The following is a 72089-nucleotide window of genomic DNA, read 5'->3' on the forward strand; positions in this document are numbered from 1 at the left end:
AGATCCATTTGCACCCAACGGTCTTACGTCCGGGCACATTATCAACCAAATTCCAAACTTGGTTATCATACATGGATTGGATCTCGCTATCCATTGCCTCTTTCCATTTCGCAGACTCCGGGCCTGCCATGGCTTCCTTATAGCTATTAGGTTCATCAAGGTTTACTAGTGTGCTATCACTAATATACGTGTCCCCTTCGGTAGTAATATGAAAGCCATAAAACTGGGGTTGAACTCTAACTCTATCGGAATGTCTAAGAGGTAAGGACTCGTCAATCGGTTCAACCGGAGTTTCCTCCTCGGGTTGAGTGCCAGCGGTAAAGGTTCCTTCATCTATCGACTCTTGAATATCTTCAAGCTCGATTTGCCTCCCACTGTCTCCTTGGCCTATGAGTTCTCGCTCTCGGAAAACTCCTCTTCTCGCAACAAAGAAAACATTGTCCTTCGGTCTATAGAATAGATATCCAAAGGATTTATGTGGGTAGCTGATGAAAATACATCGCTCACTTCGAGGTTAGAGCTTGTCATGAGTATCTCATCTTACGAAAGCCTCGCAACCCCAAACCTTGATATGTGCTAACGAGGGAGCTTTCCCTATCCACATCTCGTGAGGTGTTTTGGCAACCTTCTTAGTAGGGACTCGGTTAAGGATATGGGCGGCAGTTTCTAAGGCATACCCCCAAAAAGAGATAGGTAGTGAAGCATGACTCATCATAGAGCAAACCATGTCCAACAAGGTTCGATTACGCCTTTCTGCCACACCATTCAACTGCGGTGTCCTAGGAGGCGTCAATTGTGAAACTATTCCACACTCCTTGAGATAATCGTGGAATTCAAGACTTAGGTACTCTCCTCCTCGATCGGATCGAAGCATCTTGGTTTTCCTGCCCAATTGATTCTCCACTTCATTCTTGAACTCTTTGAACTTTTCAAAGGTTTCTGACTTTTGCTTGATTAAATAGATATACCCATATCTACTATAATCATCGGTAAAAGTCACGTAGAAGCGGTTCCCATCCTTCGTGGTTGATCTAAACGGTCCACATACATCGGTATCTATTAGGTCCAATAGACCCTCATCCCTTTCACACGTACTTGTGAAGGGTGACTTAGTCATCTTTCCAAGCATACAAGACTCGCACGTGTCATCTTCCCTAAGGTTGAATGACTCCAACACTCCATCCTTTTGGAGTTGGGCTATGCGTTTCTTGTTGACATGTCCAAGACGACAATGCCACAAGGATGCTCTATCCATACTATTGGAAGAATCTATGTTTAAAACATCATTTCCTAATTTATCAACAATCATAACAGTTTCATAAATTCCATTACATGGTATAGCTTCAAAGTAAAAGACACCATTTAGATAAGCCAAAATAGAACCATTCTCATTATTAAAAGAAAATCTAAAACCTTGTCTATACAAACCATGAAATGAAATGATGTTTCTAGCCATTTCTGGTGAATAGCAACAATTATTCAAATCTGAACTTAAATTATTCCTAAGCACTAAAGAATACACTCCAATCTTGGTCACAGGCAACGATCTTCTGTTCCCCATGATTAGATTGATCCTTCCTTGCTCCACATCCCTACTTCTTCTTAGTCCCTGCACATTAGAACAAATGTGATAACCACAACCGGTATCAAGAACCCAAGAAATAGCATGATTAGAATCGTTAGATTTAATTGTGTATATACCTACGAAAGACGGCTTGATCTTTCCTTCCTTAATGGCTTGCAGGTACTCTGGGCAGCTTCTCTTCCAATGTCCTATCTTGTGGCAGTGGTGGCACTCTGCCTCCTTTGGGTTAGGGCAGGATTTAGCAGGATCAACTTTGGTTCCACTAGAAGAGGCACCATCTTGGGCTTTAACCTTGTGATAGTTCTTAGACGAAGCCTTCCTCTTCTTTCCCTTTCCTTGTCCAATAGCCAAGACAGGAGCAGTGGTGGGATTGGGAGTCGGTGCAACAGACTTGTCCTTGAAGTTGCTCTCAGCGACCCTCAAGAGATCTTGGAGTTTGCTTAGGGTGACCTCCTCTTTGTTCATGTGGTAGGTCATCCTAAATTGATTGTAGCTCGGAGGCAAAGAATGAAGCACCATGTCGATCGCCAAGTCTTCCCCAAAGTCAACATTCAACTTGCGAAGGCGGTCGACATACCTTTTCATCTTTTGCAGGTGCATGGTAAGAGACTCTCCATGACCCATCTTAGCAGAAATCATGTTAATGAAAATCTCATAACGCTCTTGTCTCGCGTTCTGGTGTTATCTCTCCAATAAGTCTTGATGCATTTCATACGGGTACATGTCCTCATAGGACTTTTGGAATTTGGAGTTCATGGTGGCTATCATGATGCAATGTACCTTCGTTGCATCGCGCTCATGAGTTTCAAAAGCGGTCATTTTAGCCGGAGTAGCGATTTCAGGGTTGATTTTCTCGAGCTTCTCATCGAGGACATACTCCTTATCCTCATAGCGAGCAATGGTGCGAATGTATCTTATCCATTCACTAAAGTTCGTCCCATCGAAAGTAACCTTTTGGCAAAGGCTCATCAATGTGAAAGAACTAGCAGCAGCGTTGTTCGCGTTCGACATCTACAAATAGAAAGGACAAAGATAGATTAGAATATGAATCCCTAATTATCACCCAATAAGAAAAATTAGGGCTAGGATCCAACAACAATATTTACATATTAGAAAAGGGATGTCGTAATCCAACATGCAAATAATATGAAGGTAAGTGAATGATGATTCACTAATTCTCCACCATAAAAACCTAACCATAAGTCCTAAATGTATTGAGAATTCCTAGGTTCGGATGAGATTCATTGAAACTATTCAATGGCATGTTTAAATCTCGATATGCCCCTCTTGTTTGTGACTGGGATACCGAGGATCACAAAGCGGGTGTGAATTACCATGCAAATTCACATGGTGCCTTCATTGTAACGATCACCTATTCATGTGCCACTAAACCACACACACTCCATCGAACTATGATAAACAATGAATCACCCTTTGCCACCTTTGCTTAGAACCAATTAATGTGCCGGTAAACCACACACGCTCCACTAACTTCTTAGCAAGGGTGCAAAGTGTAATTTCATGGGATTGCATCAATTCACTTTTCCTAAAGTAACTAAGATTAGGAAATTTTAAAAATGTGTAGTTACTTTGTATTTCATATTATACTTTTAATGAGAGGATGAGGTTGCCCTATCCTACCCGTTCGGCTAACGCCCCTCCACCGATCAAGCAAGCGGTGGGTGTGAGTGTACACCCATTAAGCGTCATTTTATAGGCCACAACTTTATACCCACCTTATAGATCGGCTTCGTGAATGAGGCCTATTAACGGTAAGAATAGCATTTTAGTTATACATATATATACATTAATCTTGTAATATTATATTAGTATAGGGTTGTATTTTAAACTTTTTAAAAACTTAGGGTTTGAAATTTAAATTGTCTAAATTAAAACTTTTAATCACAAAACATAAATTTCAAAACTTGAGGACAAGTTTTAAACATTTAAAACATGGAGGATTAAATAACAAATAATTCTAATTAACGATTAACTTCCTAATTATCTATATTTGATTTATTCAAGATTTCTTGCAAGATAATTACCAATTTAATCAAAATAATTAATTAATTATCATATAAGGAAATTAAATATTTTATTAGTTGATAAATATCTTTAATTAGATCAAGATTATAGTCATATATATCAAAAAATCAGATTAGGGTTGATCTAATATGATTAAGGTTAGTTTCCATAAGATAATCATGAAAAAATATCCCGAATCTGGCCTTTCCTGACGCTTGGACTCGCCGAGTGCACCAAGGGACTCGCCGAGTCAGGCCAACTCGCCGAGTCCACTATGGAACTCGCCGAGTCCATGACTCAGAAACACAAAATTCGAATTTTGCAAATAAGATTCAACCAAACAAGCAACAATTTAATAGAAACCAAACTTGGCTCTGATACCACTGATGGGTTTTAGCCATAAGAACTTTCCTATGTGCGCATGCAAAACCCTAATGCTTGTATCTAGGCTTTGTAATTAAACATGCTTTGAATCCAAGACTTCTAATGACTAATTAGAAGTAAGAACAATACAAAATCAGATCTAGAAGTATACCTTTGAATCTCTTATTTGATCTTGTTGTCTTGGAGCTCTAGAGTCACAATTGTCACTCCTCTAATGGCTTACAAACACCAAATAGCAAAGAGGATGATTTGCGAGAGAGAGGCTAGGAGGAAATCGGCCAGGGGTTCTCTATTCTTTATGAGATACCGATTTCCCTAAGCCGTGGGGTCTATTTATACTTGTAGACTCTTTAAGGGTTTCATCTTAAACCCTAGTTGGATAATCTTCTCTTAAAGCAATCCATATCCTTACCATAGATAAACTTGGACGATTTTGAGCTATCCTTAGCTCTAGAATTCGTCCAACCCTTATCTCTTAAGGATTTACAGTCTAAAGTGTAACTATCAAACAATTGACAGTTTATACCCTCTTATTTAATTAATCTCTTTAAGTCACCAAATTAATTCTAATTAATTCTATGACTTATATTAATCAAATAACAATATTATTATTCTTTATATTATTCTCATAATATATTAATAATATTTATTCTCTCTTAATAAATCATCCTATCAAGTTGCTATGGTGAAGGCAACCCAAAAGGACCATGCACAATCGGGTCAAATACTTGCCTAATATAGTTGTAGCCTTAGACACTATTCCAACAGATATCACGATGAATTTTATCACGAAGCTTCCCAGGACCGCGCGTGGGGTAGATTCGATTTGGGTCCTCGTGGATCGATTGACCAAGAGTGCTCATTTTATTCCGATTCAGGAGAGCATATCGTCCAAGAAATTGGCCGACATCTATATTAGGGAGATTGTGGCGAGGCACGGGGTGCCGGTATCGGTTATCTCAGACAGGGATGTGCGTTTTACTTCCAGGTTTTGGAAGAGGTTTCATGACGAGTTGGGCACTCGTTTGTATTTTAGCACCGCCTTTCACCCGCAGACAGATGGTCAGAGCGAGCGGACCATCCAGACTCTGGAGGATATGTTGTGGGCGTGCGTGCTAGACTTCGGTGGTAGCTAGGATACTTATCTTCCCTTGGCTGAGTTCTCGTACAACAACAGCTACCACGCGAGTATCAACCGCCCTCCATTCGAGATGTTGTACGGACGGAGGTGCAGGACCCCGATATGCTGGGGAGAGGTTGGTCAGAGGGTCATGGGGAGCACCGAAGTGGTGCTCAAGACTACCGAGAGGATTCAGCAGGGTCGGAGCAGGCTTCGGTCCGCGCAGATTCGGCAGAAAAGTTACGCCGACAAGTGCCGATCCGACCTGAAGTTCCAGGTTGGGGATATGGTTCTCATGAAGGTGTCGCCTTGGAAGGGCGTCATTCGATTCAGGAAGCGGGGCAAGTTGGGCCCAAGGTATATTGTGCCGTTCAGGGTTGTAGCCCGGGTGGGCAAGGTGGCGTATAGGTTGGATTTGCCAGCCGAACTCAGTCAGATACACATCACTTTCCATGTTTCTCAGCTACGGAAGTGCCTGGTAGACGACTCTACAGTGGTTCTGTTAGAGGACATTCAGGTCGATGGCGGCCTGAATTATGTTGAGAGACCAGTAGCAATCATCGACCAGAAGTCGAAGGATTTGAGGAACAAGCGAGTGGAACTCGTGAAGGTGCAATGGCAGCACTGGAAGGGATCAGAGTGGACTTGGGAGCCGGTGGAAGAGATGATGGAGCATTACCCTGAGCTATTTTTGGAGCAAGCAATAGACTTCGAGGACGAAGTCTAAAATAAGTGGGGGAGATTTGTAGCACCTGGTTCCTGGTATGTATTCTTGGTTATTAACTCTCCTTATATATTGCATTTTAACCTTGGACTCGGCGAGTTGAAGGACAACTCGTCGAGTAGAAGCGGGACTAGACGCGGGATCTACTTTGTCTACTCGGCGAGTAGGCTCGTGGGACTCGGCGAGTAGACCCTGTCTGGACTAAAACCCTAACCCGGGTGTTTACACCTTATTTAAACGATCTAACCCATCCTCCATTTCCCCTAGCACTCCCAGAGATCTGTAGAACGCAACCCTAGCCCCCTTTGTGTCCTTGTGGGTGATTTTTTTAGCTTTGTGAAGGTGGTTTGGAGCTTGGGAGAGGAAGGAGAAGGTTGAAGAGTGCAAGAAGGGAAGAAGATCCGGAATCTACTCTGTGAAGGGCTTCTATTCAGGTAGAAAAGTTCCTACCTTGATCTTTAGTTCATTAAATCCCCTTTTTTTGTCCTTAAAAAGTGGTTTTAAGCCCTAAGAACCTAAATCTCTATTTGTTTATGGTTAATGTTCTGCAAGGACTTCGGATTTGGACCTCTTGGACATCCTAGTAGCATAAAGTCTTTGTGGTTGAGGTGATTGAGGTCCCTATTGAGTGTAGGACCTCTTAAAGAGCTTGTAATTGCATGTTTGAGCTCATAGGGCCATGCATGCACGTAAAGTTTGCAACTTTACGTGGTAAACATGCCTAAGGACCATAGATCTGTGGTTTTGAAGTGTTGCATGTCTCAGATCTGGCCTATCGCGAAATGAGTTGAGGGACTCGGCGAGTCCCAAAGGGGAACTCGGCGAGTTCTATGAAGATGGTCCTAGACTCGGCGAGTCCTATGAAGATTTCCTGGGGCTCACCGAGTTGTTCTTCAAACTCGGCGAGTCATATGAACTTTCACAGAGCAAGAGGGGTTTAAGCGTTGAAGGTTCAACCCTTCGTACCTGCACGCGGAATTAACCGTGTAACGTAGTCCCAAAACCCCAAACCCTCGTATGGGGTGTTCTGGTGTGGGTTGGAAGCGAGTAGAGGATCCACTCGAGGAACTCAGCGAGTTGCTCGCAGACTCGGCGAGTTGGGACTCGAGTCGGCCGCATAGTCCCGAGTGGTGGGTCATGGGTGACTCAGTGAGCGGGGAGAGGGACTTGGCGAGTAGGACTGGATTAGTAAGGGAAGGACTCGGCGAGTCCAGTCAACTGGAAGTTGACTTTGACTTGGATTTCGACTTGGTCAAGGGTAAAAGGGTCATTTAACCCTAAGTATATTTAGCAGTGTTTGACTGATCATTTTGTGGGAATTATAGCCGGAGGACGTCCGGAGCAGCAGCAGCAGCAGTAGACAGTCAGTTCCTGATCAGATCAGCAACTACTTTGAGGTGATTTACCTTCCAGTAGCGGTGGGTCTACGGCCACAATGCCGGCCCACCAGTAGGAGTTGTACATTAGATGAATGTCTTTGTGATATCATCTAGGTTTGCTACTACACTATATGTTATATGCTAGCATGATGTGTTATATGTGATAGAAGTAGAGTTCGGTTGTTAGGACCGAAGGGTAGTTCAGACACCCCAGATATGTCTGACAATTTGTTATGTTATGATATATGTGTAAGTAGCAATAGGGGGTGAAATAGTCCCCGAGGATCGGTTGTCAGGACCGACGGGTAGTCAGCACCCCAGAATGGCTTGACATGTGTAGTCAGCACCCCAGAATAGCTTGACACGAGTAGACGGCACCCCAGAATGGCCGCACGGGTAGTCGGCACCCCAGAATGGCCGTACCGGGTAGTCAGGCACCCCAGAATAGCCTGGCAGTATGTATGTTATGTGTTTGTATGGTATGTGGTACGAAGGGGGAACTCACTAAGTTTTGTGCTTACGTTTTTCAGTTGTTTTTTCAGGTACCTCTTCAGCTAGGGGAAAGGATCCGGCACGGTAGCGACATATCACACACACTCTTGTTTTCCGCACTATGGATTTCTGGGATGTACTCTGAATTATTACTATGATATTACCGGTTTTCAGAGATGGATTATTGTTATGAATGTTTTGTAATGATGTTTCTACGTATTAATCTAAATTAAAAATGAAATTTTTAACCGGTATTTTTGGGATGTTACAGTTTTCGACCATTTTATCACTGTAAAACTTAAAAACTGTTGTCAAATAAAATTTATAAAACCACCGTTAATCATCTCCATTTCATAGTAACATATTCATATACTAAATCTTGAATAACTTATTATAAAGCAAGTTTAAATTCACCATTTCTTTTACCAAAACATAACATTTGATTTTCACCAAATTTGATTATTCCTTGGCCAAAAAAGACATAGGATTGAACCAAAATACATACTAAAATCCTATAAACCCACTCAAGCAACTTAATCAAACTCAAATCGAAGAGACATACCTTAATTTCTAAAATAGCTTTGAAAACCTTCACGAACTTCAAAACCTGATTTCTCTTTTGTTTCCTCAACCTTTCTTGCACTTTTTTGTGGGCATTACATTTTATTTCCCATGACTTTTATAATGCCCAAGTTTGTAACCTTTATAGTTAACCCAAAAGTCCAAATTTATGACACTAATCAAAGTAATGGGTTTTGGAATTAAAATTCCATAATTTCTCTATTACTCCTACTTAATCACCATTATATTATTTTAATAATATAGTCAAATTATATATATTTATACATTTTTTTTAGTTTGAGTTATCACATCCTCACACACATTTGAATAAATAAGTCAAAATTTAAGTTGTTACTCAGTATAATATTTTTTTTAATTAATTCAATATAAACATATACGGAAATTTATTTCATCAAATTGCACTTATTAGAACTATAAAGATAGTTATTTTGAAGAGTTATGTTTGTTTAAACTTTTATTAGCTACGTAATTGATTAATACGTAATATGTTCTTTTGTAAAACATATTCAATTACTCATTAATTAAATTCAATAATAACACCATAAGTATGAAGTAATTGAAAAGTTTTGTAGTGATTAATAAGTTGAAAAATAAATAAATTAATATGGTAAAAGAAAAGGATATATCTTCGAACATATTTATTTTAATAACTTTAATCGTAGTATACTATATTATAGTTGAGTTTTTTTTGTTAGCAAAATAAGTTCTATCTTGAAAACACAATATATTATTTGTTTAACATGATATTTTCAAAATATACAATCAATATAAATATATATGAGAATTTATTAAATAAAATAATAAAAAGTTATCATAATATAAATATATAAGAGAACTTTTCAAATATAACAGCATAAATATAAATAATTAAAAGATATTATAACAGTTATTGAAAAGTTATAAGAATTTCAACTTTTATTAGTTATATACTTAATTGACATATTGTTTTGTAAAACTATTCAACTGTCTATTACTTTATTACTCAAATTTGAATCCTTTAATGGATGAGGATTTAAAGGAATTGAAATCCAAGTCCAAATGAATGAGAATCTCTAAGGCGTTTTATTAATATGTCTTTATTCTAATAAAAGAATAGTTTTTTTTTTCATGTGTCATCATGTTAGACATTGTAATTAATATCATGACACTTGTCAATTTATTGACACTTGTAATTAATATCATAACACTTGTCAATCTATTAATTCTTCATTTCAAATTTCAAATTTCAAATTTCAAAATTTAAATCATATTTTAATTACATTAAATTAATAATATTACAATTAAAATAAAATAAAATTTATACCAATTATAATAAAATAAAATTTATACAAATTATAAGATGATATATTTTACGTATTTATATGAATCAACGATTATAATTTTATATATAACTAAAAAATATATTTTATTTAATAAGTTATTCAAAATTATTAATTAATAGTTTTGAGTTTTTACTTAGAAAGTTTAATTAATTTTGTAACCGTGGTTCCCACGGGTTATAAACTAGTAATGGAATAAAATAATTTGTTTATTTTCTTCTGGTTTTAAGATCATTAAATAAAATTGAATGTAGAATATATAATTTTATTAAATACTATTTATAGATTTTTTTTTTATTTTTTACTCTCTCCTTTTATAAAACTGATTAAAAATTAATATAAATAAAAATTTATATTGTCTAACTCTAAAAAAAAGATGTTTAGATATCATTTCTTAAACATTAGTTAATTATTAAATAACTTTTGAGTTGTAATGATTAATTTGTAGGAACTTAAAGAATTTTAATATTATTAAATTAATATTATAGTTTAATAGTTGAAAGTTGAAGAGCTTATAAATTTCAAATGAATATTGTTCAAGATAAATGATTATATTGAACTAGATTCATTTGTATGACCTTTATTATAGCATAGAATATATTAAAGATTTTATGAAATTTTATAACATCCATGATTAGGTTATCATATATTTTCTCTTGATCTTTAGTTGGGAGTTTATAACATCTGGTCTCGCATAGATAGATGATGACAAATATGCTCACCTTTTAAGCCTAGACATTTGGACTACTAATAACTTTCACACTGGTTTTAGGTTGATAAGAGGTTATTAGAAAAGTTTATAACTTTTTGCATATTTTTTTGAAGGAAATTGTGTTTTCATGTCAAATTTGAAGTTATAAGTCTTAATTTTTTTTAAAATCCAATGCCACGCAGGGCTGTCCCATTGATTTTGAGGGCCCTGTACGAAATACAAAAAATGGGCCCTTAAATATAAATTTTTAATATATAAGAAAAATCTATAAATACTTTAATAAGTCGATAAATAAGAATTGAATTAGAGAAAACAGATGTAACTACATTTATGACTTGCTGACCAAAAGAAATAGAAATTAAGTTTTTTTATGAGACTTGGATTTTAAAAAAAAAGGAAAGAAAAAACAAAGAAAAAAAAATCTTAATGGACTCATAATTGAGTTTAATGGGAATTATGTTAAAGCGAATATAAAAAAAAGACATGGTGGTTAATGGGATTAAGAAAGTGGTAGAAGTGAAACTTATTTGCAAAAAGATCAAGCATATGGTGGACGCACATAGATAGATTCGATCCTTGGTCTATTAGGTATCAAAAAGCGAATGGCGTGCAACCTAGCCAGTTGATGTAGCATAAATTTCTAAACTTTGTTGCTTAAATTTATATATATATATATATATATATATATATATAATTTCGCTAAAACTTGGGCCCTATTTTTTTCGGGGCCTCTACGGTTGCACGCTTTGCACCCCCTCAGGGCCGGCCTGATGCCACGTTTGTTTCTACTTGTTAGATTGTTGATCAAAGAAGGCTGACGTTTCTGTTCAACAAGCTGCAAAAAAGTGATGTAGGTGTGTTTAAAAGAATTGTGTTCCAAAGGCTATTTTTTATTTTATCAATATACCTTAAAAACATATATGATTATTTCATTCTATAATTTCTTGTATACACAAAGACATTTCTTTTTGGATTGAATGAGTTCTCTCAAATTTTAGTAAGTGTCCATTTTATCTTTCCATCTAGAGGTATGCTTAATAACATGGCTATTTATTTATGGTTAAAAGAGATATCTGAATGGATAAATCCACATTTCTCTCACTTAACCCGTTAAGTCGTTTTGTTTATATTAAGTGATAAATAAATGGTTACTTAATCTGGTAAGTTATATACATGTTTTCTTATTTAATCTAGAAAGAACGACTTAACAGAAAAGTAAAGGAAACGAGACTTTTTGCATCAAGTCCTAACCTTTTACAAGTTTACCCGCATTTATTTTTCCTTCTATTACTTAAATAGGTGGTTATTTTCTCAAATATTTTTTATATACATCATTTATTATGCAACATTTTATTCAGATATAAGTTATTTTAATATATTCTATGTCCTTTTTATTTGTTTTATTCCAAAAACCATCAAAACATACATACCATCTTTGATTGCTAAGGAAGGTATCATATTAGAGATAGATGGCATTGATAACATACATGTATGGTTTTTATGGTTTTTCAAGTTTATGTTAGTTTATCTATTTAAAACCATGAAAACCAAGAAGGAAAAAAAATACCACATTCACAACTTGTTTTTAGAATTATTATAATCATATTTAATTGGAAAATTTCTCTCTTTATATATGCTAGCAACTGGAAATTTGCTTCTCATCCTTTTATAAGTTTCGGCCAAATAATAACATATGTAAGTATGTCCTTGAGGGCACTAGTATTTTCTTCTTATGTGTTTTCGTAATCTTTTATAAAATATATATATAATTTATATAATTTTATATTCTATGCAAATTCTTAATCTTTTTTAGGGGAATTTGATGAGGATCATGAACTACGATCGGGTGATTATATAATGTTGTATCGGGATTCAATCAACTGAAAATATGTAAGCATGGTATACGAGAAGAAGTTGTTTACTTTAATTTCTAGTTGTCTTGTTTTAACCGTAATTAGACGAGAATCTATATTTGTGGTCTAACGTTCAAATTGGGTTTTGGTATGGGTCGGTTCTTTTCTTATTTTATCTGAACATTTTTATTTTTGTATTTTTTTTTATGAATGCTCTTAGAAAATATTAAAAAGCTTCCAACAAATATTGTTAATTATTTATATAATTGCCAATTGTAAGCAGAACTTGGAAAGTGGAACAAATATTACCCTTAGAAACTAAAATAAAAAAAAATACACCCGTTAGAAGTTAAATATTTATTCAAATTTGAAAACAATAAATGAGTTATTGTTGCAAAGTAGCCTATAGATATATTAATCTCTTACTATAACCAAATTAATTTGTATGAGATTTATTATCGTATAGATTAGAATTTATAATTAAAGATTTTATGAGTTTCTAAGTATCATGTCGTCGACTTTCGTATTTTTCGGACATATTTTTGTATTTTTAAGTTATTATAATTTAAGAATATTTTGTTGGATGTATTATGTAGAATAATTGTTTTACTATTTGTTATATAATAACTAGAAAAGAAGTGTCACTATGCAATTGACGTTCGTGTACTAATATTTAATAATAAAGTTTACATCAAAAAAATTAAGCAAGAAAAAACAAGTAATAAATTTGGAGCCCACACTTAGTTTATCATATATTTTCTCTTGACCTTTAGTGTGAAAGTTTATAACATCCGGTCTCACGGATAGGTGATGAGAAATATACTTAACTTTTAAGCTCGGAGTTGTGGGCTACTAATAACTTTCACAATGATTTTTGCTTGATAAGAGATTATTAGAAAAGTTTATAACTTTGTGCATAGTTTACGATGGAAATTGTGTTTTCATGTCAAATTTGAAGTTATAAGTCTTAATTTTTTTAAAAATCTAATGTCAAGTGTCTTTCTATTTATTAGATTGTTGTTGAGGGGACGGCTGACATTTCTGTTTAGCAAGAAGTGCAAGTAACTGATGTAGGTGTGTTAAAAGAATTGTGTTAACAAAGGCCAATTTTTATTTTATCAATATACCGTAAAAACATGCATAATTATCTACAAAATATTCACTTTTCATTGTATACTTTCTTGTATACACAAAGACTTTTCTTTTTGGATTGAATGAACCATCTGAAATTTGAGTAAGTGACCATTTTATCCTTTTGTGTAGAGGGATGCTTAATTACATAATGCTATTTATTTATTGTAAAAAGAGACGTCTGAATGGATAAATCCTCATTTCACTCACTTAACCCATTAACTCGTTTTGTTTGTACTAAGTAAAAAAAGAAATTAATATCTAATCTGGTAAGCTATATACAGGTTGTGTTATTCAATCTAGAAAGAATGAGTTAATAGCCAAGTAAAAGTAATGATACTTTTTGCATCAAGTTCTAACCTTTTACAAATTTATCCGCATTTATATTTCATTCCATTACTCAAATGTGTAGTTGTTTTCTCAAATACCATTTCTATACATCATTTATTATGCAACATTTTAGTCAGATATGAGTTATTTTAATATATTATGTCCTTTTTATTTGCTTTATTCCAAAAACCATCAAAAACATATATACCATCTCTAATTGCTAAGGAAGTTATCATCTTGGAGATGGATGGCATGGATAGCATGCATATATGGTGTTTATAGTTTATGTTAGTTTAACCATTTAAAATAATGAAAACTAATAAAAAAATATGCCACATTTCACAACTAGTTTTTAGAATTATTATAATCATATTTAACGGGAATTTGATTTCTTTAAATATGCTCGCAAATGAAAATTTGCTTCTTATCCTTCGACAGGTTTTTGGCCAAATAAAAACAGTTGCATGTATGTCCTTGAGGGAACTATTACGTTTTTCATACATATATTATTAATCATTTATAAACTATATATAATTGATATAATTATATACTCTACGCAAATTCTTAATCTTTTTTAGGTGAATTTAATGAGGAGCATGACCTGCAATTGGGTGAATATATAATGTTGTATGAGGATTCAATTAACCTAAAATGTGTAAGCATGTTATATGAGAATAATTTTTTTACTTTAATATCCGGTTGTCTTGTTTTACTTGTAAGGAGAAGAAAATTCATATTTGTACTCTAACATTCAAATTTGGCTTCAGTATGGGTCGGTTCATCTCTTATTTTATCTTAATATTTTTATATTTTGTATAAGTATTTAGAATTTTCTTAGAAAATTTTAACAAACCCTCGACAAATATTGTTAACTATTTATATAGTGTAAATTATAAACATAACTTGGAAAATGGTAGAAATATGATTAATGTTGCCCTTAGATAGTGGAATAGAAAATAATCCCGTTAGAACTTAAATATTTTTTCAAATTTCAAAACAATAAACAAGTTATCGTTGGAAAGTAACCTATAAATATATTAATATCTTTATTTAATTACTAGGCGAATTCCCGCTCATTGCGAATGTTAAAATTATATAGTTATTCATATTAACTACGAAAGAATAATTCTTAAGTTATGTTGATATAAAAAATATAAGTTTTTTGAACAATATGATAAGATAAACATATACTATAATCAAATTTTCGCATTACTTCACCACGTGGTTTATAGATGAATAAAATTAAATAAGTGTTTTGATTTAGTGTTACTTTTAGCTATTGTTATAATTAGTTAATTTAAATTTTTTTTATTTGATTTAGTATTATTTATATTTATCGTTATGGGTAACTAATTAAAACTTATTTTAAAATATGTATAAGAAGTGGCGGATGAACGTTTTTTATAAATATTAAGGTAAATAATTTATATAATTTGATATCCTATGCAAATTCTTAATCTTTTTTCGGGGAATTTGATAAGGATCATGAACTATGCTTGGGTGATTATATAATGTTGTATCGGGATTCAATCAACTGAAAATATGTAAGCATGTTATACGAGAAGAAGTTGTTTACTTTAATTTCTAGTTGTCTTGTTTTAGCCGTAAGAAGAAGAGAATCCATATTTTTGGTCTAATGTTCAAATTGGGTTTCAGTATGGGTCGGTCATTCTCTTATTTTATCTGAACATTTTTATTTATTGTATATTTTTTTGGAATGTTCTTTGGAAATATTAAACCCCCCCTCCCCCCAAAAAAATATATTGTTAATTATTTATATAATTGCAAATTGTAAGCAGAACTTGGAAAGTGGAAGGAATATCACAAATATTACCCTTAAAAAGTGAACTAAAAAATACACCCATTAGAAATTAAATATTTATTCAAATTTTAAACCAATTAACAAGTTATTGTTGCAAAGTAACCTATAGATACATTAATCTACTACTATAACTACATTAATTTGTATAAGATTTATTATAGTATAGATTAGAATTTATAATTAAACATTTTATGAGTTTCTAAGTATTTGTATTTTTCGGATATATTTAAGTTATTATAAGTTAAGTATATTTTGTTGGATGTATTATGTGGAATAATTGTTTTACTATTTGTTATATAATAACTAGAAAAGAAATGTCACTATGTAATTAACGTTCGTGTACTAATATTTAATAATAAAGTTTACATCACAAAAATTAAGCAAGAAAAAACAAGTAATAAATTTGGAGCCCATGCTTAGTTTATCATATATTTTCTCTTGACCTTTAGTGTAAGAGTTTATAACATCCGGTCTCACACAGACATGTGATGAGAAATATGCTCAATTTTTAAGACCGGAGTTGTGGGCTAGTAATAACTTTCACCATAATTTTTGGTTGATAAGAGACTATTAGAAAAGTTTATAACTTTATGCATAGTTTTTGATGAAAATTGTGTTTTCATGTCAAATTTGAAGTTATAAATACTAGTTTTTAAAAAAAAAAATCTAATGTCAAGTTTGTTTCTATTTATTAGAATGCTGATCTAGGGAAGGCTGGCAATTCTGTTCAACAAGAATTTGCAAATAAATGATGTAGGTGTGTTAAAAGAATTGTGTTACCAAAGGTCAATTTTTATTTTATCGATATACCTTAAAAACATGCATGATTATCTACAAAATATTCAGTTTTCATCGTATATTTTCTTGTATACACAAAGGTTTTCTTTTTAGATTGAATGAACCATCTGAAATTTGAGTAAGTGACCATTTTATCCTTTCGTGTAGAGGGATGCTTAATTACATATGGCTATTTATTTATGGTAAAAAGAGACGTCTGAATGGATAAATCCTCATTTCACTCACTTAACCTATTAACTCGTTTTGTTTGTACTAAGTAAAAAAAGAAATTATTACCTAATCTGGTAAGCCATATACATGTTGTGTTATTCAATCTAGAAAGAATGAGTTAATAGCCAAGTAAAAGTAATGATACTTTCTGCATCAAGTTCTAACCTTTTACAAATTTATCCGCATTTATATTTCATTTCATTACTCAAATGTGTAGTTGTTTTCTCAAATAACGTTTCTATACTTCATTTATTATGCAACATTTTATTCAGATATGAGTTATTTTAATATATTCCATGTCCTTTTTATTTGCTTTATCCCAAAAACCATCAAAAACATATGTATCATTGTTAAGCAAGTTATCATCTTGGAGATGGATGGCATGGATAGCATGCATATATGGTGTTTACAGTTTATGTTAGTTTAACCATTTAAAACCATGAAAACTAATAAAAATATACGCCACATTTCACAACTAGTTTTTAGAATTACTATAATCATATTTAACGGGAATTTTTTTTTCTTTAATTATGCTCGCAAATGGAAATTTTCTTCTTATCCTTCGACAAGTTTTGGCTAAATAACAACAGTTGCATGTATGTCCTTGAGGGAACTATTATGTTTTTCATACATATATTATTAGTCATTTATAAAGTATATATAATTGATATAATTATATACTCTATGCAAATTCTTAATCTTTTTTAGGGGAATTTGATGACGAGCATGAACTGAAATTGGCTGAATATATAATGTTGTATGAGGATTCAATTAACATAAAATGTGTAAGCATGTTATATGAGAATAATTTTTTTACTTTAATATCCGGTTGTCTTGTTTTACTTGTAAGGAGATGAAAATTCATATTTGTACTCTAACATTCAAATTTGGCTTCAGTATGGGTCGGTTCATCACTTATTTTATCTTAATATTTTTATATTTTGTATAAGTTTTTAGAATTTTGTTAGAAAATTTTAACAAACCTCCGACAAATATTGTTAACTATTTATATAGTTGTAAATTATAAACATAACTTGGAAAATGGTAGAAATATGATAATTGTTGCCCTTAGATAGTGGAATAGAAAATACTCTCGTTAGAACTTAAATATTTTTTCAAATTTGAAAACAATAAACAAATTATCGTCGGAAAGTAACCTATAAATATATTAATATCTTACTTTATTTAATTACTAGGCGAATTCCCGCTCATTGTGAATGTTAAAATTATATAGTTATTCATATTAACTACGAAATAATAATTCTTAAGTTATGTTGATATAAAAAATATAAGTTTTTTGAACAATATGATAAGATAAATATATATTATAATCAAGTTTTCCCATTGCTTCTTCATGCGATTTATAGATGAATAAAAATTAAATAATTGTTTTGATTTAGTGTTAGTTTTAGCTATTGTTATAATTAGTTTTAAATTTTTTTATTTGATTTAGTACTGTTTATATTTGTCGTTATGGGTAACTAATTAAAACTTATTTTAAAATATCTATAAAAAGTGGCTGATGAACGTTTTCGATAAATATTAAGGAAAATAATTTATATAATTTGATATCCTATGCAAATTCTTAATCTTTTTTAGGGGAGTTTGATGAGGATCATGAACTGCGATTGGGTGATTATATCATGTTGTATCGGGATTCAATCAACTGAAAATATGTAAGCATTTTATATGAGAAGAAGTTGTTTACTTTAATTTCTAGTTGTTTTGTTTTAGCCGTAAGGAGAAGAGAATCCATATTCGTGGTCTAATGTTCAAATTGGATTTCGGTATGGGTCGGTCATTCTCTTATTTTATCTCTTATTTTATCTAAACATTTTTATTTATTGTATATTTTTTTGGAATGTTCTTTGAAAATATTAAAAAAAAACCCCAAAAGATATTGTTAATTACTTATATAATTGCAAATTGTAAGCAGAAATTGGAAAGTGGAAGAAATATCACAAATATTACCCTTAAAAACTGAACTAAAAAATACATCCATTAGAAATTAAATATTTATTCAAATTTGAAAACAGTAAACAAGTTGTCGTAGCAAAGCAACCTATAGATATATTAATTTCCTACTATAACTAGATTAATTTGTATGCGATTTATTATAGTATAGATTAGAATTTATAATTAAAGATTTTATGAGTTTCTAATTATTCGTATTTTCGGATATATTTAAGTTATTATAAGTTAAGAATATTTTGTTGGATGTATTATGTGGAATAATTGTTTTACTATTTGTTATATAATAACTAGAAAAGAAATATCACTACGCAATTGACTTTCGTGTACGAATATTTAATAATAAAGTTTACATCACAAAAATTAAGTAAGAAAAAACAAGTAATAAACTTGGAGCCCATGCTTAGTTTATCATATATTTTCTCTTGACCTTTTGTGTGAGAGTTTATAACATCCGTTCTCACACAGATAGGTGATGAGAAATATGCTCAACTTTTAAACCCGGAGTTGTAGGCTACTAATAACTTTCACCAAGATTTTTGCTTGATAATAGACTATTAGAAAAGTTTATAACTTTATTCATAGTTTTTTTTTTATGGAAATTGTGTTTTCATGTCAAATTAGAAGTTATAAGTCTTAGTGTTTTTAAAAATCTAATGTCAAGTCTGTTTCTATTTATTAGAATGTTTATCAGGGGAAGGCTGGCAATTCTGTTCGGTAAGAAGTTGCAAATAACTAATGTAGGTGTGTTAAAAGAATTGTGTTACAAAAGGCCAATTTTTATTTTATCGATATACCTTAAAAACATGCATGATTATCTACAAAATATTCAGTTTTCATCGTATACTTTCTTGTATACACAAAGACTTTTCTTTTTGGATTGAATGAACCATCTGAAATTTGAGTAAGTGACCATTTTATCCTTTCGTGTAGAGGGATGCTTAATTACATATGGCTATTTATTTATGGTAAAAAGAGACGTCTGAATGGATAAATCCTCATTTCACTCACTTAACCTATTAACTCGTTTTGTTTGTACTAAGTAAAAAAAGAAATTATTACCTAATCTGGTAAGCCATATACATGTTGTGTTATTCAATCTAGAAAGAATGAGTTAATAGCCAAGTAAAAGTAATGATACTTTCTGCATCAAGTTCTAACCTTTTACAAATTTATCCGCATTTATATTTCATTTCATTACTCAAATGTGCAGTTGTTTCCTCAAATATCGTTTCAATATATCATTTATTATGCACAATTTTATTCAGATATTAGTTATTTTAATATATTTCATGTCCTTTTTATTTGCTTTATTCCAAAAACCATCAAAAACATATGTACCATCTTTGATTGCTAAAGAAGTTATCATCTTGGAGATGGATGGCATGGATGGCAGGCATGTATGGTGTTTCAAGTTTATGTTAGTTTAACCATTTAAAACCATGAAAACTAATAAAAAAATACCACATTTCACAACTAATTTTTAGAATTATTATAATCATATTTAACGGGATTTTTCTTTCTTTAAATATGCTTGCAAATGGAAATTTGCTTCTTATCCTTCGATAGGTTTTGGCCAAATAACAACAGCTGCATGTATGTCCTTAGGGAACTATTATGTTTTTCATACATATATTATTAATCATTTATAAACTCTATATAATTGATATAATTATATACCCTACACAAATTCTTAATCTTTTTTAGTGGAATTTGACGAGGAGCATGAACAACAATTTGCCGAATATATAATGTTGTATGAGGATTCAATTAACCTAAAATGTGTAAGCATGTTATGTGAGAAGAATTTTTTTACTTTAATATCCGGTTCTCTTGTTTTACTTGTAAGGAGATGAAAATTCATATTTGTAGTCTAACATTCAAATTTGGCTTCAGTATGGGTCGGTTCATCTCTTATTTTATCTTAATATTTTTAATTTTTGTATAAGTTTTTAGAATTTTCTTAGAAAATTTTAACAAACCTCCGACAAATATTGTTAACTATTTATATAGTCGTAAATTATAAACATAACTTGGAAAATGGAAGAAATATCATAAATGTTGCCCTGAGACAGTGGAATAGAAAATACTCCAGTTAGAAGTTAAATATCTTTTCAAATTTGAAAACAATAAACAAGTTATCGTCGGAAAGTAACCTATAAATATATTAATTTCTTACTTTATTTAATTACTAGGCAAATTCCCGCACATTGCGAATGTTAAAATTATATAGTTATTCATATTAACTACGAAATAATAATTCTTAAGTTATGTTGATATAAAAAAATATAAGTTTTTTGAACAATATGATAAGATAAACATATACTATAATCAAATTTTCGCATTACTTCACCACGTGGTTTATAGATGAATAAAATTAAATAAGTGTTTTGATTTAGTGTTACTTTTAGCTATTGTTATAATTAGTTAATTTAAAAAAAATTATTTGATTTAGTATTATTACATATGGCTATTTATTTATGGTAAAAAGAGACGCTTGAATGGATAAATCCTCATTTCACTCACTTAACCCATTAACTCGTTTTGTTTGTACTAAGTAAAAAAAGAAATTATTACCTAATCTGGTAAACTATATACATGTTTTGTTATTCAATCTAGAAAGAATGACTTAATAGTCAAGTTAAAGAAATGATACTTTGTGCATCAAGTTCTAACCTTCTACAAATTTACCCGCATTTATATTTCATTACATTACTAAAATGTGCAGTTGTTTTCTCAAATATTGTTTATATACATCATTTATTATGCAACATTTTATTCAGATATGAGTTATTTTAATATATTCCATGTCTTTTTTATTTGCTTTATTCCAAAAACCATCAAAAACATTTGTACCATCTCTGATTGCTAAGGAAGTTATCATCTTGGAGATGGATGGCATGGATGGCAGGCATGTATGGTGTTTCAAGTTTATGTTAGTTTAACCATTTAAAACCATGAAAACTAATAAAAAAATACCACATTTCACAACTAGTTTTTAGAATTATTATAATCATATTTAACCGGAATTTTCTTTCTTTAAATATGCTCGCAAATGGTAATTTGCTTCTTATTTTTCGACAGGTTTTGGCCAAATAACAACAGCTGCATGAATGTCCTTGAGGGAAATATTATGTTTTTCATACATATATTATTAATCATTTATAAACTATATATAATTGATATAATTATATACCCTACGCAAATTCTTAATCTTTTTTCTGGGAATTTGATGAGGAGCATGAACTGCAATTGGCTGAATATATAATGTTGTATGAGGATTCAATTAACCTAAAATGTGTAAGCATGTTATATGAGAAGAATTTTTTTACTTTAATATCTGGTTGTCTTGTTTTACTTGTTAGGTGTCACACCCCAAAACCGAGAACGGCGGAAACGTTCTGGGGCGGAGGACGTCATGTAATGTATCACAATAATGCAAAGTATTAAACAAGCAATAACATCATCCATTGCATTAATAGTATAATTTTAAATACATGTGTTCTTTCATAGTATAAAACAACATAATGAATATTCAAAATAAAAGACGAGTCTTGACTACTCCGTCTTCACAAAACCTGGTCGTCGTACCTGTCTATTTGTGACCTGAGAATACAAGTTGTTTTGAAAGCGAGTATCAACAATAAAGCTGGTGAATTCATAAGTAGTAATGTGTCTTTGATTTGTAAAACTGTAAAGAAAGACTTGTAAATGTTTGAAGAAAAGTTTGTATCAATGAACATGTTTGTAAGTAACTGTAAGCATTTGACAACCCTAGAAAATCTCATATTTCCTACTAGTATAAAAAGTAGTCTTCTACTAAGACCCGATTGTTTTGAAAGTAGTCTTCTACCAAGACCTGACTGTTTTGAAAGTAGTCTTCTACCAAGACCCGACTGTTTTGAAAGTAGTCTTCTACCAAGACCCGACTGTTTTATAAGTAAGCATCACTGTAAATGTGACGGTTTTTCCCTGTTTAACGATTATTATAAAACCATAGTCTATCTCATCGTTTATGCGTATGAGTCACAATATAAAGGTAATAAGGAAAATAGTCTATCTATATCAAATATATCCTACCTCGTCGTTCATGTGAATGTGTCACAAAGTAAAGAAAGGAAAATAATATAATAACTAAAATTGTATCCTTTTGCACTAGGATATTCACGGCGTGGAAACTCACCGAAAAGTATAACCGTAGACACCCGTCGATGACCATTTTCCCTACTGTAGCTAACAACCTTGGGGGTGGAATGGTAAGTCCCGAAACGTTTGTAACAGATTCTATGTAATAGTATCTATTAAACGTATTAATGTAAACGTGTTCATGTAAGCGTATCTTTGTAAACGTATTCATGTAAGCGTATCTCTGCAAACGTATTCATGTAAGCGTATCTTTGTAAACGTATCTATGTAAACGCATCTTTGTAAACGTATCTATGTAAACGTATTCATGTAAGCGTATCTATGTAAACGTATTCATGTAAGCGTATCTATGTAAACGTATCTATTCATCTAGTATGTAATGTATTAGTATAGACTCATGAATGAACTGACTCTTGTGTGATTCCTTGTACTTGGAATAGTAAGTAATATCTCCTAACTATACCTATTATAGTTACTAGTAATGTACGTGTATAACCGAAAGTATGCCTTTGCTACCCAAAGGTACTGAACTGACTGATGGATCTTTTATGTCTATATGTATACATGATATATAACTAATATTTAGACGACATACAGACGAGTAACCGATGCCCTAAGGCCACATCCCAACAAGGAAAAGGAAATAAAGCGAGCTAGCCGTCCTAAGTCCTTTAAACATTACTTATATAACTGTACATATTTAGGCATGCATTTGACAATATAAAAGTATAAGAGAAGTTTGTAAAACCTTTGAAAATTTTAATAACTAAGAAATGATGACTTGATGTCAGTTTATAAACGATTTGAAAGTAGTTTGTTTGATAAGACAGTTTTAAGTATAAGGAAAACATTTGTTTATAACACAACTGTAGCAGAGTTTGAAAGGAAACATACAGTATGTAAAGTAGTTTGATAAAGAGTTTTAACATGTGAAAACGTTTGAGAAAGTCGTTTGAAGTAATCTGTTTGGTAAAACAACTAATAGTATAGTAAATCCATTTGTATGCTAGTTATTAATCACATGTGATTGATATAGTAACTAGCATTATTCAACTTGTATTCCCCCATAAAGCATTTAAACATTTAAAAACATTTAAAAGGTTAATTAAGAGGTATGAACTCACCTGCAGTGAGTGGATCGGATGGAAGTGTCGGACAAGTGCTTGGTGTCAAGTAAAGACTTAAACACACACAATGATTCTAATAACATATAAAGACATATGTATATATATAATTAGTGATTATAACACTAATTAGACAAGTATAAACATTCTAAGGCGTGGAAAACACTTTGGTCAAAGTGTTAGCAGGCTATTGGGTTGCAACAAAGGAGTGCAAGGCATTGTAAGTGAGTTTATGGTCCATAGACCATACTTGTTGGAGTTTACGGCCTAGGGGAGTTTAATCCTGGCGGTAAACTCTCAAATGGTTCTCCAAATGAGGCTTAAAGCTATTATGTCTTAAGTGGCTAAGTGTTCCAAGGCTTAAACAAGATGTTAGGTGAGTTTAAGGTCGAAGAATGACCTTATATTGAGTTTACGGCCTGGGGACCACTTCCCCATGAGTTTACGGCCGTAAAATCATGGTATGAAGTGCCATTTCGTTTCTTGAAGTCTCCAGTTCAATGGTGTATGGTTCTATACTAAGTTCCAAGGCTTGGTAAGGTGTTAGGGTGCATTTTGCACCACTTAGAGGGGTTTACGGCCCAAGAACATGTCTTGGCCGTAAACTCCTTTGATCACATGATTCTTTGTGATTTCTAATCCCTAAACATGTTAAACCTAGTGTACAACGAGTTGGAACAAGAGTACTTACGATCTAGGAACTTGAATGGTCATTTTTGGCCAAGAACACTAGTGTGTGTTCTTGGTGTTCTTGATGAAACTTGAAGATCTACACAAATGGAATGATTTCACGGATGGAATTGTGTAAGATCACTAGATTAAGTAAGATATCAACTAGTTAGGACAAGAAACTTACGAGTTTTGAAGATCGGGGACGAAGATCGGGATGATACTTGAGAGGATTTCAGCCAAGGGGAGGAAACGAATGAACTAATGGCCACCCTTTCATCATATAAGGTGGAGTTTACGGCCCACGTGGAGTTTACGGCCGTAAACTCCCATGTGGTGGCCGTGAACTCCCTATAAAGGTGTTTAAGGTTGGTTCTTTGAGCTATAACTTCAACAGATAAACCCCGACACTTATCCCTTAAGTGTACAAGGCTCAGAACGCTTAAACGGATTCCAATTTGTGCTAAATGATAATTGGAATGAGGTTGAATTTCAATGAAGTGTTTGACTGTACAGGATAGAAATTTTCGGATTGTCACATAAGGAGATGAAAATTCATATTTGTAGTCTAACATTCAAATTTGGCTTCAGTATGGGTCGGTTCATCTCTTATTTTATCTTAATATTTGTATTTTTTGTATAAGTATTTAGAATTTTCTTAGAAAATTTTAACAAACCTCCGACAAATATTGTTAACTATTTATATAGCTGTAAATTATAAACATAACTTGGAAAATGGAAGAAATATCATAAATGTTGCCCTTAGATAGTGGAATAGAAAATACTCCCGTTAGAAGTTAAATATTTTTTCAAATTTGAAAACAATAAACAAGCTATTGTCGGAAAGTAACCTATAAATATATTAATTTCTTACTTTACTTAATTACTAGGCGAATTCCCACTCATTACGAACGTTAAAATTATATAGTTATTCATATTAATTACGAAATAATAATTCTTATGTTACGTTGATATAAAAAATATAAGTTTTTTGAACAATATGAGAAGATAGACATATAATATAATCAAATTTTCCCATTGCTTCTCTACGCAGTTTTATAGATGAATAAAATTAAATAATTGTTTTGGTTTAGTGTTATTTTGGCTATTGTTATAATTAATTAATTTAAAAAAAATTTATTCGATTTAGTATTATTTATATCTATCGTTATGGGTAACTAATTAAAAATTATTTTAAAATATGTATAAGAAGTGGCTGATGAACGTTTTTGATAAATATTATGGAATATAATTTATATAATTTTATATCCTATGCAAATTCTTAATCTTTTTTAGGGGAATTTGATGAGGATCATGAACTACGATTGGGTGATTATATAATGTTGTATCGGGATTCAATCAACTGAAAATATGTAAGCATGTTATATCAGAAGAAGTTGTTTACTTTAATTTCTAGTTTTCTTGTTTTAGCCGTAAGGAGAAGAGAATCCATATTTTTGGTCTAATGTTCAAAGTGGGTTTCGGTATAGGTCGGTCCTTCTCTTATTTTATCTCTTATTTTATCTGAACATTTTTCTTTTTTCTATGTTTTTTTTAATGTTCTTTTAAATTATTAAACCCCCCACCACAAGAAATATTGTTAATTATTTATATAATTGCAAATTGTAAGTAGAACTTGGAAACCGGAAGAAATATCACAAATATTACCCTTAAAAAGTGAACTAAAAAATACACCCGTTAGAAGTTAAATATTTATTCAAATTTGAAAACAGTAAATAAGTTGTCGTTGCAAAGTAACCTATAGATATATTAATCTCCTACTATAACCAGATTAATTTGTATAAGATTTATTATATTATAGATTAAAATTTATAATTAAAGATTTTATGAGTTTCTAAGTATTCCTAGTTTTTGGACATATTTAAGTTATTATAAATAAGTTAACAATATTTTGTTGGATGTATTATGTGGAATAATTGTTTACTATTTTTTATATAATAACTACAAAAGAAATGTAATTATGCAATTTAGCGTTTGTGTACTAATATTTAATTAATAGAGTTTACATCACAAAAATTAAGCAAGAAAAAACAAGTAATAAATTTGGAGTCCATGCTTAGTTTATCATATATTTTTTCTTGACCTCTAGTGTGAGAGTTTATAACATCCGGTCTCACACAGATAGGTGATGAGAAATATACTCAACTTTTAAGCCCGGAGTTGTAGGCTACTAATAACTTTCACCATGATTTTTGCTTGATAAGAGACTATTAGAAAAGTTTATAACTTTGTGCATAGTTTTTGATGGAAAATGTGTTTTCATGTCAAATTTGAAGTTATAAGTCTTGGTTTTTTTTTTTTTTTTTTTTTTTTTTTTTTTTTTTTTTTAAATCTAATGTCAAGTCTGTTTCTATTTTCTAGATTGTTGATCAGCGAAAGGCTGACATTTCTGTTTAGCAAGAAGTTGCAAAAAACTGATGTAGGTCTGTTAAAAGAATTGTGTTTCCAAAGGCCAATTTTTATTTTTATCAATATACCATAAAAACATGTATGATTATCTACAAAATATTCACTTTTCATCGTATACTTTCTTGTATACACAAAGGCTTTTCCTTTTAGGTTGAATGAACCATCTAAAATTTCAGTAAGTGACCATTTTATCCTTCCGTGTAGAGGGATCCTTAATCACATATAGCTATTTATTTATGGTAAAAAGAGACGTCTGAATGGATAATCTCCATTTCACTCACTTAACTCGTTAACTCGTTTTGTTTGTATTAAGTAAAAAAAAGATTATTACTTAGTCTGGTAAGCTATATACGTGTTTTTTATTCAGTTTAGAAAGAACGACTTACTAGAAAAGTAAAGGAAATGAGACTTTCTGCATCAAGTCCTAACCTTTTACAAATTTACCCGCATTTATATTTCATTCCATTACTCAAATGTGTAGTTGTTTTCTCAAATATTGTTTATATACATCATTTATTATGCGAAATTTTATTTAGATATGAGTTATTTTAATAGATTCCATATCCTTTTTATTTGTTTTATTCCAAAAACCATCAAAAACATATGTACCATCTCTGATTGGTAAGGAAGTTATCATCTTGGAGATGGATGGCATGGATAGCATGCATGTATGGTGTTTCAAGTTTATGTTAGTTTAACCATTTAAAACCATAAAAACTAATAAAGAAATAAAAACACATTTCACAACTAGTTTTTAGAATTATTATAATAATATTCAACGAGAATTTTTCTTTCTTTAAAGATGCTAGCAAATGGAAATTTGCGTCTCGTCCTTCGACAGGTTTTGGCGAAATAACAACAGCTGCATGTATGTCCTTGAGGGAACTATTATGTTCTTCATACATATTTTATTAATCTTTTATAAACTATATATAATTTTATACCCTATGCAAATTCTTAATGGAATTTGACGAGGAGCATGAAGTGCAGTTGGGTGAATATATAATGTTGTATCGAGATTCAATCAACCAAAAATGTGTAAGCATTTTATAGGAGAAGAAGGTTTTTACTTTAATATCCGGTTGTCCAATTATAGGAGAAGAAGTTTTTTACTTTAATATCCGGTTGTTCAATTTTAGCCGTAAGGAGATGAAAAATCATATTTGTAGTCTAACGTTCAAATTGGGCTTCAGTATGAGTCGGTTCATCTCTTATTTTATCTTAATATTTTAATTTTTTGTATAATTTTTTGGAATTTTCTTAGAAAATTTTAACAAACCTCCAACAAATAGTGTTGACTATTTATATATTTGCAAATTATAAACATAACTTGGAAACCGGAAGGAATATCATAAATATTGCCCTTAGAAAGTGGAATAGAAAATACTCCCATTAGAAATTAAATATTTTTTTTAAATTTGAAAAAATAAACAAGTTATCGTCGGAAAGTAACCTATAAATATATTACTCTTTTACTATATTTAATTACTAGGTGAAATCTCGCTCATAGCGAATGTTAAAATTATATAGTTATTGATATTAACTACTAAATAATAATTCTTACGTTATGATAAAAAATATAAGTCTTTTCAACAATATGATAAGATAAACATATACTATAATCATTTTCTCATCGCTTCTACACACAGTTTATAGATGAATAAAACTAAATAATTGTTTTGATTTAGTATTATTTTTAATTATTGCTATGATTAATTAATCTAAAATTTATTTATTTGATTTGGTATTATTTATATCAATCGTTATGGGTAACTAATTAAAACTTATTTTAAAATATTTATGAGATGTTTGATGAAGGACTTTGATAAATATCAAGAAAAATAAAAATATATGTTTATAACGTGGATCATCTTCAATAGTACCAAAACTCAATGACATAGATAATTTATTTTGTTAGTATTAATTAACCACTTAATATTTTTAACCATATATATATATATATATATATATATATATATATATATATATATATATATATATATATATATATATATATATATTACACATTAGATATAATTCATGGTCAACATTTGAATTTAATATTTAATATATATATATATATATATATATATATATATATATATGTTCAGGTTCATTTGAGACCTTTCTAATTTTGTGAGACCGTGAGACCAAATCGAAAAACAATTTTAAAATGCAAAATAAATGGAAAAATCCAAAAATTCTTTTTTTAAATATTATTTTCGGAACTTGAATTAACTAAAAAAAATTTTAAAAAAAAATAAAAAAAAATCCCGTTTTTTTTTGAAAAATACGTGAAGTATTCTAAATAGAATATTACACTGACATATTCTAAAAAATAATTTTAAAATGCAAAATAAATAGAAAAATCTAAAAATTCTTTTTTTAAATATTATTTTCGGAACTTGAATTAACTAAAAAAAATAAAAAATATCCCATTTTTTTTGAAAATACGTGAAATATTCTTAATAGAATATTACACTGTACATATTCTAAAAATAATTTTAAAATGCAAAATAAATGGAAAAATCAAAAAATTCTTTTTTTAAATATTATTTTCGGAACTTGAATTAACTAAAAAAATAAAAAAATGCGTCTCACGGTCTCACAAAATTAGACCGTCTCACATGAACCTAACCATATATATATATATATATATATATATATATATATATATATATATATATATATATATATATATATATATATATATATATATATATATATATATATATATATATTTCTTTAGCCATATGATATAATGAAAATTTGTAACTGCATTCAAGTTTTATTTTTATATTTTAACTTTTTAACCTCCAATTAAAAGTTATTTATAATTAAACCATTACAACTAAAGATGTTTTTTGATTTATGATACTTAATAGAATCAATTAAATAGAATTAAAATATTTTATATGTGTTTAATATACTAAATGAATAATATAATTATCTAATTTCTAGACCAAATATTATAACAGAAGCGTTCACACAAATTATTAAAAACTAAATATGTATCCATTATTTTGTGTGTATATATTTATATGAGTCTAAGCAATAATTTTTCTCTACAAACATATCAAACAAATATATAATACAAAGTTATATATCTAAGACAACAATTCCATAATGACCTAATAAAATTATTCATATTTACATGTATTAAATTACAAAAATATGTTTGGAAGGTGTGATATATACAAACTTAAGACCCTATATTTTTAAAAATAGCAATTAACAGATGTTTACAACTAGTAGTCGATAATTCCATTAAAATAAAATTCATGGTGGTGACAAAAAAACAACAATAACATTTATAGAATCCTCATACATTTTTATTCAATATCCATAAAAAATGAGTCGTAAAGTAAATAATTTAGGACATTTATATTCTCACCATTGTTAATAGAACTTATCAAAAGCCAATTCATGATCTCTTTTTTCTTTCAAAAACCCACTTCAAACATATTAACATTCCTAGTTTCTTCTTGTACTTATTTCACCGATATGAAGAGAGCTCATCAAAACTTTTCCTTTTGCTATAAATCTACAACCTTGAGACAATTCTTCGTCATCTCCAAATACATAAAACTTTGGATTGACTATTGTACACAACAAACTTCTTATGAAATTTTAAGAAAACATAATAAAAAATCTGGAAAGAATAAAGAAAATCTATTTGAAACTTCTTCTTTCTCATGCACTCTAGATAACAAAACTAAAAAGCGAAGATAAAACAAAATGAAAATAGAAAATAAGCAAATGTTTCTTATATAAGTAAAATATTCCAATTAACTAATTATTTAAGTAGCATAAGGTGAAGAGTTTGAGATTTTCAAATGAATATAGTTTAAGATAAATAGTCTAACTTAAACGACATTCATTTGAATAGTCTCCTTTATAAGAAATAGATAGATAGACAGATTAATATATTAATATATTACCGTTGGAAAGTAATTTATAATTATTAATTTATTATCCTTTGATATCTTTTTCTCTCTATATCTCCACATTAAATTATCATTATATTATTATACATTATTTTTTCGTGTGTGTGTGTATATATATATATATATATATATATATATATATATATATATATATATATATATATATATAACATTCGGTTTCATAACAAATTTTAGTTTATAACCAGCTTAACATTGATTTCAGTGATTTCAAACAGGACCTTGAACTGCATTTGGACTATTTAAGGACTGGTGTATGGCTGCCAAATCAGTCAAGTCCTTTCATTCTAAAGAATTTTGGATAGTTAGTCGAGAATCAATTTCAGTTTTGTACTGTTTTACCCATAAGTTTAACTCTATTTCACCAAATAGTGATTGGTTTGAAATTAGGTGATTCATGCAGTGTGTCGACTAGAATATAATTCATAATTAAAGATTTTATGAGTTTCTAAGTATCTTGTGTCCACTTGTGTTTTTATTGTGTTTTTATTGGACATAGTTTTGTAATTTTAAGTTAGTATAAGTTAATAATATTTTGTTGGATGTATTATGTAGAATAGTTGTTTTAATATTTATTCTATAATAACTAGAAAAGAAATGTGACTGTTTTAGTGGTGTTTGTGTATTAATATTTAAGAATAAACTTACATCACAAAATTAAGCAAGAAAAACCAAGATAGAAATTTGGAGTTCATACTTAGTTTATCATATATTTTCTCTTGCTCGTTAGTGTTAGAGTTTAAACATCCGGTCCCGCATGTATAGGTGATGAGAAATATGCTTATTTTTTAAGCCTAAAGTTGTGAGCTACTAATAACGTGATGCATTTGTGTTTAAAAGAATTGTGTTTCCAAAGGCCAGTTTTGATTTTATCAATCTATCTAAAAACATGTATGATTATCTATAAAATATTCACGTATCACCCTATACTTTCTTATATACACAAAGACTTTTCATTTTGAATTGCATGAACCGTCTAAAATTATGTAAGTGACAATTTTATCCTTCCGTCTATAAAGATGCTTAATAACATATGACTATTTACTTGTGGTAAAAAGAGAGGTATGAATGGATAAGTCCATATTTCTCTCACCTAACCTGGTAATTTGTTTTGTTTATATTAATTAAAACAGAAATTGTTATTTAATCTGTTAAGTTGTATATTTGTTTTCTTATTCAGTTTAGAAAGACCGATTTAATAGAAAGTAAAGGAAATGAGACTTTATCCAAGTCCTAACCTTTTACCAATTTACCCACATTCATTTTTCCTTCCGTTACCCAAATATGCGGTTGTTTTCTCAAATATCGTTTATATACATCATTTATTATGCAACAATTTATTCATATATGAGTTATTTTAATATATTTCATATCCTTTTTACTTGCTTTATTCTGAAAACCATCAGAAACACACATACCAACTCTGATTGATATGGAAGGTATCATATTGGAGATGGAAGGTATCATATTGGAGATGGATGACATGGATAGCATGCATATATGGTGTTTTAACCATTTAAAACCATGAAATAGAATAAAGAAAAAAAATGACCACGTTCATAACTTGTTTTTAGAAATATTATAATCATATTCGATGTGAATTTTTCTTTCTATAAATATGCTAGAAATGGGAAATTTGCTTCTCATCCTTCAATAGATTTTGGCCAAATAACAACATCCATGTATCTGTCCTTGAGGGCGCAAGTATGTTCTTTGTATGCGTTTTCTTAATCTTTTCTAAATTATATATAATTTTATAACCAATGCAAATTCTTAATCTTTTTAGGGAATTTGATGAGGAGCAAGAACTCCAATTGGGTGACTATATAATGTTGTATTAGGATTTAATCAACCTCAACTATGTAAACATGTTATACGAAAATAAGGGTTTTTACTTTAATTTCTAGTTGTTTTGTTTTAGCAGTAAGTAGGTGAGAATCCATATTTATGATCTAATGTTCAAATTGTGCTTCGGTATGGGTCGATCCATCACTTATTTTATCCGAACATTTTTACTTTTTGTATAATTTTTTGAATTTTCTTATAAAATATTAAAGAACCTCCAACAAATATTGTTAACTATTTATATAGTTTCAAATTATAAACAGAACTTGGAAAGTGGAAGAAATATCATAAATATTTCCCATAAAAAGCGGAATAAAAAATATTCTCATTAGAAGTTAAATATTTGTTCAAAATTGAAAACAATAAACAAGATGTCATTGAAAAGTAACCTATAGTTATATTAATCTCTTATTATATTAAATTACTATACGAATTCTTGCACGTTGCACAAGTTAAAATTATGTAATTATTCAAATTAACTACGTAATAATAGTTCTTTCGTTATGTTGATTTAAAAAAATGCAGGTTTTTTAAACTATATGATAAGACAAACATATATTATGATAAAATTTTGTAATTGCCTCTACACGAGGTTTATACATGAATAAAATTAAATATATATATTTTTTGATTTAGTGTTACTTGTAACTATTGTAACTATCGTTATAATTAATTAAGTTAAAGTTTATTTATTTGATTTAGTAATATCTATATCTATCTAACTAATTAAAACTTGTTTTATAATATTTATAATAATTGGCACATGAGCATTTTCGATAAATATTAAGTAAAATAAAAAATATGTTCCTAAATTGGATCATCTTCAATAATAGTTTTTATGAATTATTATTATTATTCTATTAAACACTCAATAACGTGTGTAGATAACTTATTTTGTTAGTATTTATTCACTACCGAATATTTTCAACCATTTATATATATTACGTATTAGATATAATCCATCATCAACATTTGTATTTATAATTAAAATATATATCTTTAGACATATAATAATAATTTGTTATTTGTATTCAAGTTCTATTTTAGTATTCCAACTTTTCAACTTCCAATTAAAGGTTATTTATAATTAAACATTTACAACTAAAATGGTTTTTTCATACACGGTACTTAATTGATACATAAGAGACTTATTTAAATAGAATTAAAATATTTTAATTATGTTTAGTAAATTAATTGAATAATATAATCATCTAATTTCTAGACCAAATATTATACCAAAAGCCTTCAAACAAATTATTAAAAACTAACTTATATGCATCTATTGTTTTGTGTGTATTTATTTACGTGAGAGTGTATGTTATCTTTTCTCTACAAACATATTAATCAAATACATAATACAAACTTATATATTTAAAACGACAATTTCATAACTACCTATAATCTTAGAAATAGTAATTAACAGATGTTTACAATTAGTAGTCCATAATTCCATTAAAACAAAAGTCACGACGGTGACAAAAAAACAATAATAACATTTATAGAATCCTCATACCTTTTTATTCAATATCTAAATTAACATTCATAGTTTCTTTTTGAACTTATTTCACAAGTATGAAGAGAGCTCATCAAAACTTTTCTTGTGGCTCTAAAAAATTTTTATCATCTCTAAATACAGAAAACTTTTGGATCGACTCTTGTACACAACAAACTTAGACATATAATAATAATTTGTTATTTGTATTCAAGTTCTACTTTAGTATTCCAACTTTTCAACTTCGAATTAAAGGTTATTTATAATTAAACCTTTACAACTAAAGAGGTTTTTTCATACACGGTCCTTAATTGGTACATAAGAGACTCATTTAAATAGGATTAAAATATTTTAATTATGTTTACTAAATTAATTGAATAATATAATCATCTAATTTTTAGACCAAATATTACACCAGAAGCCTTCAAACAAATTATTAAAAACTAACTTATATGCATCTATTATTTTGTGTGTATTTATTTACATGAGAGTGTATGTTATTTTTTCTCTACAAACATATTAATCAAATACATAATACAAAGTTATATATTTAAAACAACAATTTCATAACTACCTATAATTTTAGAAATATTAATTAACAGATGTTTACAATTAGTAGTCGATAATTCCATTAAAACAAAAGTCATGACGGTAACAAAAAACCAATAATAACATTTATAGAATCCTCATACCTTTTTATTCAATATCCAAATTAACATTCATAGTTTCTTTTTTAACTTATTTCATGGGTATGAAGAGAGATCATCAAAACTTTTCTTGTTGCTCTAAAAACTCTTTATCATCTCTAAATAGTAAATACCAAAAACCTTTGGATTGACTCTTGTACACAACAAAATTATTATTAAATTTTAAGAAAACATAATAAAAAAATATGTGGAAAGAAGAAATGAAAGTTATTTAAAATTTATCCATTATCAGACACTCTAGATAACAAAATTCAAAAGAGAAGATAAAACAAAATGAAAATAGAAAAGAAGAAAATGTTTCTTATATAATTAAAATATTTCAATTAAATAATCATTTAAGTAACATAAGGTGAAGAGTTTGAGAGTTTCAAATGAATATGGTTTAAGATAAATAGTCGATCTTAAACCATATTCATTTGAATGACTCATTTATAAGAGATAGATTAATATATTAATATATTTGATGGGTTTTCTAGGTTATAAAAAAATTCATGTGGCAGAAAAACACTTAAACCCTTAAGTTCACATGCAACCTAGAAATGATCTATGTTTTCTTTATTGATAACAATAACATATGAACATCAAGAATCCTAGAGAGGGGCTATGAAAATCGAAATTAACATAACGATTAGGGTTACATACATTTTGATTATTATAGCAAATAATCAAATCAAATAGTCTTGAAGCTCCTTGGAAAGCAAGCACCAAAAGGATGATGTCTCTAATAGCTCACGCCCAAAACCAGAAACCCAAGAATGAGGAGGAGAGAGGATATATCAAGGAAATTTCGTTCCTATGCTTTTAGGTAATGTAGTGAACGGAAATTGCAAGCCAAGAGGTCATATTTATAGTTTAGGTAATTTGCAGATATAACATGATTTGAATTGATTAAATAATATATTTTATCTTAATTCAAATCTTTTCCTTTTATGCAACCACGAGGCTTCCAGAAACCCTAGGAAATCCTCCAAAATCGTCCATACCATGGAGGGTTCTAGAATTGCTTCTTTTGTTCAACTATTAAATAGTTACAATTCACTCATTGCATCTTTAATTAATTCCAATTAATCCCGAATTAATTCCATATTAATTTTATATAATAATTAATAAATTTTAATTGATTTCACATTAATTTATTAATCATATAAATTAAAAAATCAATTATTTAACAATTGATCTCATATTAATTTATTAATCACATAATAAATCAACAATTTAACCGTCTATTTCCATTTAATACATTAATCACATAATATATTAACAAATCATTTTCCTATAATTTCAAATTAGTTTATTAATCATATAATAATCTAATCATTATACTTCTCTCTCCTAATATAACTTCTATATATTTCTAGTTATGCGGGCAACCAACAAAAGACTTTGTTTTTAATTACAAGAATATATCATTTTATTAATTGACTTAGACACTTTAATCCAAAAATATTACGATTGGAAAGTAACTTATAATTATTAATTTATTATCCTTTGCTACCATTCATTATATCTATCCATATTAAATTATTATTATATTAATAAAGTTTCAAATACATATAATTTTATTATATATTAACAAAGATCTAGTTATTCATTAATTTTATTATATATTAATAAAGATCTATTTATTCATTAATTTTACCATATATATATATATATATATATATATATATATATATATATATATATATATATATATATATATATATATATATATATATATATATATATATATATATAGGAGTAGGATCAAATGAGAACACCTAAAAGGTTGAGAACGCGAGAACACATCTGAACCATTTAAAAAACTAAATCTAAGGCTATTATCGAATGGGTCATTTATGTAAATTTTTAAAATTACAGGAATTAACGTGTAACTTTAAAACTGACATAAGGGTAAAATGGTAATTGATTGTTTACCTATGTTTAGCAATTCCTACAATCTCTCTCTCTTTCTCTCTCCTCTCTTGTATCTCTCCCTTTATATCCCTGCTTCTACGTTTGTCACAACCCTAGGGCATCCTCTCATTCCGGCCGCTGCAAATACCCCAAACTCATCGCCTCTCACGATAAATAATCGCACCATGTGATTGAGCTCGTGAAGGGGATCATCGAAGGGGAGACCCGTGTCCTCACTGCGTCAATGACCATGGAAGAAATTTTCAAAGGGACGAAGGATTTTAAGAATGAAGTGTTCGATAAGGTCGAATTGGAACTTAATCAGTTCAGATTGTTGATCTACAATGCGAATGTGAAGCAGATGGTTGACGAACCTGGACAAGAGTATTTTTTGTATTTAGGGCAAAAAATCCAACAGGAAGCTGCAAATCAAGCTAAGATTGATGTTTCTGAAGCAAAGATGAAGGTAATTTTATGTTTCTTAGGTTTTGAATGGTAGATACTCAGTTTCTGATTCACGATTGATTGTTGTTTAGGGTGAAATTGGATCCAAGTTTCGCCAAGGCCAGACGCTTCAGAATGCAACGGAGATAGATGCACAGACGAAGATCATAGCGACACAGAGGCGAGGATAGGGGGAAGAAGGAGGAGATAAAGGTGAAAACGGAGGTGAAGTTGTTTGAGAACCAGAGGGAGGTTGAAGTGGCTGAAGTAAATGCATAACTCGTGATGAAGAATGCAAAGTGGGCCAAGGATTCACAGGTTACAGAGGTGGAGTCAAAATAAGGCGGTGGTGTTCCGGGAGGCGGAGCTGCAGAAGGAGGTTGAGATAATGAACGCGTTGACTTAGACGGAGAAACTCAAGGCTGAGTTCTTGAGCAAAGCTAGCGTTGAGTATGAAACCAAGGTAACAAACATAACACAAATTAACTGAATACGATTAATCACCTATGTTTCACGAAATTGAATTTCTATCGGTTTGATCTAAACAAAGGCACAAGAGGCGAATTGGGAGCTTTACAGAAAATAGAAGGCTGCTGAAGCAATTCTGTACGAGAAGGAGAAACAAGCAGAGGCTCAAAAGGCGATGGCGAAGGCGACACTTTACTCCCACCAACAAGTCGCCGACGGTGAGTTATATGCAAAACAGAAGGTAATGATTCTCTTCTCTTTTCTGTTTATTTTGTCTGTAAATGAATGAAGTTTAATAAATAGGCTTAGATGGGTGTTTGGGTTTGGTTGTTTGACAGAAATTGATAGAGATGGAAAGAAGAACAACGGAAATTACTTTTTCTTTGTTTGTTTTGATAGAAACAGATGAAGGTATGGATATTTGGGTGTTGATGTTTTACAGTGAATCGATGGGTTTTTGTTTCTTGATCATCCATATCTCACAAAAAGATTTTATAATTATACATATTGATTTTACCGTGGAGTGTTGATTTTGTTTGAGTGTTAATCTTTGCTTGAGTGTTCAGGAGGTAGAATGGTTGCAATGGGAGGACCAACTGGAAAATTTTCTGAAGAACAGAGGCAAAGAAAGAAACACAATCCTAATTTTTGAATTTTTTGGTAATAATTTCTTGAAGGGTGTGCATGAATGGTTGTATTTATTTATGAATAACACGTGTATTCATTTATGAATAACATTGTAGTTATGTGTGAATGGTTGTATTCATTTATGAATAGCATGTGTATTCATTTATGATAGAATGTGTATTAATTTATAAATAACAGTGTATTCATTTTGTGAATTGCAATGTATTCGTGTGTGTGAGTGTATTTATTTATGATTATAGGTATTCATTTTATGAAAAAATGATAATTTTTACACTATTTTTTATTTTCATTTTATGAAAAATGCATTGAATTATTTGTAATTTGATGTGTTTTCATTTATGATTGGAAGTGTATTGATTAGGGATTGGATTTCTATTCATTAAAAAAAAAACAAAAACGCGAAATTGTAGAAAATAATATTTTTTCAAAGATTTTCTTTTCAGATTTAAAATAAAAAGAAATATTAATTTTTTTAGGTAATTTTTTTTGAAACGGTCATAAATAATTTTTGGGAAAAATCATAAAAAATAATATTTATATATATTTCATTAAGTAAAAGGAAATATTAATTTTGTTAGATAATTAAAATCATTATCCCTAGATTTTAGGAAATCATTAATTAATATTTATATAAAGTTACTAATATACCCTTATAAAATGATTGGTCCAGAACTGTTCTCACGTTCTCAACCTTTTAGGTGTTCTCATTTGATCATCTCTTCTCTCTCTCTCTCTCTCTCTCTCTCTCTCTCTATATATATATATATATATATATATATATATATATATATATATATATATATATATATATATATATATATATCACTCAGTTTCATAAGAAATTTTAGTCCGATTTCAGTTATTTATAACCAGTTTAAAATTGATTTTAGTGATTTCAAACCATACCCTAAACTGCATTTGGGCTATTTAAGGACTGGTGGGGCCGTCTACGGCTGCCAAATCAGTCGAGTACTTTTATTCTTGACTGTTGGATAGTCAATCAAAAATGTATTTCAGTTTTGGACTATTTTACCCATGAGTTTAAGTCCATTTAACCAAATTGTGATTGGTTTGAAATCATGTGATACAAGTGGTAAAAGCTTACGAAGTGGAGGAATACACAAAGAAATAAATGAAAACCATCCACACTACTTAGGGGAAATCTGGAAAAGCACCACCACCTAATGTTGGTTTAATGACGCAAAACTAGTCATGGGGTGGTCTTGAGTTGGTGGTGAATATAACATGCAAAACTAGCACTGGTCATCAAAATGTTGTTCTATAATCTAACATGTAAGTTTCTTATTTTTGTTCATTGCTTTTATATTTTTTTAGACTTGCTTTAATTTCTTTGGTTTGATGAATCGAATGTTAGGTGATGGTTGGAAAGTTTGTTTATGATTAGGTGAAGTAGATGGATTTTTATGATAGATTTTGAAATTGGATATGTTAAAATCTTTATTGATGATGGTATCGCAAATATTTATTTGCTATCTTTAATTGTAATCTTTGATAATTTTGTATTGTTTTTATTAATTCCAATGCTATTAGAAAATTTTCTCTAGTCTTCACTCTTTTCCTCTATGATATTTTAGAACACGTTCACTTTACTTTTTATCCTTGTGATCTACGTAGAATCAGCAAGTATTGCTCCTGTTGGCCATATTAAGTCATCATAAAATAGTTTTCATTCAATGCCTCATGTCTGCCTTTTTTTAAGATCCAAGTGATGGTTTTGGTGATTGCTATTGCTACTATTGAAACATTACCAAAGCGAGCTTCAAAGTGTATTACTCCTTTCATATTAGTGTCCTGGTTTGCTACAACATGACTAGGTGGTTTGTTTTTGTTGTTATATAGCTTCAAAGTGATTATTATCCATACCATGCCTTTATAGCTTTAATTGGGTGTTCTAGTACTTTTTAATGACTTTGACAAGGTGGTTTGTTGCTATGACTTTGTTATCTTCTTCTATTTTGATCTATTCATTTCTAACATACTTGATTATCTTTTCGTGTACTTAAATGGATGTTATAATGTTTGATTTGATTTAATTTGTGGATATATACATTATCCATGCCACGATTATTCTCCAAGATTCAAGCTAAGATGTTGTATGCAACATCTAAATACATGCTGAGACACAAGTTTGATGGTGTTCATTAAGGAGGAGGGAGTCGTTCCCATTGAACCCACTGAACCCACTGTCACATCAGTTTTTCTTTTTGATTTTTCTTCATCTTTTCGAACCCACAATACACGGAAATTCTATCTTTCTCAACCCACTCAATTAAAAAAATATACAAAATAATCAAGGTAAAATCTTAATTGACAATAGAGTTACCGCCGGTACCATTCCCACTTCGGCGGGTTGTTTAATTGGTTTCACGAACCCACTTCATCCTCTCTATCTACTTTCTCTCTCTCATTTTCTCTTGTACCATATGTTTTAAGACTCATACGTTAGTTGTTTAGTATTTTTTTTAATTGAGTGGGTTGAAAAAGATAGGATTTCTGTATGTTGTGGGTTCGGAAAGATAAAAAAAAATCAAAGAGAAAAATTGATGTGACAGTGGGTTCAGTGGGAACGACTCCCTCATCCCTTAGAGATTCAAGAAAATGACACCTTCCTGGCAATAACACAAAACAACCAATTTTTTTTATCTTACTATATTTCATTGGGATATTTTTTGTGCCACTCTTAATGAAAATTCCTGGGTGCGCCCCTACCCTAATCCCACTTGATTTCTTGAATGGATTCATGACAAGCTACTCGGCATTATCAGCCTAACTTTGCAATCGAAATTTGTCTGTTGACGATATTTATAAGATCTAGTTTACTTTTTAACATGTTGAACTATGTGTGTGAACGTAAATGTAAAAAAAAAATAAGCACCTGAGAGAAGACGCTTGAACTCGGTAGATGTTGTTTGTGTTTGTAAACTGTAGAAGTGGTTCAATCCTACGTGAACTCTCCTTGAGTTATGGTGAAATAGTTTTTGTACAAGTGTTGTGTCCATTGGCAAGGATGGCTTTGAAAAATTATTATTCAAGTAATTGGATTTGTACATGTATCATAACATGATTTATTTTTTTATGGTTAATGTTAATGCTTTTTAATGACCAGATAACTAGATAAGTTATATTTCATTGTTATTATAAGAATATATCCACTTAAATAACCATATAAAGTGGCAGCATGAACACATATTATGCATATAATCTTTTTTTTTTTTTTTTTTTTTTAACCAAACACAAAACCTTTGACTTCATGATTGTGAATACGTGAAGACCCTTTACTAAATAAATGGTCTCCTCGCAATTTTATTAAATTTTGGATTAAGGTTTATGTTTAATCTATGCAAAAACGAGGTGGATTCTCGCGCGTTGCGCATGATAGTGACTAGGTTGTTAAATATGTTAGAATTTACAATTTACCTACGTTTTTATGTCATTTTCCATATTGTTATCAAAGACTTTTATAAACACATGTTTTTCAACAAAACTGACTAAACAATAGTTTAATTAATTTTTGAAGATACGATATTTGTGTAATGTATCCGAACGTAAAAGTATAATGTATGAAGAACTAGAACATTCTAAAATCTCACTCTAGTTACTTTAGGAAAATGTGAAATTGTATGTTAATCTATGAAAACACACATTATTTCTTTGCACATACCTCGAGTTTATGGTTGTTCATGGAGCATGTGTGTTAAACGACACATCAATGAGAGATTATAAATGACCTCGAACATGTCATACAAGTTTGCATGATTATTCACATATTATTTGTAATCCTCGTCATCCCAGTCACAAATTGAAGAGCATAATCTGAGATTAAACATGTCATTAAATAGTTCAATAATTCTCAAATGATCTAGGAATTTCATATTATATTAAAATTGATAAAATTCTTTACCTACCTAAAATAAATTTGCAATTATATTATGACACCCCTCTTTATATTTTTGAATTGTATTTATGGATCCTAACCTTGCATATTAATTTGGGTTAAAATATTAAGGACTTAAATCAACTAGCCAAAATCTTATCTCTTGTTTTAGATATATGGAAATGGTGATCTTCCTCCTCCTCCTCCAACTACTCACAACTTCACTCTCTTGACTATACATGGATTGGTTGTGCAATTTTAAGATGACATTTAGATATGAGAACAAAGAGTATGTTCTCGATACTCTAGTCCTAGAAATTGACAAATAATCTACTACTCCTGAATAAATGGTTGAATATAACCAGCACATTGATGACGCTACAAAGGTCTTTGCATTATGATTGCAACCTTGCCACCTGAACTCCAGAATACATATGAGGACTACTGAACTTATTAAATAAACCATGTTCTTTCTAAAATGTTTCTCAAGAAAGCTAGACAAGACTGTTGTGAAGTCGTCAAGGCCCTTATGGTGTGCAAGTTGAAAGATAAGGAATTTGTGTGTGCTCATGTGAAGGAAATGCATAGACACATGGAAATATTGAAAAACTCAATGTGAAATTTGACAAGGAGCTTGCCATTAAGATGATGCTCAACTCCTTGCCCAATAGTTATGATTAGTTCATTTTGACTTATCATTGGAACAATATTGAGACAACATTGATTAAGCTTCACAATCTATTGCAATTAGTTGAAGCATGAATAAAGATGTCTCGTTCCAATAGAGTTGCAGCTACCCCGGTCATGGCTATCCAACAAGGAAATCATAAGAAGATAAAGTCTCATTCCCAACCAAAGTGGAAATGAAAACCCACATTAGAGAGTCCAGTGGGTCAAAGGTAAACCCAAACTTTGATACTCCTATGATGGGTTTTGAATGAAGTCACAACACATCATGGACAAAGGTAGAACTTGAGAAAGAATTCACACACACCAAAACCATCCATATACTCCAAGAATACATTAGTCGTGATTTTGGCTATGGAGTAACATATTTATATGTGGAATTCCAAAAGTCATGGGTTAACCCAAACCCATACCCATGGGTTTATGATCCATGGTTCATGTGGCCCAACTCTTTATGTATCCATACATAAACTCGGTCCAACATGGATCATAAGCCCAACACATATAAATATAACTAATTAGCATAATTAGTCCCTATAGATTTAATTAGTCTCTTTTGATCACTAAACTAATTCCAAATTAATTCTTGATCAATACTAATTAAAACATATGATTTCATATTAATATATTAGAACTTATAATATATTAATAAATCATACATAACCTTCTCTCAAGAGTCTATCCTAACAAATTGTCCTGATGATATGCAACCCAAATGGACCATGCTACTCTCGGTTCAAGTACATACCAATAATAATTATGAGCTTAGACATCTAATCCAACAGTCTCCCACTTAGATAAGTCTAAAACTATTATTGCAAGTATGACTCCAAAACCCGACTAGCAATCGTAGCTCTTAAAAGCCGTTATCGAACTCTGACCTAGTCAATGACAAGTCCATTAGATAAGGGATCATATATTCCTCCATTCTAGATAACATATGGACTGAGACATGGATTATTATCATTCTCTCTGTCCATTTGTTGTTTCCCAATTTCCGATTTAAGACGATCGACTAATTAAACAAATTCAAATCAGTCCAGCCCCGGCCGAGCACTTACGTTCGTCAGCACTAAATCATCGAGGGGCCCACAGATATCGCGTTTATCCCTCCAAGGGTAAAAGGAATGGATAAAATTCGACTCATATGCTTGTACTAACTACTTGTTGAATCACACACAAAGGAACGTTTTATAACATCAAGTTACTGATGCGTTTTCGTATAATCAATGTATAACCAATTCATAGTCAACAAATCATATCTCTCGGTTTGAAGAATATAAGATATTATTGTCTCATGATCACTTGTGATAAAATACATGAAGTGATTCAAATGAGCGTGGGTTTAATCCAATGCTCGAATCTCATTCCAGGAGCACTCATGAATGTTGCAACAACTTTTGCTATGTCTAAACACTTTAGACATCTACAAGTCCAATTCATGACAATCTTGATTCATACCTACTTCCAAAGTATGATTGACTATGGAGAGTTTGAATGACCTAGTTATTCGGGTAGTCAAAACATGAAAAGTGAAACACAAGAATAATATTAATCCTATATGGCCCCTAGCACCTTTGAGAGTAAATAAAACACCTTTTATTTAAACACCATATTGATTACTCATTATTCATTGTATAATGTTTCAAATAATCAACTTAATACTTGAACTGAAACAATAGTCATGCCATGCTCCAAGCATGCACACTATGTTTGTCCAAACAATAGTTATACCATACTCCAAGTATGCACACTGTGTTTGTCTATGATCCCCACTTTGTGAAATAGACCAATTGAACATGATTTCAATGATGCTCATTTCACAATCCCAAATCCTTACTGCAAATGTAAGAATACAAGATTCTTTGCCATTTACTGAAATCTGTTAGATTCTAAACTTATATGCATTGATCCTCTTGTAATGACTATGCACAAAGCCATAAAGACTTGTCAACAGACACTACAGAGTATTCAAATGGAGATAAATTCCATGGAAACGAAGTCTCAAAATTAAATTACATTCCTTTGAACATCCTTCTTGCATTAAGTTTTTATAAATCTTACACAGATTTAATGAATATATTCCACCTATGGAAACATTTCCACATTCCCATTTTGACTATCACTTCTGAACAAGAGTTGCCTCCTTTCAGAATATGTCAATATGGTCCTTCCAAAATTAACACTATACTTCTAATCGTCCATGAGCAACCAATCTTTGGTAAACCTCAGATTTTCCTTGACAATTGCTTAATCATTTTAGTCATATCCAGTTCTAGTACTTTTTCCCTCTTAATGCCCTAGGCATTTGGAAAAATTTAGAACAAATCAATATTACAACACATGTAATTGATCCTATATCCGAAGCATATGCGACACGATTCATGATGTCTCGCATAAAGATATGATACTAGACTAGTATTTTGCTATAATATTTATATTTCTATTTGCCATGTTCTCAAAATTCAAATTATGAAAAGGGGTGTCGTAATCATAATCGAATTTTAGAATGCAAATAATGTAATTATGACTAAATTTGATTAAAATCTCAATCTAAGCTTGTAGAATTGAAATGAATTATAATTTCCTCTCCCTTAATTTTAGCAAAACAACTTTTTCAAACCATGCAAGGTACATTTTGCAAATTGAAACTTTTGTTTTCTATAATTAACATTGCTAACTTGCAACACGTAACATAATAATCATGCTCCCACTAACATGATAATTATTAACATAACACTTATGCTCCCATTAGCTTTGACATGTATCTAGAAATCAAATGGACTTCTAGAAATCAATACTTTATTGACTGTCTTACCAAAGTTCATATTTCTGATACGAGATGCTTTAATAAGACTTTATCAAAATCATACACCTTTTCTTAGATAGCTCACATGTGTGTCTAAACAATTTTTAGAACTATGAAAAGGGATGTCGTAATCATAGTCTCAATTGTTTAGACCTTTTCCATTTCTCACAAGTCCATGTTAGTGTGCCGGTTAACCAAAAACGTTCCACTAACGACTTTGAGAATGCAAATATCACAATTGTTGTCTACTTAAAATCTATTTAGTGAAAACGTTTCCTCCCCATCATCTTAATGAATTGGAGAGAAACCTTATGACACTTATATTTTATGGTGTATGTGTTCCTCATTTGTTCCAAGATTCTCAAGATCCCAGAAATCAGAGGGTTTCCTCTTGCGAGATGCAGGGGTTTTAACAGCAAGATCAAATTAACTCCTTCTTCACATCAATCAGGCTGCTAGACATATCATCCTCAAGATCAGCCAAAGCAAACCGAGCACTTAAGTGAGTAGCCTTAGATCCTAAAAATTATGAAGTATCCTTATAAGCTCAAGATACTAAAACAAATAGATAAACTAGAAAGGATCCTTACTGGTGGCCATTGAAGTTGTAGTAGATGAACCATCTTGGAGGATATGGTACTCGAACTTGAACAATCGAACGTCAGCATGTAAAGCAAGGAAAATCGAGACCTTATCCTCAGTATCTTTAGCAACGGAAAAAGCTTCTCCGAACTTGAAAGCTGCATCAGAACAAAAAAAAAGTAAATCCTTGTATCCTTAAAATCAACAAATAGATCCTACCCTTTCTTACCCTAGCTTTGGGCAAAAGATCTCCGCCAACGATAGAATCACGCCTCACGAAGAAGTACTTTTCCTTCCAGTCTCCATCATTGTGTTTCGAATTCAAGATAAGAGGAGACTGATTGGATTTAAGCTTAAGCAAGAAACGAGAATTTCCAAAGGTAGAAAGTTCATAAACAAAAGCCAACTTAGGAAGACCTATCTTTTAATTACGGGTATGATTCACTCGATCAATCCATGAAAATATCCTCCAAACAACGGGCATAACTTGAATGTATGAGAGCTGAGTGGCTTGAAAAAAATCAGAAACAATGCTCGAGAAAGGATATTTCAAACCCAAAGAAAAGGGATACTTAGGGAAACATACCTAAGAAGACAGAACAAAATCAGGCTGAATGGAAGCTTCAATGGATCTAAAAAATACTTCAGAAGGAAAAACTCTGCCAGTTCTAAGGAACTGCATGTCTTCATCGTCATAGGAACACGCCTCATCATAAGTCAGGATCCCCTGATCGACGAAGTCATTCTCATTAGGAGTGGTAGTGTTGGCACAAGAACGAGTCGCCTTCTTACCCATGATCAGAAAAGAAAAACTAAAGAAAGAGGGGAAAAAGAAATTACCTTCGGAGATGACCGGAAAAGATCGGAAGAAATTTTGGGGAAGGTAAAGAAAATCGGCTGAATACCCCTATTTAACCTTGTGACAGAAGAAAGAGGATATGATTTGACTACGTGATGATTACTATTAATCAAATAAATCCTATCCGATTAGGGGCTGAAATTCAAATCTCTTAACTTATTTATTTATTATTTAAATTATTCATTTAAATTTTGGATAAACTAACGTTAATATTCCGCAGGAATAATTTGGGGGCAATTGCTAGAAGCGAGATCCTCAATCCTCTAAGGATCCTGGATCTCATAGAGCACTCAAGATCCTAAGCCACTTCAGGATGCCGACTATTATTATTATCATTATTTACTAACACCTATAACGGTTATAATCTCATTTCTTATTGACACGTGTGCAGAATTGGTCAATAAAAGACTTATTCTCAATAGAGAATCGTCTCAACAAAACTTAAGACTCAGAATACCAAGTCAAACAACATTCCTATGCTGATCTCATAGGATCCTGGGAATAATGGACTTCATGTTGCTTAGTTTAGACTATAAATAACACTTGTATTACACACACTACACACATATAGATCATCTACGATACTTGTATTGTCATTTACATATTCATCTCTGTAATTAACATTTTACATCAATAAAATCATCAAGGTAGGTGATCATTATCACCTCCCTAGGTTTTGTGCCGGTGATCCTAGCAAGGATCAAAGGCTTTCCTTGTAAACCATTGTGTCACCTTGTCTACCATTCCATACTTGTTTTACCTCGAGCATCACAGCTTCTCATACAATTTGGTTCATTATTGATTGTTCATTTTTTGACCAAAACACTGAGGATGGGCATCGGAACCGGGTACTTGCTTTTAGAACCAGAACCGCATCGGATCTGTCGGTTCTAGTTCCTTATTTTTGGAACTGTCTTAAGCGGTTCCGGTTCTAATTCTCATATTTTTACAACCACTATATATATATATATATATATATATATATATATATATATATATATATATATATATATATATATATATATATATATATATATGATATTTTTCATTTGTTAGAATTGATACTTATATAGTATGATCGTTATACATTTTAAAATCTAGTGGTTACTTGTTATCTCAAAAATTTTATAAAAAAAAACATTAAAAATGTTACTGTCATTGTTAGTTTTAATCAATACTTTTATCAAATAATTGTTTTTTTTTTTTTGGAAATACTTATCAGATAACTTTTAATTTTTTTTTTTGGGAAATACAAATATAAGGATTGTTGAGAAAATATCGTTCTCTTTTGTTTTATTATAATTTAGTCTTTAAGAATACAAAAGAAAGATTGTTAAGACCAAAACTATTATTTACTCAATGTTGTATAAGAAACGCTTCATATTTTTTTACTTTGAATCTCACATCTACACACACACACAAAGAGAGAGAGAGAGAGAGAGAGAGAGAGAGAGAGAGAGATATAGAGAGATCCTATTAAAAGCAAGGTTGGAGCACCTTTAGTGAAACACATTGACTCCTCTTAAGGTGCCTCAAGTGTTTAAGGCCTAATGAGTGTTTGTTTTAGTCTAAAAGTGTTTTTTTTTTCTTTTTAAAAAACTAGTTTTTAAGGGTTTAAATGGACCAGTTTTAACTGATTTTGACCAATTTGTCTGGTTTTTACATGTTTGAAAACAACCGGTTTTCAAAACATTGCTTGAAATAGTTTGAAAGTTTTTAGGAAGTAGGTACCCAGAACCGGAACTGCTTCCGGAGTTTCCAAGAGTCCTTCTAACAGTTTAGGAACCGATGTAATCGGTTCCAGTTTCGACATCCTTGGAACCGCCGGTTCCAGTTCCCGTTCCACTAAATTTGGTCATTGTTAGGGCTAGGATCTCAAAACTACTTTGAGATCCTCAAGTCTAAGGATCCTCAAAGGTTCAGGATCCTTGAACCTCAGGATCCCGAATATACTCTAGGATCCTGACTAAGATTTTTTTATTATTTATAACGGCTGGCTATATATTATTTTGTCTTTCTCACATGTGCAAAAATATCCAGTCAAAGTCACATTCTCACCGTATAGTCGTCACAACCATGCAAAAGACCCGGAGGACCAAGTCAAGCAACGACTATAATTGATCTCGTAGGATCCCGAAATTTTCGAAGTTCTAGTTGTTAGGATTTGACTATATAAATCACTTGTATTCATCACACTACACACAATTTTGAAACTGGGTCGACCTTTGTCATCGACACAAGGTACTTTCTCCCATGACATGTCATGTTTATCACAAACAGAAGATATAGAAATATTAGAATCGTTAGAAGATTTGGGAGATTGAGCCTTTGGAACCCATTTGTAGTTGGGTTTAACCCATTTCTTTTTCGATCTGATGGGTGGCTCAGTGCTTGCTTTTGATCTTGATGTCGGTCGTTGAGATGACTTTGACCTAACCGGTCTTTGTTTTACTGGATCATCTCTTGGATTGGGCTTGTTGGCTGACATTTCCTTCTTGCCCTTGGGATTCGGATGCTTGGCCTTGGGAGTTGAATTCTTGGCCTTCATGGCATTCCAGTCGGCATTGTCTGAACGTGACCTTGAGGGGTTTCTTTTGAAAAATCTCCCTCTTGGCGCGTTTTGCCATCCTTGTGCGTAGTAGGGAACGTATGCGCGATTAGGACAATCTCTGGAAATGTGTTCAGGTGTTCCACAGTGAAAGCATGTCTTTTTCTTCACTGTAAAGTTATTTCTTCCTGCCCCTGGTGGTGTATCATGGCCTTGTCTCTTGTTGTTCCCACATGCACACTTGCAACAAGCACTTTGTTGCGCTGGAATTGGAGGCCTGTATTTCTCAACGGCAGGTTGATCAGAAGCAGTTGAGTTCGAAGCAATAGATTTAGAGTTCAAAGAGACATTGGTTTGTTCATTAGTGCTCTCCTTGTTCTCATCTTTTGCTACTTTACCTGCACATGAAGTAGAAACATTAGTATTTTCAACATTAATAACTCCTCCTGACACAAATCCAGCTCATTTGCCATATCGAAGATGTGGCTCCCTGTCAGTTTCGTCCTATGTCATAGGGATGGATGTGTAGTTATGATTATAAGGAGGAGGTACACTATCATACCCTAGACCCTTGTTTTGATTTCCTTTGAATTTTAATTGGGTTTCATATAATGACTCGATTTTTTGACTTGACGCAGTATAATTTTTGAAACTGACATCAGTTTTTCCACACTTAATTTTTAAAGCGTCAAGTTCTTCAGTTACAGCAGCAAGTTGTCTCTTAACATAATCATAGTTTTCACACTTGTTGCTATACTCTTCCTGAAGTTTCCTAAAGTCCTTGGTTTTTGCTTCTAATTCAGCCTTCAGGGGTTTCTGTCCTTTCCTGAGTTGATATCCTTCATACCTCAGGTCCTCAACTTCTCTTTTAAATAAATCAATTTGTTCCCGAAGGAATTTAATCGTAGTTTCACAAACTGGAGTACATGTAACTTCAGTGATCGGAATGTTTTCAGAACTCATTGTTTTTCTACACTTTAAAGCATCAAGTTCTTGAATTACATCAGCAAGACTAAGATGATTGAGATCTTTTGTCTTCTTGATGATAGCCACGTTCATATCCCATGATTTCGGAAGTGAATTTAGCAGCTTTTTGTTTATCTCGGACTTAGTCAAGAAAATCCCAACTATATTCATCTCAGTAGTAAGTGTAGTAAATCGCTGCAACTGAGTTTCGAGGGTTTCTCCAGGGATATAATCGAAAATGTTGAAATTTTGTCTTAACATATCTTGACGACTCTCTTTCATGTTTCAACTCCCTCGTAGACCTTAAAATCAATTAAAAAGCACAACTAGAAACCAAAATTAAACTTAAAAGTCAAACCCTTTGATTATAAACCTCAAAAGTCAACCTTAAAAGTCAAATTTAAAAAAGTTAAACTCAAAAGTCAAACTTAAAAGTCAAACCGAAAAACTAAATTTGAAAATTTAAAAGTTAAACGAAAAAGTCAAAGTTTAAAATTAAAGGTCAAACTTGGAAGTCAAAGTCAAAATTTTAAATAAAAAGTCAAAAAATAAAAGTCAAATTTTTTTTAATTATTTATTTATTATTATTATTATTATTTATTTTTTTTTGTTTATATAAATTTTTTTTTAAATTTTGGATGAAAAAGAAATTTAAAATTTAACAGGAATTGAATTTTGGGTTAAAAGTGTCAAAATAGGAAAACTTGCTGCGAAAAAGACGGGTTATAGCTTAATTTTCGAAGGAATGTAACAAGTGATCAGGTAGTTGAGTTGGATAAGGCGCTGAATTGATGAGTAGGAGTTTGCGGGTTCGAAACTCGTCACCTCCAAATGCGCTTCTGATTATTTTTTAATATGTGCAAAGTGAGGCTGGTTCTTGCGAGGCTGCGCTTGCGAGGCCGAGGTGCGAGGCCGAGAACTCAGAAGCCGGAAACGTGCGAGACCGAGCCGCAAACTGCTGAGCCGTATACTCCGAGCCGAGGCCGCAAACTCCGAGCCGCAAACCTCGGGCTGTGAACTCCTCGGAAACCCTAGCTGCTGGCCGCCACCCCCTCGCAGGTTACGACCAAAAACAGTGATTTTTGCCCTTTTTTACTCCAAAACTCGATCAAAAACCTTTTTTTATGAAAAACAAGAAGAACAAACCCCCCTTATTTTTCAGAGATCTATCCAAAAACGCAAGAATATTTTAAAAATAAGATCAAATAATGCCCCAAATCTGACAAAATTGACCGATACAACTTGGCTCTGATACCAATTGTAAGTCCCTAATTTGCCTGTGTATCAATCAGATCCTTTTGATGGTGCGGAATCCCAATCAACCGGATGATGCCAGATCACAATAAGAAGAGAAGGATAAGAATAATATTAAGTATCTTGATTGTATTGATGATATGAATGAAATTCCTTACAACAGATTCTCTCACACAATATGCTCTCTCTTCCTCTCTCTCTCTTGGCCATACAATCTCTAGGGTTCATCAATCAATTCCTCACACCCTAACACCTATATTTATACTTGGGAGTATGGGCTAACTGAACTTGGACCGTAAATGGGTTTATGGTCGTAAGGTGTTTACGGTCGTAAACTCAACCGTACACATGACCGTAAACTCCAAAAATATTACAGAAAAATATAATTGCCCAGAAAAGTAAAGTATAAAATATATTTTTGACCCAACAATACCTATGGACTAAGCCCAAAGCCCAAACCCAATACCCATACCGAAAACCCATGAGTTTTCAGTCCAAGTTACAAAAAAATCCAAGAGGGTTTTTCGGCCTAAGACCGAAAATAATAAAGACTAAGAAAAGCAAAGTATAAACCATATTTTTAGACCCAACAATCTCCCCCTTTGTTTATAGCTTTCTTTTCCTTTGACCCAATAAACTCCCCCTAGGATTGTAGCTTGCATTTCTTCTCAGTCTTCACTCTATGAGCTTGGCTTCAGCGTTTATCTTCGATTCTTCACAACTTCAAGATAAACAAATGAATCTTCTACGTGAGTGACTTCATCTTGAACATTTGGGCTTATCTTCAAAATTTGACATTCAACACACGTTGGGTGTGGAGGCTTCATGTAGAGATTCTAGAAAATTGGCGCTTTCAGCTCGAGAATCTTCAGAGAGAATATCAGAGTGAACGAATCTTCTGGATCACTTCAGCAAGTACATAGATAGCAGCAAATTGATTGAGGAGGCTTCAATGCAATATGTCACATAATCTCCAAGTACAGCATCACCTTGCTTATAGGGTTAAAAGATTGAATGTTAAAAGAATAATCTTCATTTCTTGTTCCTTCGATTGAGAATTCTTCGACAATCACGGATGAAGCTTTGGCTCAGAAAATCTCGATACAGTCTCCATGAGTCTCATTTACATCTGAATTCACTTTGCAAGACAAGAAAATTTTGAGATAAAAACATAACTAAAAGAAAACTTAGCACACAATAGTTTTGGATTTTTCGTATTTTCTTAAAGGAATAAAACAAAAACAAAAATATTTTTGGATTTTTCATATTTTTCTAAACAAGAAATAAAACAGAAATAACACTATTTTTTATTTTTATTTTTTCTGATTTTTCTTTGATTTGAAAAAAATTAATTCTCCCCCTAAATATGTACATAGAGGAAAACTATGAACAAATTTAACAAAAACAAAAATATTTGGGATCAAAGTTGTCAAGCAATTCAATCTCGATTATCAGCACATGCCTACATGTCTGGATTTGGTCAATCAATGGTATTGTGGTCCACTTAAACACAAATGATAATTAACAAATTGGACATATTATAAGTGACAAGTCATTGTGATATATATTCCTAAATGAACCATTTGACTAACGACGACCAACAATATTGTTGTCCATTTAAATTCAGCAGCGAATTCTACAAAAAAACCTATTAAATGGTTCAATTTTAGATGTACTAGAACGTGCTTCCCACTTCCCGACATACCCCGATAATCAAGAACTTCCAAAGAACTCCTTAATTTAGGTGAGTATTCAATCATTAAGAAAGAATTCAGATATAGAAGTGCATATGTTGTATCCCAGGTCGGATGTTTTCCAATCATGCTGAGGGAACATCATATGACTAACATAGATAGAGGGTTAGAGAGATAGTAGGGTGCATATGTTGTGTCCCATGTCGGATCTTCCGATCACGCAGAGGGGACAACATATGACTAACAGATAGAAAGATATTCATAGATCAGGATACGCATAGAGATAGAGTTGCATATGTTGCATTCCAGGTTGGATATGTTCCAATCACGCAAAGGAAGCAACATACGACTGGCAGATAGAAAGCAAGAAAATAATTTCCTACAGACCTACTTTATTGGAACCCCCAGTCACCCTATCAGTACCGAAATTAAGGACATAAGTTCATACATCAGGGAAATGTTGAGCCACAGTTCTAGATAATTAACTTTTAGTGTATCTCGTAGGTTCCCAGGTTTATCTCACTTCTCAATCTACCCAAGCGTTGTATTGTCAGTTCAAATGAAACTATCTAAGTTCATATTGTCTATTCCTTTCATTTGTCAATCAATGTCTAGTCCTTTTGTATCCACAGTTCTAGATAATTAACTTTAGTGCATTACATGCATCATAAATTGCCCTTTAGCACTATACTTCATATAACTTCCCAAACAATTCCTACAAACAAAAAACTATAAGAAAATAAAAAATTGTTTTTCAAAACAAATCATTGTAAGAAAAACTCAGGAGTATCGAGAAGAAAACTCAAACTGTAAGTTACCAATTGAATTTGCATCCAGAAGGTCTGAGAACATCACGCATATTTAAATCTTAGAATAGATCTGAATATTCTTCACATCGTTAAGCACAAACCCCATGTGTGATCCTTTCCTTTCTTCCTTTCTCGTAAAGGATACTTACTCTCACTTAAAGTTCTAAATGTTGTATAGTTGAGATATGTCCCCTATCATGTCCTTGGAACAACCACTACCAACAAATCGAAGTCTGATTATATGCCTCCATAGCTGCTCCAGCATAAAGTGCGGGATTAGTTGGTCGTTGGAACCCAGTCCATTTTGAAACTGGTTTGACCTTTATCATCAGTGCAAGGTACTCTCTCCCATGACATATCCTGTTTATTACAAACAGAAGATGAAGAAATGTTAGCATCGTTAGATGATTTGGGAGTATGAACCTTTGGTACCCATCTGTAATTGGGTTTAACCTATTTCTTTCTTGATCGGATGGATGCCTTAACACTTTCTTTTGAACTTTAAACAGGCCGTTGAGATGGCTTTGACCTAACCAGTCTTGGTTTAACTGGACCACCTTTTGAATTTGGCTTTTTGGTCGGCATTCCCTTCTTGACCTTGGGAGTTTGATTCTTGGCCTTTTTCGCATTCCAGTCGCCATTGTTTGAACGTGGCCTCGAAGGGTTTCTTTTGAAAAATCTCCCTCTTGATGTATTCTGCCACCCTTGTACATAGTAAGGAATGTATGCGCGATTTGCACAATTTATGGCAATGTGTCCAGGTGTTCCACAGTGAAAACATGTCTTTTTCTTCACGTAGGAATTGTTTCTGCTTGCCCCTGGTGGCGTGCCCTTGCCTCGTTTCTGATTGTTCCCACAAGCACACTTGCAGTAAGCCGGCTGTTTCACTTGTTCTGGTGGCTTGTATTTACCAACATTAGGTTGATTAGAAGCAACAGATTCAAAGTTCAAGGAGTCATTGGTTTGATAGTCAACATAATTTATAGAACTAGAATTAGTTTTGTTCTCCTTCTCCTCATCCTTTACTACTTTACCTGCACAGGAAGTAGAATCATTAGTATTCTTTATCTCAACACCCTCAGTTGGACTTGATTGTTCAGTCTTAACTGAAACTGGTTTAGGGATTTGGCCACACTGAGTAGGTGTCTCTTCCTCATTGATTTCAAGGGGCGGGGTATAGTTGTCATTGAAGGGTGGTGGAACATTGTGATACCCTAGACCATTAGTTTGGTTATCTTTGAATTTTAGTTATTTTTCTATCATGGAAGCAACTACCTCACTTGACACATCAAATTTCTTAAAGTTCAATTCAACATCTTTATATTTAGTTTTTAATGCATCAAGTTCGGTAGTCAAGTCAGCAAGTTGTTCCTTAACATATCTATAATTTGCATGTTTATTGCTATATTCTTCTTGAAGTTTTTTAAATCCTTGGCTTTGGCTTCTAATTGTTCTTTTAAGGGTTTTTGACCTTTCCTAAGAGTATAGCCTTCGTACTTAAGGTCCTCATTTTCTCTTTTTAATAAATCGATTTGATCTCGAAGAAATTTAATAGTAGCTTCACAAGATTGAGAACATGAAACTTCATTGGCTTTGGTGTTTGAAGAACTCATTGTTTATCAAAAATTTCCCTTTAACTATAAACCTCAAAAGTCAACCTTAAAAGTCAAGTTTAAAAAACTCAAACTTAAAAGTCAAACTTGAAAATTCAAACCGAAAAGCTAAAAGTGAAAATTTGAAGGATAAACGAGAAAGTCAAAGTTTAAAGTCAAATGTCAAACTAAGTCAAAGTCAATTTTTGAGGTCAAAAGTCAATTTAGAAAGTCAAAAATTAAAAGTCAAAACTTTGGGTTGAAAATGAAACTATAAAATTTGAAAAATTAATTTTTGGGCCAAAATTGTAAAAAATCCGAAAATATGAACCGAAAATGCAAAGCCATATGATTTAATCAGGGGCGATGTTAAACATCTGGCTTGTTAGATCAATTGGTAAGGTGACGGGTTGTGTGTGTGAGAGACCCGGGTTCGAATCTTGCTACTAGCAGGATTTTTGAATATTCGTTGCTGACCGCACACGAGGACCACACGCATGAGGACCGCAAACTCGGACATGCTCCTCCTGACTGAAAACCTCGTTATCGGTTGTAAATGAGTTTCGGACCGAAAACCTGCGACGACCGTACATGTGTTAGAACTCGGACCGAACACGTGCGAAATGTCCAAAGCCGAAAACGTATCACGGCTGTAAACGCTTCAGACCGCAAATGAGTTTCCGGTTGGAAACCCTCGCAAACCCTAGCTGCTGACCGCAAACTGCCGCCACCCCTCGCTGGTTACGACCAAAAAACGCGATTTTTCACCTTTTTAGCTCTAAAACTCAATCAAAAACTCATTTTTATGAAAAACACGAAGAGCAAACCCCCAATATTTTTTCAAAAACTATCCAAAAACGTAAAATCCTTCAAGAAAAAGTGCAAAAACACTCCAGATCTTGCCAACTTGATTGATACAATCCAAGCTTTGATACCAACTGTAAGTCCCAAAATTAGCTTGACGTATCAACCATATCCACTTGATGGTGCAGAATCCCAATCAAGTGGATGATGAAAGATGAAATAGAGAAAAAGAAGAAGAAGAACTTGATGAATCTCGATGTATTGATGATATTCAATAATGCTCCAACATAAGATTCACACACACACACTTCTTCTCTTTAATTTTCTCTCGCTAGAACACCTTGATTTACACACACTTAGCACCTTGACTTGTGTTCTCTCTCTCTTGACTACTCCTAACTCCTCACCCTTACTTATATATATATATATATATATATATATATATATATATATATATATATATATATATATATATATATATATATATATACCTATGGACTAAGCCCAAAGCCCAAACCCAATACCCAGACTGAAAACCCATGAGTTTTCGGTCCAAGTTACAATAAAATCCAAGAGGGTTTTTGGCCCAAGACCGAAAACAATAAAGACTAAGAAAAGAAAAGTATAACCCATATTTTTAGACCCAGCAATATTGGATGCCATGCTAGAATGGGAATGATTATTGGTATTAGTAACTGCTACGTGTATGCTTTTAAAATTGTATACGGTTAGGATCATATAGCCTTAGAATAACAGATTTAGCCTTATTTCATGTTCCTTGTATGGTTGTCGTCCTAAGGTAGAATCTATTATTTGACAGTCTATTAGATCATGTTCTGTGTATAATTTTCATGCATAAGGCAGCCGACGGCGAGGGTGGATGTGGACAGCATGGGTTGTGGTATGTAGGCCGAATGTTTTATGATAGTTTGTGGGTCGGAGATTACCCTAGGGTGAGCCTATGATGAGACTAGTGACAAGATTCACCTGATTGTGAATGGTATGTATAGATAGAATTGTTTGATAGGAATAACTCGGTTAGTTTTCCGTTGTCCGAATGTTGCTTGATTTGTGCTTTATGGGACTTCTAGCAATGTGACCTAGCTACTAAGTGAACATGCTAGGTCACATGTGGCACAGGCTGGATAACCTCAGAGTGATGGATTTGGTCCTATTACGTAGCTCTCGTTTGAGTCTAACCGTTCTAGGATTGAGTCTGTTACTCGAAGGATTATCTGATCTCTGTTGCATGTGGCTATATTCATAAGGTAGCTATTTGACATTACTGGGAATCTTTCAGCAGTTGAGGACTGGGTGGGTTGGGAACCTAGGAGAGCCTAGCATATGCTCCAATGAGTTACTAAGGCGATTCAGTGAGGTTGGGAACCTAGAGGGAGCCTAGGAGGTACTTCGGTGGATATTGTGTTGCTGTTTAGCAGACATTTAGTACATCATGGGAGTAGGTGACTTAGAAGATTCGGGATGATTCGAAAGGAAAGTATGGATAGGTGCGGAAGGTAGTATTGTGCCCGTACTACTGAAAGCATAGGATCCATACTCGACTCGAGGAAAGTCTTGGAGAACCTAAGAAGTCTGGGAAGGGGAATTCTTGATTATGATTGGAGTGTGGGGATAGCTGATGTACAGAATGTGGTTGAGCACGCAAAGGGAAGGACCAAGGTTTGGTTCCAGCTTCGGTGGTGAGCTAGTAGCGGAAGGACTGTCAGGATTTGAATTCGCCTTGGATCTCTTGTATCAGGCAGCAAGGATTGATTGTTCGAATTATTGCGCTTTCAGATTAGAGACTATGTCTTGGGAGTAATAGTAGCCCGGTTTAGGTCAGAGGTTGCTTCGACAGCTGCAATTCAATCATGAATGATTGAGCTGGTGAGTATGTCAGGGTGAGAGACCCCAAATGATATGATTCCTAGAGCTCGAGAGCAAGGATTGATTTGGAGCACACTGGAAAATAGGGACCAGATCAGGTGTATATATTGGAGGGTCTCGAAAAGAGACCCAAGAGTTCCGGTCAGCAGTTGGTTATTTAAGAGAAATAAGGAGTGGGAATCCTTCAAATCTCATGTATTGCGAGCACTTAGTCAAATCTAAGTGGGGAAGAATCGCGCAGGTATTCAGGACAGGAGCGGGTATGAGATTGGGATGAGTTTCTCATCCCCGTCGAGGGAAATGGTGACTCAAGTGGTTATTTGGTTTGAGAGATTGTGTGAGTTTGGAGTTCGGTAAAGCTCCCCAGCGTGTGAATCGTGTCTTCTTGGGGGATTGATAGCAAAATTTTAGGAAGCAGGTTCAGGCTCCAGTCATGAATTGAGTTCAGTTCAGGTGATTGGTCGAGTGTGTGCTCGACTCTGTATGCGTTTCGAATTGATAGATTAAGGGTAAGGCATTGGTCCGGGTTTGTGTTAGGAAGTAAGTGTTGTAAGATTACAGGGGAGCCATAGCATTCACTAATGGTTAGTTGGGATGAAAGTGGTGTAAGACTATGGGGGAGGCGTAGCATTCACTAATCGCCAGTTGGGATGAGAGTGTTGTAAGACTACAAGGGAGCCGTAGCATTCACACATGGTCAGTAGAGTAAAAGTGTTGTAAGAATACGGGGGAGCCGTAACATTCACTTGTAGTCAGATAGTGTAGAGTTCTAAGACTGCGGGGGAGCCGTAACATTCATAATCGGTCAGATAGTGCGGGAAGTGCAGAAAGACTTCACGGTAGCTGTGAAATTCACGGATTCGTTCGGACGGCTTAGGCCAGGGTGGGCCAGTTTGCAAGGTTGTGAGTAGGTCACAACACAATTGGGATCAGGATACGATATGTCGAAGGAGACCGAGTATGATGTAAGAGTACAATTATTCTGGTAGCATTCACTTTTTTTTAGATTCAGTGGCGACAGGTTGTCAGCCTATCATGATCGGATGGATCAAATGGATTGAAGGAGCCATGAGTGGATGTATAGATAGGCCAGTTATTGTTAGACGATGTACCCATCGGAGGTCACATGGGATTGCTACATGTGTTTTTGGCCCAGCAATCGGTTATGGGTCCAATGTTCCGAGTAGTTAATAGATAAGGTGACATCAGAGAGGTCTCGACTGCTTTCTAAAAATAGCAAGTGGTAGCCAGAAGAGTCGAAATGGGTCTAGTGACTTGGGATCTGTGTGTGGAGTTTTCTGTCATTTGGGGCATATACTAAGTTGTTTACAGTTAGACTAAATAATATCAGGATTTGAATAGCCAGTTGGGAGATAAGTGTAGCGAACTCGGCAATGATTCGATGTGGGCGGTCTTTCAGGGAGATAGACCATCTCGAGACTTCAAGTTTTAGATGGAGTAAATGTGATCATGTTGCAAGAAATTTGTTTGTCTTCGGGCTTAGAACCCTGCAGGGGATGATTTTGTTTGCCCTGGGAAGGCTGGGGTATGCTTGTGGTTTTGACCATGTCGTTCAAGTTGTCGGGCATGTAAGGGATGGTAAGGAATGATTTCGAGGACGAAATCGAATTTAAGTGGGGGAGAGTTGCAACATCTAGTTTATTAAATAAATAAATAGATAAAATTGATGAACGAATAGTCGCCCTAAATCCATATTATTTAGTGGGGTGTTGGTTTTGGGGAGCCAAATGTTATAAATTAGATCATTCGGGGGTTAAAGTGTAATTTACGGATTTAATTCGAAAAGGATTTTACAAGTCATGGTGTGTTTGGTAATTAATAGACTTAAATTGAAAGGATTAGAAGGCTTAGGGGGCTTATTGGTAATTTCGGGACCTATTACCAAAGGACTTTTTGAGACAGGGGCTAAAGGGGTAAATTTCGGACCCATTTTGAAAAGATTAATAGAGAGTGGGACCATTGTTGTTATTATGGGGAGAAGTTTCATGGGGCTCGGGGTATAAACTTGTCACCCTTCTGGAACCCTAACCCTAAGAGGGATAGCAGCCGCCACTTGTAACTCCACCCTTATGCCTCCCCACCGGTGCCACCACCTTCAATCTCTCGACTTTCGGCACTGCACCACCCCCTCCGTTGACGTTGTTGACCACCGTTGTTGAAGCCGAAGACAACCGAGAAGCGTCTTCTCTATCCAGTCGCCGAAGAGGACACGAGCAGGCGCCTCCTTCTCCTGTTGTTGTTATCGTCGTAGCTTATTGTTGCCGACGCCGCCCTCTTCCCTTCCTCTTTAGTTCCGTCGTCATCTACACCACCGATACCGCCAAGCTCCTGAGAGACTGCCGCCTTGCTCCACTGCTACATCGCAAAACCACCATTGTGCCGCTGCTGTAGCCTCCGTACGCCACCGTGAGGTGGGTGGCTGTGTTCATTTTGAGCAAAAGACGTGTCTTGTGTCTTATTTCATGTATGTGGTGTTTGTTTGGCCAAAATCCATGAGAAAAGCCACCACCAACACCGTGAGGTGGTAGCTACTACCATCTACCACCTGTTGGATTAGTGTCTAAGTCCATAACTATTTTGGTATGTATTTGACCCAATTGTGCATGGTCCTTTTGGGTTGCCTTCACACTGGTGACTAGACGGGATGATTGGTGAGGAGAGAGGATGGTTTATTGTTGAGAATAATAAATTGGGGTATAAATATGATTTGTTAATATATTATATGAATAATATATTAATTTGGAATCATATTATTAGTTAGTATTTAATCAGAAATTAATTTTGAATTAATTTTGGGATTAAAGGAACTGACTGAAAGTGCAAGGGCTATTTTGTAATTATTCAATAGTTGAGGCTTTGGGCCATTGGATCACCTTTGTTAAGGATTGAACGAAAATCCTAGAAGGATCTAGGAGTTTTTGTCCAAGGGCTTAAGGAAAGGAGTCCATGGACTTGCTTAGGCCCTAAGCTAAGGGATTAGGGTTTACACCTTGAAACCCTAGTTAGCCTTAAGTATAAATAGCAACCTAAGGCACTAAGATTTCGTCCAACCCTTGGGAAACCCTAAAGGGACGAAATCTAGGGCAAGATACCCTTCTCTCCTCTCTCCAATATTCATCCTTTCACCTAGTGTGTTTGTGAGCCATTAGAGGTACTACACTTGTGGTACTTGCTTTCAAGAGCTAAGGAAATTCAAGGAACTAGTTGTTATTACTATATAACAACAAAAGGTATGTATTACATTCTTTTATGTGGATTTCAATAATTGTAATAGCATGCTAGGTTTCTCTTTGTGTCCATAAAGTTGTATAACTAATAGTGAAAACATAGATCCAACTCTAGGGTTGCATGCACACATAGGATTGTTTGTATAAATCCCATCAGTGGTATCAGAGCCATTGGTTTTTTTTTCAATTAGCTTTATTCAAATGTATGAACTTGACATATTAGGGTTTATGGCTAATAAACTTTGGAGGCTTGATTTTCGAAATTAGGGTTTCTTAACCTTAGATTTCAAAATTTTTGGTAAGATTTCCTAAACTTTTTTTTTCTTTGGCTCCAAGATTTTGATATCTAGGGTTATCCAACCCTTGGATTTCGAAATTAGCTCCTTCCCAAAGGTTAGATCTTAAATTTTAGGGATTTGGATATTGCCATATCTTGTAATTATCCTTGAAATGTTTAATTTTGGTAATTAAAAATTTTGAATATCTCATCCCATAATTTCAAATTCTAGGGGATTTAAGGGATTAGGTTAAATTAATTGTTATCCTTACCAAAATTAAAAGATAATTGGCAAATTAATTAGATAATCTTTTCCTTATGTGATAAACTTGATTTTATTTGAATTATTTGATAGATTATCTTGCAAGAAATTGAATTAGGTCATATTTAGATAATTACTAATTAATTGGTTAATTATTATTATTTGTAATTTGATCTAGTATGTTCTTGCTTATGTTTTGAAAAGTTTCAAAACTTGCCCTCAAGTTTTGGAATTTAAATTGTTTGATTAAAGGGTTTAATTTTGAAAAAGTCTAAATTCTAAAACCCTAATTTTGAAAAGTTCAAATTACACCCTTATGGTTTTATTAAATTAATTAAGTGTATAATTAAAAGAAAGTTAATAAATCCATAATGATATGGTTTATATTTAATTAAATTAAAAGTGTAATTTATAAAACTAAACCACCTAGTATTTTAAAAGTGTAAAATACACCCTTATACTATGTAACATTAAAAGTCTAATATTATATATGTATAACTTAAATGCCAGTCTTACCGTTAGTAGGCCTCATTCACGAAGCCAATCTATAAGAGGGGGGGTATAAGGTTATGGCCTATAAAATGGCCGTTTAATGGGTGTCCTCTCTCACCCACCGCTTCCTTGATCTGTGGAGGGTCGTTAGCCAAACGGGTAGGATAGGGCAAACCCTTTCCATTAAAAGTATAATGAAGTATAAAGTAACTAAAAGTTTTTACAAAATTCTCAATCTTAGTTACTTTAGGCAAAAGTGAATTGATGCAATTCCATGAAACTACACTTTGTGCCCTTGCGAAGACGTTAGTGGAACGTGTGTGGTTAACCGGCACACTAAATGGTTCTAAGCAAAGGTAGAAAGATTCAATGTTTGTCATAGTTCGGTGGAACGTGTGTGGTTAACCGGCACATCGAATAGGTAACTATAACATTGGGGGCACCATGTAAGTTTGCATGGTTATTCACAGCCTGTTTTGTGATCCTCGGCATCCCAGTCACAAATCGAGGGGCATATCGAGATTCAAACATGTCATTGAAAAGTTCAATGAATCTCAAAGGATCTAGGAATTTTCAATAGATTTAAAACTTAAATTTCTTTTTCGTTTTTCATGGTGGAAATTGGTAAATCGTGATTTACCTACCTTCAAATATTCTGCAACTAGATTACGGCATCCCTCTTCTAGGTTGTAGAGTATTGTGTTGGATCATATCCTTGATGTTTCATTTGGGTGTCACATCAAGGATTCGAATCAACTTAACTTGAAATTTTCTCCCGTTTTGTAGATGTCAAAGTACGACAACTATGGTCTTCCCAAATCCTGTGGAACAAGCTTTCCACATGAAGATGATATTCCGCGATTTGATCGAGGAACAAGAGATCTTCCTCCACCTCCTCCAATTATTCTCCCTAACCCACAAGTTCGAAGGCTTGAAAAGTTCAAGTTCACTCAAGCCCTTTTGGAAAGTAAACATGAAGAAGGAAAGTCAGTGTGTGCACATGTCCTAGAGATGAAGTCACACATTGATAGGTTAAGAATGTTGGGATCCATTGTCTGTGAGGAGCTGGTTGTTGACTGGGTTCTTCAGTCACTTACTGAATCATATAGTGAGTTCGTAAGAGAGTACTATATGATGAACCACGACGTGACCCTCATCAATCTCACTTATATGCTTATTACTGCTGAATCAGCAATGATTTGGCGCACTGGAAAAGCAAAATTGATTGGTGAATCTGCATTCCAGACCTCTATGGATATAGGCAATGGCAACAAAAGGCATGCAATGATCAAAAAGTTTGATCATAAGAGAAAGGAAAACTCTGAAGTAGTTCTGTGTGCTGTTCCAAAAGAGTCAATTTGCTTTTATTGCCAAGAGAATGGGCATTGGAGACGAAGCTGCCCTATTTACCTAAGAGATCTAAGAGATGGGAGAGTCAAAACGTATGGCTCTACTTTAGGTAAAATCCATTAACTAACTATTTTAAGTTCCTATTCTAGATTCTTAATACATGATGTGATAAAATTACAATTGATGTTTTGTAGGATCAAAGAAAAGAAAGGAAGCTTAATGGAAGAAGTGAGCTAAATCTAATCGTGAAGAAATGGATTTCGATCGCATTGCTTGAAGATTAGAATTTTGAGCTACTACTTGGAGTTAGAATAGACTGCTAAGAAATATGTAATAACATAGTTTTTCAACTGAATTGCATTGTAAGGACAAATTTTTCCGCAATAAAATAAAATTTGATTTTATATCATTTATTTATCCTTGCAATGGCATGTATGAAAATTGATGTTTGAATGTTTCTATTATTAGCAATAATGGATTTGATTCTTAATTATGTTATTTGTGGAAATGTCGAGAATTTACCAAATAGGGAGAGTTTCTCATTGCCCAAGTTTCAATTGGACAGAAACTTGGAATCATACAACTTGGTTGCGTGATGAATGAGAAATTTCATATTTGGAAATTAGACTAATTCTTTGACAAAGTGTCAAGTGAAGGACTAGGAGATCGAGAACACTAGGTTGTGTGTTGATCAAGTCCACCACAAGAGTGACAAAGATATTCATCATGATTTACTAAAATTTTAGTAAATATGATTATACTTATAAGATTAAGTTTAATTCTGAGTTGATTGAAAAAGTTTCAATAAATAGCAGAACGAATAAAGAAGAATCAAGTAGGTAGAAAGATAAAAGTTTCTCTATTCTAAGAAGAAGGGAGAGTACCTTTTATTATGTTTTATGATAAGTCTTAATGATTACGAACCATATCTCAATTGATCCTCTAAGTGAGTCTTAGTACAATTGTATGTCTGAGAAAAGGAATCAAGAATTGAAGAAATGGTTAAAATCAAGAAATCAATCATACTTCGTTCCAATCTCAAGTCTTAGAGTTGCACTCCAAGATTGTGAATTGAGTGACAAGTATTAAGAAGGTTTATAACATTCATCAAATGTGGGAAGTTGTGATGCCTTGGATAAGGCAAAGACCAACTAGGACCAATTTTTGTGAAGTGTTTTGACTTGATAAAAGCTACACTAACTCTTGAATATTTGTTTGTCGAGAATGTTTATTGACAAGAGAATCTTATATGTCAAGGTGTCAGTGGGAGTTTTAATGGTCTTGAAAAGTTTAAGAACTAATCAATAATAAACCTTATCGATCATCACTAGCACATGACTTGAGGTTCACAACCTATCGTGTTGACGTTATTTTGTTTCTGTGCCATTCCAATTAAGTTAATTATGCATGTGAGTTCTATGAGTTCTCATTTGAAAGCATAAAAGGCAAGCACCTTGATTAATGAAAAGTATATTGATAGGAAAGGATGAGCTGCTTAACTGCTTGGAAGACATGGTGGGCACTCGTGTTACCATAAGGCAAGAAATCAAGATTAAGAGTTCGGTCCATATGAGTTTAGATTTGTCGCAAACTTTGGTTTTGACAAATTCGCATGGATAGGAACACATACACCATTAAAATCTAAGTGTCATAAGATTCCCTCCTTCATGAAAATGACTGTGAGGAAATGCTTTCACTAAGAGAGATTTTAAGAAGATAGTGATTGTGAAAATTGTATTCTCGAATTCGATTATGGTTACGGTATCGCTTTCCATGATTCGAATTGTGAGATTTGGCAATTAGTCTGAATTGTTTAGACACACATATGAGCTATCATAGGAAAAGGTGTATAAGTTTAAGGAGCTTAGATAAAGGCTTATGGACGCATCTAGTATTAGAAATCTGAAAGTTCAGCTTATTTCTGAATACATGTCAAAGCTAGTGGGAGCATAAGTGTTATGCTTGTAATAATCATCATGATAGTGGGAGCATAAATGTTATGCTTGTATAATTATTAAGCCAAGTATTTCAAGTTAGCAATATTAATTATAGAAAACAAAAGTCATACTTTGCAAAGTTGTAAGGGTTGAATAGTTGTTTTGCTATAATTAAGGGAGAGAATATTATGCTTCATTTCAAATCTAAAAGGCTTAGGTTGTGGAATGTTAACAAATTTAGTCAAGGATACATAGTGCGTTCTCAAAATTTCGATTATGATTATGGCATCCCTCTTCATAATTCGAATTATAAGAACGCGACACATAAGATATTATGGCAGAAGATTGATAATGTATCGTATCTTTTTGTAAGACATTATGCATCGTGTCCCATACGAAAATCCAGGGGCTATTTTGTAATTATTCAATAGTTGAGGCTTTGGGCCATTGGATCACCTTTGTTAAGGCTTGAACGAAAATCCTAGAAGGATCTAAGAGTTTTCAGGAAAGGAGTCCATGGACTTGCTTAGGCCCTAAGCTAAGGGATTAGGGTTTACACCTTGAAACCCTAGTTAGCCTTAAGTATAAATAGCACCCTAAGGCACTAAGATTTCGTCCAACCCTTGGGAAACCCTAAAGGGACGAAATCTAGGGCAAGATACCCTTCTCTCCTCTCTCCAATATTCATCCTTTCACCTAGTGTGTTTGTGAGCCATTAGAGGTACTACACTTGTGGTACTTGCTTTCAAGAGCTAAGGAAATTCAAGGAACTAGTTGTTATTACTATATAACAACAAAAGGTATGTATTACATTCTTTTATGTGGATTTCGATAATTGTAATAGCATTCCAGGTTTCTCTTTGTGTTCATAAAGTTGTATAACTAATAGTGAAAACATAGATCCAACTCTAGGGTTGCATGCACACATAGGATTGTTTGTATAAATCCCATCACCACCGTCGGCCACCACAAGGGTGGCTGTGTTTGTTTATTTATTAGTGTGTGTGTGTGTGTTGACTAGGTTAAAGCATTATATATTGTAATCAGTCCTAGTATAATGAAAAGAAACTCATAACCACCAACATGTAGTGGTGGGTGCTGCCTCCTGTCGCCACCAGCCGTTGTGTTAGGTGGCGGTGTGCTTTGTATGTGTTTAGATTTCGTTTGGGACGTTTAGACAAGAATGGACTAGAAGCATAACCACCACCGTGAGGTGGTGGCCACTGCCGTGAGCCGTCATTGACCACTACTACCCAAGGTGGTAGTGGGTGGTGCCTGACTTAGAAAACTCTAATTGTCCTAATGAAACCCTAATGGTCCTAAGCACTTAGCTTTTGGGCCTAATTGGATTGTGTTGGGCTGGAAACCCTAATTAGGGTTTGGAAAACCTTAATTTTGGAAACGTGCATTTTGGATTCCTCGGGGCTCGCGTTTGGACCATTGGATTTGGGATTATGAATTAATCTCGACCACATAATATGATTGACCTAGTAGATTTATGGACTTAATGAGTTAAGTAGGAACACTTAACCCTAATCGTCATTTTATGTGAAAAACTCTAATTGGGATTGGGTTCTTATTGGGCCATTTATTAGACGAAGCTGTTGTGGGCCTTTGTAGGCCAATTTTGAACATATTTATGGACTAAGGAAGTTATTGGGCTATAGGATAAGGCCCATTGGAGAGGCTTGGGACCAATTTAGAAAATTAGGCCATAAGTGGGCCATAATTAGGCCTTGTGGATTATTAGCTATTGGGCCATCAGAATGCCAATTATTTGGATTAGAATAATTAGTTGGGCCTTAAAATAAGCCCATGTAGAGGTTTAAGCCCAATTTGGAAAATTGGGCCATATGTTGGGCCTTGGTTGATTATTAGGCTTTTGGGCCTTGGTTGTGAACCAAGCTAGGTTAGGGGTAAAATGGTCCATTTACCCCAAGTATAGATTTATGATCATGTATTGGAACCCGATTATTAATTGGGTGTCGTTTTGATGATTGACAGTTCGAGAACCTGTCAACTAGCAGCTAGAGTTTTATCTACGGGACTTCAGCAATGCTAGGTGAGTCTCCTCACCATACCAATGGGTCTAAGGCACCAAGGCCGACCCATTTTATGATATGTGATATGCTAGTATGACCTTTGCATGGAAGACCTCGGGGGGGTTCCCGAGGCAATAGACTAAAACCATGTGGGGGTTCCCATGACAATTATCTATATGTGTTGTGTAGTATGTTAGATATTATGTGATATGTGGTATGCTAGATATTTCTTATGATATATGGTGTGCTAGTTGACTCTGTGTTGTTTGCATGGAAGACCTTGGGGGGTTCCCGAGGCAATGGGGTATCAGACTATGTGGGGATTCCCATGGCATTCCATGCTAAGACCATGTGGGGGTTTCCATAATTTGATGTAAGACCTTGGAGGGTTTCCATGGCCTCCTTAGTAAAGACCTCGGGAGGTTCCCGAGGCACTTGAGTGTAAGACCTTGGAGGGTTTCCAGGGCATCATTATATGTTGCATGTTTAGCTCATATGTTTGTACGTATGGTTTGATTGGTAGTTATGGAAGACCATGTAGGGGTTCCCATGGTAGTGGGCTAAGACCATGAGGGAGTTCCTATGGCACCTGGAGTAAGACCTTGGAGGGTTTCCACGACTTCCTTAAATGATTATCGACATAGCTTATGTGATTGATATGGCTTATGTGATATATGTAGCTTTTATAGCTAATATGATATGTGTTGTGTGTATTGTGTGTGGGTTATGCTCTGGGGAACTCACTAAGCTTCATGCTTACAGTTTTGTTTATGGTTTCAGGTATCATTGTTTTGGAAAGGAAGGGCTCAACTTGATCGCAGTGCACACACTCGTGTTTTCGCAATATATGATTTTGTGACGAACTCTGATGAATCTTTTTTAATTAATCATGTTTTTGGAATGTTTGAATTTAAAGATATATATATATATACGTTTTGACTGCATTGAAAAATGAAATTTTTACCATTAATTTTTGGGTCGTTACAAGTTGGTATCAGAGCCTTGGTTTGAGGGATTCGGACATACTTTCGGGTGTGTCTGAACTCAAGTAGAGGATCTGTAAACTTTTCAAAAGAAAAGTGTTTTAAGGAAATAATTTATAAGACAAGAAAGGGTGTAGTGCATGCAATCAGCCGAGCTCAAGTAAGTTTCCCAAGAATACCCATATATGTTATATGTTATGAATTGACTTATGAATCTATGAATCGCATGCTAGTTAGGGCTAGGGGAGATGCCTTTATATTTTGTATGAGTTGGTAGACTTGCATGCTAGTGCTGAGTAGTCAGCAATAGATTGGTCTGATATGTGGTGCTTGTAGCCTTAGGAATATTGGATGCCATGCTAGAATGGGAATAATTATTGGTATTAGGATCTTATAGCCTTAGAATAATTGATTTGGCCTTATTTCGTGTTCCTATGGTTGTGGTCCTAGGGTAGAATCTATTATTCGACAGTCTATTAGATCATGTTCTGTGTATAATTTGCATGCATAAGGCAGCCAACAGTGAGGGTGGGTGTGGACAGCATGAGTTGTGGTATGTGGGCTGAATGTTCTATGATAGTTTGTGGGTCGGAGATTACCCTAGGGTGAGCCTAGGATTAGATTAGTGACAGGAGTCGCCTGATTGTGAATGGTATTTATAGATAGAATTGTTTGATTGGAATATGTCAGTTAGTTTTCCGTTTTCCGAATGCTGCTTGCTTTGTGCTTTGTGGGACTTCTAGCAATGTGAGCTAGCTACTAATTGAAAATGCTAGGTCACATGTGGTACAGGCTGGATAATCTCAGAGTGATGGATTTGGCCCTATTACACAACTCTCATTTGAGTCTAACCATTCTAGGATTCAGTCTGTTACTCGAAGGACTATCTGATCTCTGTTGCATGTGGCTATATTAAGGTAGCTAGTTGACGTTACTGGGAATTTTTCAGCAGTTGAGGACTGGGTGGATTGGGAACTTAGGAGATCCTAGGATATGCTCCAGTGAGTTACTGGGGCGATTCAGTGAGGTTGGAAACCTAGAGGGAGTGTAGGAGGTGCTTTAGTGGATATTGTGTTGTTGTTTAGCATACATTTAGTACATCATGGGAGTAGGTGACTTAGAAGATTCGAGATGATTCCGGAGGAAAGTATGGATAGGTGTGGAAGGTAGTATTGGGCCCGTACTACTGAAAGCACAGGATCCATACTCGAATCGGGGAAAGTTTTGGAGAACCTAAGAAGTCTGGGAAGGGGAATTCTTGATTATGGTTGGACCGTGGGGATAGTTGTTGTACAGAATGCGAATGAGCACACAAGGGGAAGGACGATGGTTTGGTCCCGGCTCCGGTGGTGAGCCCGTAGCGGAAGGACTGCCAGGATTTGAATTCACCTTGGATCTCTTGTATCAGGAGGCAAGGATTGATTGTGCAAATTATTGTGCTTTTGGATTGGAGACTGTGTCTTGGGAGTAATTGTAGACCGGTTTAGGGCAGAGATTGCTTCAGCTGCTGCAATTCAGCTGTGAATGATTGAGCTGGTGAGTATGCCAGGGTGAGAGACCCCGGATGATATGATTCCTAGAGCTGGAGCGCAGGGATTGATTTGGAGCACACTGGAAAAAGGGGACCAGATCATGTGCATATATTGGAGGGTCTCGAAAAGAGCCCCAAGAGTTCGGGTCAGCAGTTGGTGGAGTAAGGAGTGGGAATCCTTCAAATCTCATGTATTGCGAAGACTTAGTCAAATCTAAGTAGGGGAGAATCGTGCAGGTATTCAGGACAGGAGCGGGTATGAGAATGGGATGAGTTTCTCATCCCCGTCGACAGAAAATGGTGACCCAAGTGGCTATTTGGTTTAAGGGATTGTGTGAGTTTGGAGTTCGGTAAAAACCCCCAGCATGTGAATAGTGTCTTCTTGGGGGCTTGATAGCAGAATTTGGGGAAGCGGGTTGGGGTTCCAGTCATGAATTGAGTTCAGCTTGGGTGATCGGTCGAGTACGTGCTCGACTATGTATGCTTTCGAATCGATATATTAGGGGTAAGGCATTGGGCCGCATTTGTGTTAGGATGTAAGTGTTGTAAGACTATAGGGGAGTCGTAGCATTCACTAATGGTCAGTTGGGGTGAAAGTGTTGTAAGACTACGGGGGAGCCGTAGTATTCACTAATGGCCAGTTAGGATGAGAGTGTTGTAAGACTACGGGGAAGCTGTAGCATTCACTTATGGTTAGTAGAGTGAAAGTTTTGTAAGACTACAGGGGAGTCATTGATGGGTTTTATGCATAAGAAACATTCCTATGTGCTCATACAAACCCTAATGCTTGGATCTAGGTTTCACTATTGAACATGCTTTGATTCCAAGACTTACAAACCCTAATCTAGCATATAAACAACGTAACTAACATATAGAATCAGATCTAGATGTTTACCTCTTCAATTGTTGGCTTAGATCTTGTATATCTTCTTCTTTTTGAGCCTAGAGTCACAAATGCAACTCCTCTAATGGTTCACAAACCCCACAAGCAAGAAGGCAATATGAGAGAGGGAGAGGGAGGCTAGAATTCGGCCTAGGGTACTCTTGGAATCAAGTGGTAGCCGAATTCATGCCCTAGGGGTCATATTTATAGTTACAGATTACTAGGGTTTCACTCTAAACCCTAATGGACAGCTTAACCATAAAGCAGCCCATGGAACCTTCTGGAATAAGGCCCTTGGAGGAAAATATGATGGTTACCCATCATAATTTCGTTCCCCCTTAAGCCCATTAGGTTTCCTTAACCTAAAACTCAACTATCACACATTTGACAGTTTATACCCCTTTATTCAATTAATCTCTTTTGACCA

General features: G+C 33.2%; 1 pseudogene; it reads left to right on the forward strand.

Annotated features, from left to right (window-relative positions):
• Positions 1-33135: 33135 nt before the first annotated feature.
• LOC111911565 (flotillin-like protein 4) lies at positions 33136-38275 on the forward strand (annotated as a pseudogene).
• Positions 38276-72089: the final 33814 nt, after the last annotated feature.

The sequence above is a fragment of the Lactuca sativa genome, chromosome 3 (genome assembly GCF_002870075.4).
Source record: "Lactuca sativa cultivar Salinas chromosome 3, Lsat_Salinas_v11, whole genome shotgun sequence".
Lineage (NCBI taxonomy): Eukaryota > Viridiplantae > Streptophyta > Magnoliopsida > Asterales > Asteraceae > Lactuca > Lactuca sativa.